At 45.3% G+C, this 59,961-nt stretch overlaps 1 protein-coding gene across 4 annotated transcripts; it reads left to right on the top strand.

Moving 5' to 3' along the window:
* The first annotated feature begins 12,768 nt into the window (after window positions 1–12,768).
* On the top strand, window positions 12,769–59,603 carry LOC135378882 (group 3 secretory phospholipase A2-like). 4 transcript variants are annotated; one of them, XM_064612033.1, is made up of 10 exons: window positions 12,769–12,798; window positions 12,912–13,124; window positions 14,207–14,299; window positions 14,636–14,812; window positions 18,156–18,235; window positions 35,270–35,371; window positions 37,209–37,381; window positions 50,518–50,686; window positions 58,561–58,701; window positions 59,294–59,603. In XM_064612033.1, the coding sequence occupies exons 3-10, from the start codon at window positions 14,255–14,257 to the stop codon at window positions 59,511–59,513; spliced, it is 1,107 nt and encodes a 368-aa protein (XP_064468103.1). In that variant the 5' UTR covers window positions 12,769–12,798; window positions 12,912–13,124; window positions 14,207–14,254; the 3' UTR covers window positions 59,514–59,603. The 4 variants fall into 4 exon arrangements, with proteins under 4 accessions (XP_064468103.1, XP_064468104.1, XP_064468105.1 ...); XM_064612034.1 differs by lacking the exon at window positions 14,207–14,299 and having other exon boundaries at window positions 12,775–13,124; XM_064612035.1 differs by lacking the exons at window positions 12,769–12,798; window positions 12,912–13,124; window positions 14,207–14,299 and having other exon boundaries at window positions 14,720–17,894.
* The last annotated feature ends 358 nt before the right edge of the window (window positions 59,604–59,961 follow it).

The raw sequence follows: 59,961 nt of genomic DNA, 5'->3' as shown, positions 1-59,961 counted from the left end.
CTTACTTCAAGTAACTTGCAAAGCGCATAAAATACTAACATGAAGTCAAACAACGGCCATGAAGATCCTTAAAGGGGCTATCTCATCAGGAAACGCGTGTATGAGAACGAGACTGTAATGTTCGGCACCGGTTCACAGTCCCGGCTAAGTTTCCCTTCAGAAAAGAACTGATATATTAAATACACGATTTTTAAAGTTTAGCACTCCCTCTGGAGCCAAGGAAGCCCCAGCGACAGTAACATCACGATGACATAATTCAAGCACACCAATTGGAGCGCAGCGCAAACGATTGGCTCCGAGATCGTCTGCTCCGCGTTCGCACTGCAATATACTAAGTCAAACGTCATCGGTACATACGCCGACTTTCGAATACCAGGGTGAGTCGTGTCATGTCGTGTGGAACACAGTGCTACTTCCCTGGCTCTATGAACATGCTCAACGCTAACTCAGAAGTGACATTCAAGCCGATAGCAGACACTCCGCGATCTACAGACGCCATCCCACCCGCCTGATGGGTACCAAAGGTTTGGCCGTGTCCGGGTGACGTTTTCTCGAATTTCTGGGGAGGTAATTCCGGCATGCTTCCAAAGTCTTCTGCGTTTGCAACGCATTACAGCCAATTGCATAGTAACTAATCCACTAATTTGCGGTGGCTTTCCGGGGTTATTGTCGTTATTGAGTACAACGGCATTCTATAGCTTCGGAATCGACCGAGACGGACGCGACATTCCTTTTAAAGAACCTCGGTTATTACGATGATTTCATTTTACACGATTCGAGGGAAAGAAGAGGAATGCACCACTTCATCTTTCGTTCGAACGATATTCATAAACTTGTACATACCTACTGCTGATATAAACTCCCCTCTTCTGCAAACATCAACGTGCCCGTAAGCGTAAAGAGATTTTTAATATACGCCTCCGCATTCTGCCATCTCATCACCGGTTGGTAATATACAGGTCTATTTTGGGTAATATTAATGCACAAACTTCAGTTTCCTCTTCGGCAGATCGTTTCTATTCGGGCCAGCTATTCGCCTCTCCAACTACCTATAGAGGCGCTCGCGTCGTCTTCAAGATGGCGCAGAAAAGAATGACTGCCGATGAACAAATCGCCCTGCTTCATGCCTTCTTCCACGCCACCAGCTCCCGTGGCTCAGTGGTTAGCGTGCTAGCCATGTCACGTCGAGACTGGGAGGTACCCGGGTTCGAATCCCGGTGCCGGTGCCGGCTGTGCTGTCTGGGGTTTTTCCTGGGTTTTTCTCAGACGCTTTCAGACATATGTCGTCACAGTTCCCCTAGAAGTCGGCCAAGGACGCACATTTCCCCAGGGCGTCAGTCGTGACGTTGCCCACATACGTGAGGCCGACAACGGCAAGCCCTTTCACCATCACCACCACCACCCACCTTCTTCCACGAGACACGCTTCAAAAATTGTCTAAATAACATAACTCGGGCGTGGTTTCCTGCTGTCTTCGTTGTTTTCGTTCACGCCGCTCCTTTGATAGTATCTGTTTCCTATTCCTGACATTGAATATTCTTCTCCGCAGTGGTTTTGCACCGCGAAATTTAGCAGTTCTGTTGCTGTTTGAGTTCTGTAAGCCGGGACACTCCATCGCACACGAAGGGAAGTTGCGGCAGTTTCGGGTTAGCGCGAAATATACCTGTCGTCTGCTGTTACTATCATTCATTGAGTGCTTCTGCTGGGGTCCGCTAGGTGGCGAGCAGCCTGCTGGAGAGGCGAATATGCTCTTAACATAATATTGTGTCTTTCAGTAAGCACAGCCAGAACAGGAAGTGAAAATTGTGCACGGAGCCTCCATGAACATCGAAACACGATCGAACTTTCTCATTTACGGAATCACATGTGAAGTGCACGTTAAAGGAGCATGGAAGTCACCTATAACATGACTCGAAATCCTGCTTTATTGGTGAAGCTGTCCACAAGGAGTCACCACGCAAAATATTTCCGATCTGCGGCGTAATGTCACTGCGCAATACACTTTACAAAAGACAGTCGGGGAACGGCAGTGTGCGGGATAGAGACACGAGCCCCGCGTGACGTAGAAGCTGCTCGGCGCCTTTTATCTTTGTTTTTTAGTCTCGGCTCGCGCGCCGCTTATACATGTTTCATCTGTGCCGTTGCACGTCACTGCTCATGTGCATATATCCCGTGATACGTCAGGCCGTCTTCGGCTTCGCTTCGGCGCTCTTCGGATGTGGAGAGCGTTCTTTAAAGCTGTGTGGAACGGAGCCTTGCGCGTGCTCTCTGGGGGGGGGGGGGAATATATTTATTAGACGAAAAGGAAAAAAAAAAACGGGGAAAGGTCAGCCAAACGGGACGTCGGCTTGCTATTCCAGAAATAAGAAATAATAATAAATAAATAAAAAGAAAAGATAAGAATTAAAGAAAGAACGAAATAGGAAAGAATAGGAAAGAAAGAAATAGGAAGGAATAGGAAAGAAAGAAATAGGAAGGAATAGGAAAGAAAGAAATAGGAAGGAATAGGAAAGAAAGAAATAGGAAGGAATAAGAAAGAATTAAAGGAAGAAAATTAAGAAATAAGAAATAAAGAAAAGGAATTTGGAAATAACGAAAAACTAACAGATGATCAAAGAAGGATGAGGTAGATTAATGACAAAGATGACAAAAAAAAGATGACTAACAAACGGTGAAGCAATGATGAGATGAATCACAGAAGAAGAATGAGATTTCACGACTGAGTTCACAGGCTGTTCATCAGACCTGAATCTCTCAAGAAAGTGAGAACTGCTTTGGTCACAGACCGCTGTGTGTGATCTCGTACTGGGCCGAGCAGAGTGGCCAGAGAAAAGTCCGTGCACCGCAGCTCGAGTAGGCGTCGTCTCAACGTGGCTCGAGGGGTGTCGAATCTGTGACAGTCGAGAAGAAGGTGTGGCACATCAGCTACAACAGCGCAAGTGGGGCATTTGGGCGACTGGAGGAGACCCATTTTACAGAGGAGTAGAGGTGTCCTGGCGGCATTAAGGCGTAGTCGGTGTAGGATGGACGTTTCTTGACGCGAGCAGTGGTGTGTGGCAACGAAATCCATCGACGGGTCGATAGACCGGAGATGGTCGTTCAGTCGGACAGCGTCCTCTTGAAACTGCCGAGTGCCGTTATAACGGAGTCGCTGTGTCTGTAACCGACACGATGAGGCTGAAAGTGGTAGGAGACAGTTATTGGAGGTGCCGTCCCCATGTGCCGACGTGCTAAGGCGTCTGCGCGGGTGTTTCCGTGCAGGCCGGTGTGACTGGGTACCCATTGGAAACACAGGCTATGACCAAAGGATAGAAGTTGGTTGTATATTGCGACTATCATGGTGTCTAGGCCGCAGATTGTTCTGGAACAATAATTTGCTAGAACTTCTAGCGCCACCTTACTGTCCGTGAACACAACCCAAGCGCCAGGCGGTGATACAGCTATGTGGTTCAACGCGGTCAGTATGGCGAAGAGCTCGGACTCTGTAGATGATGTTTCGTAGGGGAGCTTGTGCGCCACTTCAAGGTTTTCATTTGGCATATAAAAGGCTGCAGTAGATCCGCCTTGAGACACTGATCCGTCAGTGTACACAGGGAGTCGTTGAGAGTACGCTGAGTTAAGGTGCTCCAGTGTAAGTTGGTGAGCAACAACGGGAGGTACAGAGTTTTTCTTCAGAAGACCAGGAATGTGATCACATACAGGAGGCCTGCGAAGAGTCCACATCGGCGGGGCATAGGAAAGCACTGATGGCGTGGTGGGGAGGTGCACTTTCAGGCGGTCAACAGCAATACCAATGCTGGAGTCCGGGCAGTCAATATCAATGAGCCGAAGATGATGGTAAGGATGCTGTGTGAGGTACCGCGCATATATCCGGAGTGTTTCCACGTCTCGTAGGACGCCTGCTGGAGTTTCGCGTGCCTCTGCCAGGACAGAATAGGTTTCTGTCGTTCTAGGAACTCCCAAACAGACGCGGAGGCTTCGGGCCTGAATATTGAGAAGCTCACGCTCTCCGGATACGCTGAGGCCGTGTAGAATAGGCAGGCTGTACCGCAATGTGCCCAGAATCAACGCTGTGTGCACGTGACGGAGGTCAGCGCATGAAGGGCCCCACGACGATCCAGCAATGCAACGTAGAGCATTTACAAAACCGCTGGTCTTGGTGGCTATTGTTTTCACGTGCCGGGACCACGTCATGCCTCTGTCTAATGTCACGCCAAGGTATTTGCAATGAGGCACAAAGTCTAGCCGTGTCCCACTGACGAACAATGGATACCTTTGGAATGAGCGTCGGGTGAAAGCCATGGCAACGGTCTTAGCAGGAGAGACCGATAAGCCGCGATCGGCAAGGTATTCTACAATAGAATCCAAGGCGCATTGTAACCGGCGTTGGACGGTGTCTCGACGGGTGGCAGAGGTCCATATGCAGATGTCGTCTGCGTACAAAGTGATGCGGGTATGATCACGAAGCTGGGCGGGAAGCGACGCCATTATAACATTAAAGAGAAGAGGGCTCAATACACTTCCCTGTGGGACACCACGACGGACTGGATGGAAAGCGGTGTCACCTTCCATTGTGCGCACGAAGATGCGTCGGTCAGCTAGAAACTCCTGGATCCATGCGGCGGCGCAACCTCCTATTTCCGCCTCTTGTAGCGTCGCGACGATGGTGCTGTGCAACACGTTGTCATAAGCTTTCTCTACGTCGAGAAAAACTGCACCGGTGAGGTTGCCTTCAGCCTTTGCTTGTTGGACTTCAGCGACGAGATCGAGTACGTTGTCAATTGCTGAACGTCCCTGACGAAATCCTGCCATCACCTCAGGAAAAAAGCGCGTGCTCTCCAGGTACCAGTTCAAGCGGCGGAAAACCATGCGCTCCATTGTCTTCGCAACGCAGCTTGTGAGGGCAATCGGGCGAAAGGAATCAATATTATGCGGCGACCTGCCTGGTTTCAGAAGAGGAACAACCATTGCAGTTTTCCATCCGCGTGGAACTTCACCTGTCCGCCAGGTTCTGTTAAAGAGCCTCAACAGGAGCTGACGCCCACATAAGGGGAGATTCCGGAGGGCTTTGTACGTCACCTGGTCAGCTCCAGGCGAGGTGTGCTGGGGGGAATTCCTCAGGGCAGATTCAAGCTCAACAAGCGAGAAAGGTACGTCCAAGGCAGGGTCTGAAGAGGAATCCAGCACGATAGGGATATCACGTGCAGAAGACAGCGCAGAGGCTGAGAGCGTGGTGAGACGTGCGCAGTACTCTTCAGCGATCTGCAGAACTGAGCGCCCGGAAGCTAGTGATAACGATAGGAATGGGTTCCGCTGAGCAACTGGGGCAGAAAGCCCCCTGAGCACGGTCCATATACGAGACATCGGTGTACGGGGTGACAAAGATGCAGCGAAGTTCCGCCAGCGGTCGCGCGCTAACTTACGTAGACGCCTTTGGATTGCCTTCTGGATCCGTCGAGCTTCAGCTTGGTGAGTTGGAAGTTGGGTGCGACGAGCTCTGCGCTCGGCGCGACGACGAATGGCACGGAGCCTCTCATATTCGGCATCAACCGCAGAAAAATGGACGGGGACGCGGATAACGCTTGTAGCTAATTTCGCTGCATCAGTGATTGCCCGAGAAAAGCCACTTTCATTGTCGGGCGTATTGGCGGCGAAAGTGGATTCGAGAGCAGTCCTGTGCTCTCTGGGTTACCTGCGCTCACCGTTCTTTCGCAGCGGCTCATTTTATTTGTTGTAGAAGACGTTGCAGCGAAAAACTAAAAATATTTTTGGGGTCACTTCCATGAAGTGGTCAAAATAAATCCACAGACGGACCACGATGGAGTTGCGGATTACTAGAGAGCGGATTTTTCATGCCATGCATGTTTTCTCTCTCTCTCTCTCTCTCGATATGGCTTCATGCCTGGACGAAAAAAAAAATCGACGCAATTGGTTTGTCTCATTTCCCAGGACTGCGCGTATATATACGTCAAAACTAAATCTGTTAGTCGAGAACAATAGCTGTGTCCTATTGTACTACTGGGGACACGGTTAGCTGAAATCGCCTGTGAGTACTTCGCCGTCCCCGCTTGAAAGTCTTTGTGCTACTATTGTATTTGAAGGTGGATTATGTGTTGCACGTGTTTATTACTCGCAAGAAATAGTCTTGCGACACCCGGAGATTTGAGATGAGAAAAACGATGGACTGCTGATTTTAACACAACCCTGTCCGCTACAGTACCTGTGTATTCTTCATGTTTGCTACCTTGGGGTGCATTTGATTGCACGCAAGATCAGGCGTAACGCAGATAGTATTACTCACTCAGTAGAACTCACCATTGGTGTACGTCCTGTTTGCCTGTCAAGGTAGCGAAGGTAACACATTAATGCTTCCGTTCAATACGCGTGGAGGCATTTAACCCAAGGCACGTGGAGCCGTCGCTTGTTGCATATCCTGTTCTCGAACGACCGGGAAGGAATAGATTGTTTGAGCAAGAACGGAGATATGGAGTAGATGAAGTAGATGGAGGGTCGAATTCGCTTTTATCGCACTTTTCATTTTTCCGAAATTTATCCACTCTTGGCGTAGACGCGACGCCGGAAAAGAAACCCTTGCATTTCTTTTTCTTGTTCTTCACATAGAAGAAAGTGGACTTAGGTGTATCAAAATTATCTAAGAAATCTCATCTATACGTTTAAAAAAGCGGCAAACTTGGCCAGTCGTTCACTTTACAGTTGTACTCAGGTCCGTTTTGCGTAGCGTTCGTCGAAAAGTTTGTGATAAGCAATACACAATTTTCTTCGTCATGAAATAGGCTTTCCGATGATATAATCTTGGTACTTGTAGGTACACTGAGTCACACGCTGCAATCCCCCAAATATGGGAAAAATCGGAAAGTAGGCCATGCATTCGAGTTGATACATACTGTTGATCCAGCTATAGATCGTTACAGGAGTGAATCGTACACATTTTATTATTAATGCGCATTTTTATTTATGAAAAGCCACATCTTTTATCCCCTCGATATTTGTTTTCCATGACTGTGTAAAGGCTTGCGTTTGCAGAATGTATGTTTCTAACGAAGGTGGCTTTATTTCACCGTGTGATTCCCGATAAAATGCTAAAATTTTGTCTTTGCATTCAAACAATTACATAAGAAAAACAACAACAACATCAGTGCAGTGAATCAGGCCGTTAAACATAGAAGGACAAACTAATATAAGCCTCACAACGTCCAGTTAAATTCGGCAATCAGAGGGTGTGGGTTCGAACCCGACTCCTCGTGTCTTTTCTTCAACTCTCATCGTTGAATACTGCATATATATATATACAGGTTCTTCACTGCATATTTAGAATATTTAAGTTTATAGTTTGCATGCATGTTTCAGGAGTCTTTAGTGCATATTTATTCGCCTCTGTCATAGTTTTCTCGCGACGTAAAGCCACAAATTATGAAGTATGCCGACGACTGCTTTGTGAGACTATGGGAACTCGCCGTGGAAAACAGGATGCACAGAACGTCCCCAGACATCCGCACTTTTTGATATCGAGTGCGTTTGAACGTTGCTCATTATTTCACGGAAGTGGGTGCTTTTCTTTCTTTTTTTACTGTTCACTCTCATAAATTGGCTTGAGAAGTCTATTGAAACAGCCGGAAAGCTGTAATCTGTGTTCTGGACACCTACTGTACATCCTGCTTCTCAAGTCGTAGCAGGGAAATGGTGCCCAATTTGTAGTTGCTAAGGGGGCCCCAAATAACGAGGGCGGTATGTTAAGTAAGAAAAAAAAAAGAACGCTGTGTCCGAGCGCAATGGCTGCGGCCGCATAGACTACAGGAATTTCAGGTCTGGGATGCAGTGTTGTACTTGATACAACAGAATGGTATCGAGTTACTGATACTTCTTACTTGAGTAGAAAGTAGCAAAATACCGATATCGATGCTTCCAAGTAAGCTAACCATGTACGGCTACCGTTATATAAGAAAAAGTAACCTGACAGTTTCGCTGAAAATACAAACAAGTTACATGACATTTACAACATGGAATTCTGGCTTACGTGAACGTACCTTCAGACAACAGAGAAGGCGGTTTTACAGCATAAAAGCAGGATATTTACCATACAGCTTAGACACTCTAAATCGTGCACCCGATATGTACTGCATAAAAGAGTACCCGCACCTGGGGTGAGGGGTACACGTAAGGTACAGTGCTCAACCAGCAGGTACATTTCCCGAACGAAATTCAAGCGGCTCAAGGGCTCCGACATCCATCCGTACCGGGTAGGTACCTTCTACGCGCGGTGTACCAGCTGTTCCTCATGTGTACCGCGTGTTTCGCAGGCGCATGATATGAACGCCTTATCGCGATCTCCATGCGCTGCAAAAATGTCGCATGATTCCGAATACCACTCAATAAATCCGCTTATACAGCAGTGCCGTAATGGCTCTGCACTGTCATTCTATCAAAAATGGCAATAACTGGAACCCGTGACCGTGAGGAATCCCACATTTGGGAAGAACGCGTTTCTTCCAACAGCTGGCAGATCAGTTTGTTTTGAAACGTCGGTGAGCGACGATGATCCTGCTCTATCTTTGAACAAACTCGCTCGTCGCTTTCAATATTGGAGTCGTTTGAGGCGCGCATTATATCTATTATCTATATCTATCTATTATACTATTATACAATTCGTCCGCACGACGCATTTTCGTTCATCTTCGTTCTGATTCCCAGTTGTCCTGATCACCGGCAGGCTGGAGACAACGATATAGTGAGGGGTGGAAACAACGAACTCTGCGCTTCATGCACGAACGTTGATGCGTGAATAAGAGAAGCATGGATAGCACTTTATACCTGGATTACACAAGCAAGTAAGCATGTTTCTCAGGCAAGCCTTTTTGGTTTTATTTTGATTGATTTTTTACATAGTATTTTCTCCTAGGTTACGTCCAGGCGATGTCGTAAACGGGTGAGTAAATCATCTTCTGTGGTTGGCATTACGTTCTGTGGAAGAAACGGAAGTTGGAGAAGACCAGGAACCGAAAGGTGTGGAAAAGATGAAAAAGCGTGACCACCGAGCAGCGCAACGGTGAAGGAAAGATGCAGTGGTCAGCGTTATCAGTACGTTGTGCCCCGTACGTGCGTTCTACGTTTGTGCATCATGACAATGCACGCGCTCTCTCTAAAGGCTTGTGATTTTCGAATAAAGGTATTTGTTTGTGATACTTATCGTGCAGCTTCTTGGGGCTGTTGGGTCGTAGAGGAGGGAAACCATCCCGCCGAGTTGGCCTAAATCGCCGCGCGTTATTCATTTCACGTACAGCATGTGAGGGCGTGTGTACCTTTTAAATTTAAGAGGTACATTCAAAAAAGCCTCTTGGTCAAGCAATACTTAACCGTTACATATGCGCTACCTGGTTTACAGTGTTGCTTGAGTTTCAGCTATAGCTGGCGCTCAAAGTTTTCGTCTGTCATTCCAGTGCGCTTTGCCGTAACCGTATCTTATCTTATATTATTATTATATATATTATCTTATCTAGAGATTAGAGGGAGTGACCAATGAGTGGCTGGCTGTTCGATGGACCAGTAGCAGTTCTGTGTGTGACCACTTGCAGTTAGGAGAACCAATCGCAGTTGGAGCCTATGAGGGAGCTCTAGAGATGTGTGACCGGCTAGAAGTATGAACCAATAAGCTGTCGGGTGAGTGACCACTTGCAGTTCGAAGGGCCAATGAGCGCTTGGGAGTGACCACTTGCAGTTAGATGGACCAATAGCAGGTGGAGTCTACTGAAGGAGCTGAGCGACCAGCTAGCGATGAGCGCAAGAGATGAATGGAAGCGACCAGATAGAATTATCGACCAATGAGTGGATCGATACACGAGTGACCAATGATCTCTCTGAGTAAGCTGAATCAACCGATGCTCTACGATGCAGCTGGACCAGGAGGGTGTGTACCAAATAAAAGTTGAAATCAACAATTGTCGCTTCTTGTTAGTCGTGCGCTGCCTGGTTCCGGACCGGCTTAGGAGCGACAAATGCAGGCTAGCCAATCCCTGTTTAGTGGACTTAGAATGGACAGGTCAGTGTGAAGGGCCAATCGGTAGGCTTAGCGTGGACCGGCTTAGAAGTCTAGAAAAATGGTGATCGGCACGTTTAGAATGGACCAAATCTACATGAAGTGGGCGGAGAAATCAGACACGGGAGTCTATGGCGGCAACCGCGTGGAGCAACTTTTGCCAACTGAATCGGGCCAACGGAGCGCCAACTCAGCGTGAACGGAACGGTATCGAAGCTATGCAACCGCATGGAGCAGAATGTCCACGTTGAGGTTGTCATGGTGAAGCGTCGGCCTCGCGTTTACCACCGCTTGTTGCACGCGATATGGCAATGCTTATTGTAGTAAACTGCTGTACGCATTGTTTAGTAAATAAATGATATTTTAGCAGTTCTTGAAAAAGTACGGTGCTAATAACATCTAGAAATCAGGTGCTTACAAGAAATTTTGAGATACGTACGAAGAGAATGTTGGCTTATGAGTGTTTCTGGCAATGCTCACTAGAGAAATATCAGACTGCATTTTTGTTACCGTTATCTCCTCATACATTTCCGATTTGCCATGTGCCGCAAATAATATCTTGATGTTTCATTTAGTCACCTTCGCCTTGCACACACCTTGCCACCTCCTGCCAAAGGATATATTTTAAGTTGATGTCCTTATACTGAACAAGTTTGACGTTCCAAAGGGGTGGCCTCCTTGAAACCTCAGATATTAATATATCCACGCCGAAGTCCGCGCGACGGGCCATCTGCGTGCCCTTCTAGGAGGCAGGACGAAGAGGGCAAAGCCCGAAAGTAAAAAAACAAAAAAACAAAGCGGTCACAGGCATGGTCACAGGTGACTTTGTCACGTGCTTGGATCATTTCCTGTCAAGCGTGTTTTCATTGGCGCACACGGTTCCGGGTGGTGTCACTTCCTCTCCTCAGACTAAATTTCTATCCTTGGCAGAAACCGGCTCATCGGTCCGTCGTCTATTGTTCGCTTAGTAGGTCACCGTTCCTTTCAAGTTCTGCTGCCATTCAGTTGGCAAAAGTGCTGCATGCGGTTGCCGCCTATGCCTTTCGCACCGCTAAAGGAGTCAGTTTAACACATTTTTTTCTCAGAGTGTAAGGGAAACTTCACTACGACGATGCAACCAATGGGAAATGGGGGGGGGGAGATAGTATGCGTCCTTGGGAGTGAAAAATCTACCGGGAGAACCACAGTCTGATTCCAACCACGTAGGATTAGGATGCATAAAGTTTAGACGAATTCCACAGTCATAAATGTGCCGTAGAAATAAATAGAAAGGTACCTTAAATCAACTCCACAAAATCGAGAAATTGTAAGAAAAAAAAGAAGCCGTAGACTGCCCAACCGGGCTCACTAAAGTTAACATTCTCTTTGGGAGGTTACACTAGAAGTTTGTTTGTGCTACAGTACACGTACACAGTTTTAATATGTACAGCATATACAGAGCGTAAAGTGATAAAAAATTGGAACTGGCGACATAGTCGCTGATGTATTGTGGGACTTTCGGTAATTACCTTCTGGAAAGTTTTGCCACCATAGAGGAAGGCTTTGCACAATATTTAATCGGAGAAAACTTATTTTTACTCAATTGAACTTCGAAACTTGCCAAGCGAACCTTACTTTCTTTTTATAGAAATTTGAAGTCGTCCACGGGTAAGCGCCCAACAGACTCAACAAAAACTATGCACATTATCGCAACTGAAATCGAAAAATCGAAAAAAAAAAGTAAAAATTACACTTTAGCCACGCCTGCTTGATGTTCGCCAAGAAGCGCGTAATGTTGGTCTCGAGGAGGAGGTGTCCCCGACTTTATTTGTTGTGCGTTCTTTGTGATAAGACTGTTGTTTTGTTTCCTTTGTGATAAGACGGTTGTCCCCATCGTCAAGGTCAATGCGGGGGAAGGAAGGGAAAACAAGAGGGGATTACTTCCTCCTCTCCCCGCATCTTCCATGCGCTTTTCTTTGGGACAGTCGAGTAGGCGGGGATAAAGCTGAAATTTTACACATTTTTCTTCAGTTATTTTTGTTGCGATACTGCATACAGTTTCTGTTGGGTCCGCGGTTATCGGTGGAGCACTTCATATCTCTGTTGAAAAAAAGTGAGGTTCACTTGCAATTTTCAATGTTCACTTGAAGAAAATAAATTTACCACAATGAAAAATTGTCCGAAGCCTTCCTGAATGGTGGCAAAAGTTTCCAGAAGGTAATTTCCGAAAGTCTCATAATCGCCTTGCGAGTACGTCGTGAGTTAGAATTTTTTATCGTGTTAGGTGAAACACCCGATACAGCTACGGTGGACTGCAGTCCAGTGATGTGATTCCTCCGCCAATCGTGCCACACAGCCAACCCTGCTACATCCTAGTACATTTTCGCAAAATATCAGGAATCTGCGCCAGGCCTGCGCAAACATCCACTTCCGCTGTTAAATGCGAAGGCAAGGCTCCAGCTGAGACCCTCTACTTGTTTAGCGCGTGTCTAGTCAGCGGGCAGCGCAAGTGATATCGCGGGGCAGTATAGTCAGGCCCCCATAGCTCCCCCTCTTCGCGGCTGTAAAAAAATATTTGCACGTCATAAACACGTGTTATTACTCCGTCAGGCATCGTAGTCGATACCCATTGGCCGAAGGACATTGCGCGCTCCGCTATTGGCTGGCAAAGTTTCAAAAGAGCATTCTTTCGTGGACTGCCTGTCTCGCGGGCAGTTACGAGAAGAGAAGGGAGAGAAGTGGCAGCGAGCGTCTCGCGTCTCGACAAGGTCAGTTGACACCACCCTATTGACACCTATGACCGCATTGTTCAAAGAGAAGTCGCAGATTTGTTAGTGTGTCAAAGTGACTCAACGGGTGTTGTGATGTTTCCCGACACAAGTATCCTACGAACGAACAGCCTCTCGAGTTCAGAACTGGAATGCAGTGGTGAGCTGACGCGCGAGGAACACTTGTGAGCGCCGTCGCATTTTCAAATGCAGTCACAACGGAGACAGGATTTGATGCCCGTGCGACAAGCATTTCCCGCTTCGTTGAAACCTCCGGACTGCAACCAACCAAAGGAGATGCTCACCGTGAAATCGCATGCACTCGTGTGAGTGTCGCTCGCTTCTAGGAGTAGACTGTGTGTGTGTGTTTTGCGAGTTCCAACTTGGTCAACGATTTGGACTGTACGCACGGTGAATATTCGTGTCAGACTATCGAGTCAGTACGATGTTTCAAATAAATGTGTATTTCGTCCAAAATTTGCCTAGTAGTTCTGGAATACGGAGTAGCGAGCGTCGGGCATGAAAACCAGTAAAAGTAAAAGCCGATGGTAGCCAGTACCGGGCCGAAAGGCGAGCCAAACTGAGGGACTCCTGATTGGCCGAATGCTAGGCATTATAGTTCATTTTCATTGGTTGCATGTCCATTGTTGCCTGAATTATCTCAAACTGTAGGCTCTATGGGGAGCTGTGGGAGCCTGGTATAGTCGCGTCTCCTAGTCTTACAGTTTCGCTTCCGTTGTGCAGGCGTTAGTCCGGTATCTGCTGTTAGGAAACCCTTTCCTGACATGTGTTGTTTAAAGCGTGAATCTGCTCATTAGTTTGTCTCCTACCTGTTTGGGCCAGGCAATAGTAACGGGACGGAGATAAGATCTCCCCTACCGTAAGGATTAAGAATATGACAGGATGGAGTACGCGAGCCCGATCACTATCACGCTCTCTTTCATTTTTGAAGTCATTGCTGTGTTTACGTGCTGTGTTTCCGCTACTTATCGCAGATGTCACATGACACCCCTAACACGATAACACAAAAGAATTGCGAGAACTCTCGTAATAGGCGATCAATTAATTTGTGTTGTGGAATGAGAAACTTGAAATAAATATTCAGCGTATGTGATTCTAGCACTACGTGAAAGCACAGTGCGCAAATTGAGTGCGAAAATAACTAAAAAAGATGTCACAGTGTTAGGAGCACACATAGTACTTTTTCACCAGTATGCTAGCTTTGGCATTTTCTTTGGCTATTTCGTTTATATTTGGCACTGTGACTGCAACATATCGGCAGAAAATGACCAAGAAATTCTTAGCAGTTATTTATATGCAATTGTTTACTGTACTTCAACTGGAATTTTTGAATTTTGACACCGCTCTGTCGCGGTTACGAACACTGGTTTAATTTTTGTGATTACAGGTAACATACTTCAACTAACTGCAGCTACATGACAATCGCTACAAGGAGATGGGCTTCGGCTTCGCTGGTCACATGTACTTCACTCTTTTGAAAGTATATTAAAAATAAAGTATTTAGTGTGCGCGTGATGATATAGCATTTCTGCTCAAAAGCACCGTTTTGTTGCTTGAAAGGGGATTTTTTCCTGCTGCAGTAGGTTTTCTGAAATGGCTTGTGTCAATCACATCACTGCAGTGCTGATGAGAAACATCCTCATTTAGCCTTATTTAATTCACGGCAGCAAATACGAACTACATTTTAACCCCTGAATTATCGTATGCATTTTCCACGGAAGAGATAGAGCTTAAGAAATTATATTCTTATGTGATAGTGTGGTATGGTTTTGCTGGCGCTCTTCGTAATTTCACTCTTAAAATACTTTACTTGCAGAAGCCGGGAGGGGCCCATATGTATCCTACCATCATCCAGCACACAGGAGATGACCTGCAAATTTCTGCATCGCTCTCTGTTTTCATCGAAGGGTTCATGGTCGGGCATCCTGCATGGAGGACACTGTGGCATTGCTGGTCGCCACCTTCTCTACCGTTAACGTTGTGTACAGTCCTCGTGCGTTGCTGATTAACTGTTACATTAACGTGGAATCACCATTTATAGCTTATACAGATTAAAACTTTGCACAAACCTCATAACGTACATCAATTAAGAACTACTAGTTGCCATAACTAGTTGCTACGCCTCATTAATATCCAGATAATGCTTCATCATAGAGGGGGTTATCTCGGAAAGCCCGCCCCCTATTCAGTATTTTGCGTGCTGGATCTGTGTGACGGTCACCTCTGAGGTTGCAAGAACACAGCACCTATTCTTCTTATCGGGGGAGGGGGGGGGCTGGGAATTAATTTGGAATAGCAGCAAAATGTTACTCGAAGGTATGAAACAGCATACAGAAAGATTTTGAAGACAGAGCGTAAGTGCTACTGGCTAACTTCTTATACAGTAACAATGGCAGCATCAACGGAAAGTATTCAAGTGTAACTTGAATTCTGCAGCAGTATCACCAGCCAGCACATCAGCAAGACGTTCATGCTGTTGTCAGAAACCTTTTTCATTGCGTTCTTCACATTTTTTAGGAAGCTTTTCATATTGTAGCACATATTTTCATATTGTAGCACATTCCGATTTTTGTCCCCGGTAATGATAATTCGTTCTCTGTCAGTTCGGAAATTCACAGGTACCATTTCCGTATCTGCAGTACATGAAATACCAGACAGATGGGTTTCTGAAGGCACCGCCTTGTAGATGACATTTCGTCTGACCGCATGAGGAAAGAAGAAACAAGAACAAAAATCTTGATTCTGGTGAAAAATTGTATAAGTCAGCTGTTCACTCGAACTGGATGAAACTGGTTTCAAGAAGTATAGGACAGTTAATACCCACTACGCTCAGCGACTGCTAATTCGTAATCGATGTGGATAATCAGATTTGTGGAGGGCCTGTGAACAACGTCAAAGTTGAGCAGGTGGTTCAGCTGTTTCAATTTAAAGAGCAAAGCGTGTTTGACCTAGTCGCTGCAGCCTATTGCTGCTATCTTCTCTCGAAGGAGTGCTAATTGTCAAAGCAATAAAAATATCTGATCTTAAGCCTATAATCTGGAACCATTTAGCAACTTGTCAAAAATGCAAAATACCATTTGCAGTAAATTATGTCTTTCTGCTGAATGTTCTAACTGCCAGTACATGTTGATGTAAGTGATCAAACGGAATTTATATTTGCACGTTCAAGTCATGAACTGGCGCAGTTAGCGAGTACTGCAGGGAAACGAAATTTATTGCAACGGTGCTTCGTATTGATGCATTTTTCGTGTGTGTGGGTAGAAGGTCCCCCCCCCCCCCCCCACTCCCTGGGGCATCAAGTGAGTGCCCCCCATGGCGTCACTTGATGCCGGTAGGAGTCAAAACAAATCCATGCCAATGGGAGTCAAATGACTCCTCTTGATGGCATCAAATGACCCCCCTACCTTGATGAAGTCGTAGTGACTCTAGGAGGGGGGGGTATATATGTGGCAGGTTTTGACTGCCCCAAGGGGAGTCACCCTGGCCTCCTTTTTTTTAGAGTGAAGAGGCCTTCTTCAGTGTTACCCTCTATAAATATATTCGTACCATCTGCATGTAAAATACATTTCTGGTCAAGAAACTTCGGAAGGCCATTAACATACAAAAGGAACAGAAACGGACCCAGGATCGATCCTTGAGGAACCCCCAATTTGCTAAATGTTAAATCTGAGGTAACACCAGTAACCAGTACGAAGTGTTTTCGATTTTGTAAGTAGCTTGAAATTAATTGAAGTCGTATGCCCCTAATGCCATGCTTTTCAAACTTGCATAATAACAAATCATGTCTAATAAAATCAAAAGCCTTGGTTAGGTCTGTAAATACGCCCAAAGTAGGTAGCCTTGAATCCATGTTGGATTTGATCTGTTCTATAATATTACTAAGCGCGAGTTCTGTTGAGCGATTTTACCGAAATCGCAATGGTGAGATTCAAAGTAATGGACTAGGCGTTTTAAGATAAGGCTTTCTATAACCTTGCTGAGGGAAGGGAGAATGACAATGGGTCGATACTTTCCTGGAAGCAGTTTACTCCCTTTTTTGTGAACAGGAATAGCTTTAGCCAACTTCAAATCAGTTGGGAAAATACCTTCAAGCAACAATCCATTAACAAGCTCGCCAATGAGTTCAGAGACATGATGATGGTGGGTTCAGAGAGAGATATGATGAGATTTATTTTTTCTTAAAACCAACCAACCAACCACGTGAAAACTTCACAAAGACAGAGATACTGTCAGATCCGGAGGACATGTTGGATGTCCACGTGATCCGTAGGGGTGAGAGAGAAAGTAGATGACTGTGATATCAGATCAGCGGTTTGTTCTGTCAGAGGAAGAAATTCAACGTGTTCTGCTATGTTACTAAAATAAGCATTAAAAATGTTACCGATGGCTTCGTGAATAGTGTGTACCAATCCCTGGTTCATCCACGGATGAGATAACGTTACATCGTTTTCTTGGGCGATTTATTGCAGAGTCAACGACCTTCCAGATTATTGACTGATAAGAACCACTGCTCATAATCAGCTGGGTATAATAACGCTCACGTGTTCGCTTCACCAACGAACCCGGAATATTTTTGTATTTCTTGTAGTAACTATGCATGTAGTAACGCATAAGAACGAGAAGCGGGATTGTTTCAGAGCTCTGCCCGGCGAGATCGAATGTTTGTGCAGCATACAAAGACAGTTCCAGGAATTAGGGGGCTCAGATTGAATTGTGCAGCACTGGGAGCAATTTACAATAAACCAGTTCCGTACATATTTCCTTTTCATTTACATTCATTCGTTACTTCAGATCAAGCAAGCACTACTGGGTAAGGTTGGACTGACAACTGAATGGCCGGTGTCCTTGGCCCCTTTCGGAAAGGCACTGAAAATGAGACTCGATAATTAGCGATACTCGATCACACTTAATTTTCGAAAACAATAGGCAGTGTTGAAGTCACTTCCGTCAGTGCGTAATTGGCAAGAAAAAGATTTATGAGCAGCACAATGGTAACGAGTTTCCAGCGCATAAAATAATTGCCTTCGGTGCAGCGCTTGGGTTGTTAGTAGGGAACTGCGACATCCATGGTCAAGGTGTGAATTGAATAATTCTTGTATTCGTAGCTTCTAGCATAGGTGTTGCATAGTTTGCTGCAAGTCAGACCAAAGTGAGAAGAAATGGTGCATAATGGTGTCAGGGTTCGAGATCATACGTCGGAAGCATTGAGTGAATTATTATCGGACATGCAAATAGCTCAATACTAAAGACACTACCACTCACCCTTTGAATGATTCGAATGAAATATGTGTTCAGTAGAGTTACAGTCTTATTGCTAAAGCGTTTCTCTTCTCCAGATGCCATTTACGAGTATGAGGTTCGTTCTTGTAGCCGTGTTGCTTAAGGAGAGTATCTACGTTGCCGCATCGTCTAGCAGGTAAGCATCTTATAACACCACATTATTCCCGTTTAGCAAAAACATCGCGCGATTAGTGCGCCGCATTCGCTGACGGTCTGTAACCTATTCGCTACACTCTAAATCTTATTACACCTTAAAGCGTGTAAACCGAAATGTGCAGGGCACGCACCTTTTAAGGTGTAGTTTAACACCGTCAACATTGTTAGGGTGTAATCATGTGGAAGGGTGTAATTCTCAACGCCGAATAAGAAAATACGCAGAAAATGTTGTCAGCTTGACGCGAAAAAAACTACTTTTTTCGCATCGAGCTGACAACACTTTCTGGGTGGGAGCTGACAACACTTTCAGGATCATCTAGGAATGAAGTGTATTTGTATGTCATTTTGATAATCACCAAATGAACATTAATATATAAAAAGTTTCACTGCATCTAAAGTATTCAGTAAAAGTTGCTCTGCTCATGCAGCATGTATATAGGTAACTGCTGAACTCTAGTGAGATCAACTATGTGTATAAGAATGTTAGGTTAAGGAAATATATTCGGCTATACATATAGGCAACTCTCTGTGTACGTGTACCTGGCAGCCCTTTTGGATTTTCGTTATACATAGGCAACTCAAGGATAGTCCAATTCACCAGAACACACTTCAATGGGCTATATGAAAAATGGTATGCATGGATTGTTATATGCTCTGAATTGTTCTTTTTCACTTATTTTTCACTGAAAACTGGTGGAACAAGAGAGGTGTCACTTGAACAGGTACCAGAATGTCACATAAGAAAGCTTCTGCCAGAAGTGTCACGATTGACAGCTTTGCAGTTTCAGCAAGTTGTGTAATTGTAAAAGAAATTCCTGAAAATGACTTGCCGGTATTTTCAGAGATCTTAGGAATATATGTTGTAAATTATCATATTCTTTTCATTACCCTGTGTTTAACCACCGTTGAATACGATTGCCACTTGCATGTCCATGTGGTAACCACCACTCAGGAATCTACTGTTTTCGAAAATTGGAAGAGCGTTTCACCTGACGTGCTGAACCTGCACAAACTCTCGGATGGCAGGCGCGTTATCAAGCCATGTCATGCGCTTCTGTAGTGTGCCTTACTTATATCCAGTGATGGCCACTAACTACTTCTACAGTAGTTTAACTATAACTACTAACTACTTTGCGATTGAGTAGTTTAACTAGTAGTTCAACTACTTTTCAGGGGAGTAGTTAAAACTACTTCTTTAACTACTGCAATGTAGTTTAACTACATCTATAACTACTTAACGTTGTCCATCAACACCAATCCCTTGTAGTGTTCTTGGACACCTAAATATGAATCACAAGCAATGATAAGCTTTGGCTCAAGCCATTGCTACGATCGTCAAATACAAAGCTTGCGACGAAATTCTTTCTGTGCCTACGCGATAAACTAAATTGCAGAATTATTTCACAGCAAATGAGGCTTCACTAGACAAGCAATATTTATTTATTTATTCACATACCCCAAAGGCCATACCCTGCATGGGGGACACCAGATGATACGTGACAAAAGGACGAGGAATGGTTGTTCACGAAAGTGGACTGGAGGCGGTCAGTTAAGAACATATGAATCCAGGAGAGAACATGTGCATCAAGGCCTAGTTGTGAGAGTTTTACCATTAATCTAGCGTGCGGTACAGAATCAAAGGCTTTAGCAAAGTCCAGGAACACGGCATCTGTTTGAGTAGAACTGTCCATATTCGAGTGGAGGTCGTGGATAAAACGAGCTAGTTGTGTTTCACACGAGAAATTTTTACGGAAGCCATGCTGGCAGGGGGAAAAGTAAGCATTTGACTCTAGGAAGTTGATTACCTACGAATATATAATGTGTTCCATGATTTTGCAGGGGACGCTGGTAATGGAGATTGGTCTATAGTTCAACCGTGAATGAGTGACACCACTTTTATGCACTGGTATTATCATTCCCCGACGCCAGTCTTCTGGCAGAATTGAACTATTAAGTAGGAAGGGAGTTGCCTCATGACAGAAGCCGCCGATATTTCGAACAGAGACTGTTCTTTTTCTGGGCACAGTCCTCATCACTGGCATGGTATTTAAAGGGTTAGGTGTGACGTGTTTAAAGGTTCATGCGAATTGTCCCTTTAAACCATGCCAATGATGAGGACGGTGCCCAGAAGAAGAGCAGTCTCTGTTCGAAATATCGGCGGTTTCTGTCCTGAGGCAACTCCCTTCCTACAACTCTACCGGTTCGCTGGATTTCTACCCATCTATGAACTATTAAGTGATTGTTGGAATATTGCAGCAAGAAATCTGCTCGAGTGAGCCTTTGTGTTTTTAAGAATTTTGCTGTTTATTCCATCGAAACCAGCAGAGGAGGAAACCTAGATGGAAGAGATAATCTTTTCACTGCCAGCAGGAGATATCGCTATCGGTGACATGCTATTGAAGATGGATGTGGGAGGCGCGGCAGGGGGAGTTGTGTCTTCGTTGGTGAACACGCTTGCAAATGCGTTGTTGAAGATAAGAGAATTGTTGGTTACCTCTAAGAAAATTCCTATCACGGTCTTTCAGTTGGATGTTTACCGATGGAGATTTTGGGTCTATAACTTTGTAGAATGCTTTGGGGTTGTACTTCAAGAGGTTAACGAGGCCCTCGCTATAGAACATGCGTTTCGAAGAAGTCACCAATGATTTGTATTTCCGGGCGCACTCTTGATACTTTAGCAGTGATGATGCAGACTTAGAGCACTTAGCAAGCCTGTACAGACGTTTCTTTTTACGGGCGAGCAGTTTGATTTCATGATTGTACCATGGGGCATGACAATGTGTCTTGATGAGAATGGAGGGTATATAGGCTTCAATAAGTGCATTAATCTTGAATTTGTATAAATACCAGTTTTCCTCGACTGTTCGTACTTCAAAATTAGCGAGAAAGTTAGCCAAGTACTTGGATAATTCAGAATTTACTTGGTCGTAGTTACCCTTATCGTATAATCTTATGCGTATGCACGAGGGACGACGGGGCACGCTGGGGACAGATATTGTAAAGTGTAGTACTTTGTCGTCACTCAAGGCGCATGGAGAAAATACAGAACCTACTATGTCTGGGTCGTTAGTGAGGATTAGGTCTAGGATGTTTGATGAGGTGGGAGTTACACGGGTGGGTTCATGAACCACCTGATGAAGGTCAAACACATGACACAAATCAATGAAAGAACGTTCTTCACTGCCAGAGGCTGAGGTGGATCTCCAATTAATTGAGGGGTAGTTGAAATCACCAAGAAGAATAACCTTTGAATTTGGGAATTTTGGGAAATATATGATGTAGTGATTTGTGTAATTCTGGGATGAATGCATCACAGCGATAGAAGGTAAAGCCAGGACACTCTGGTAACAGCTCACTGTCTCTTATATCTGGCGATAACCAAGTTTCAGTAAGTGCAACAGGGTCACATTCACAGGATTGCAACAAACTACACAAATCCTTACGCTTTGGAATCAAACTGCGGACGTTACAAAAAACAAACAAACAGATAAAGCATGTGCGGTAGTATAGTGGTGGGAAACAGAACAGATCAGCTATGGTGTACGTTCAACAACCTGTTCTAAACATTGTTTTAAAGCAACCTGTTTTAAGGCATTAAAAGTGAAGATTTAGTACACATGGACGACACAGTTGCTCTGCACCTCCGTTCTCATCAAACAAGTAGCTCAAGGTAAAAGTCGGACGCACAATCGTGCCGTAAACGTTGCGGCAAAATCGGAAGTAGTTGGCGCCTTCAGTAACCTAACTACTGTAGTTAACTACTTAAAATAGTAGTTTAACTAGTAGTTGCCACTACATTTCTGCAAGTAGTTGATAACTACTTTTTAACTACAATCAGGTAGTTTAACTAGTAGTTTAACTACATGTAGTTAACTACTGGCCATCACTGCTTATATCAGTTCATGTGACGCGCTCTCTGATTGCCTATGTTATTAACTGATGTCAAGCTCTCCTTAGTGTGTCTAAATTAATCCACGCCTGGCCGTTAATCATGCCATGTGTATATTATTTCGTCATGTCGTGCGTTCTTCTAGTGTTTCGTAAGTAATTTTATGTAATGTGGAAAACCTGCATACTTCATCGTCAAAAAAAAAAGTTGCCTCTGCGCCAATAAAACACCAATCATCGGCAAAATATAATTGTTGTTGGTCTTATGTAATGCGCTCCTTTATAATGTTTCCCGGTCATGTCTGCAGTATTCGATCTCCTTTCAGTGAGCAAAGTAAACGTATGTTCAAGATTCAAACACACCCTAGAATACACCCTATATCACACCCTCACCGAGATTTTCCAGAAAATCGTGTAATACACCTTTCTTACACTCTCAAGAGCTCTCAAACGAATTGTTGGGGTGCGCAAAGCGTGTATTGCTCCTGTGTACAGCCATTTTACACCCATTTTACACCTTTACACTCGAAGAAAAAAAAGGAGTACTTTTACTCCTTTTGGGGAGTAATTGCATTGCCACAAAAAATAGTCCCTTTCGGGGGTAATGCACGGGAGTAAATGAATGTCACAGAGTGAAGACCGCATTTCACGCGCTGTCCTAAGAGCCCCAGGTACATAATTGGTGCGCATGCATGAAAATACTTTGAAGCAAACCGTCAACCGTGATATATCGAGTGATATAAAATCTTGCGCCATACTAGGGCACAATTTGCGAAGAAAGATGCGCTAACTGTTTCTTACTCTGTGTTGCTGGAAAATTGCTACGTTGTCTGAGTTATACAGCCTTATGCCCTTCAAATTGACCAAGGGCACATATTTACGGTGACTGTTGCATTCAGGGGACCATTCGTGAAGTTTAGTGACAATTTGCAGTCCTGGGGAGTAAATTTCGGGACTAAATGTTGGGTTAGGGGAGTAAAATGGGGAGTAATTGCAGACTAGGGGAGTAAAAGCTGCAATTACTCCCCGTTTTACTCCTTTTTTTCTTAGAGTGTAGGGGTGTGAAAAGATTTAGAGTGTAGGTCATTTGAATGATGCTATTGCGGTTCATTTCGTTGGTTGATACACAAGGACGTGTTCATCGAATACTATGAAGAAGATTAATGAATCTGGTTGCGTTGATAGATAATGAAAGGTAGAGATCATACCAGTGGATCACAGGGTCGTCAATCTTCTTGGTAGTTTTCTTCCGACGTACATTCGTACGCATGTCTCCAGAGAACCCTTCAACCGCTTGGCGGCTTACCTGAATGACCTTTTAATTCTAGTGAAGCGCTGTCTCCCCAAGTTACTTTGTCATAAATTATAGAAGTTTGTACAAAATGAAGAGCTGATCGGCACCAGGTCTTCAGGACAGCGCTAGGGCCATCTGTTGCCGCAATCATTATTCTGTTTCTTCGTGAATGACAACTTCTCCTTTCTTTTAAGCGTGACCGTGTCATCTTAATCACAAAGAGTGCTAAAGACGACCGGAGTTCCCCACAGTCGTGGCACCGTATTAAATAGTAACTACAAGATTGTGGCCTTCCTTATAGCAACACGTTTGAGAGATCCTCATCCATCCCTGATCTCACCCGTTTCAAACCTATTCAGTTTTAGTATCTTCTCGTCCGTACTGTTGATGTGGGATCCGCTTACAATATGCTCACAGGCGCCGGCTCCCTGGCGCTGCTGTCTCTTCTGATCAAGCTGATTGATTGATTGATTATAAGAAAAAATAAAATTGAGATTTCAACGCCACTACATTCTTAAAAAAGGGTGTACCTTAACTCCTTTCTTGCCACATATATAACTCCCTTTTGGAGAGTCCAATTACTCTCAAGAAGGGAGTCTCCTCACTCCCTCAAGGAAGTAGCATAACACCTTTCTCCCTACTGGAGAGTAATTGTACTCTCCGAAAGGGAGTTATATATGTGGCAAGGAAAGGAGTTTGTTGTAGTGTTCCCTTTTGTTAAGAGTGAAGTGTGAGGCCAACAACTCCATATCACTTGCACCAGTTACATTGGTCAGAACGATTTAACTCTTGGAACGATGATGATGATGGTGATGATTCCGATGAAAAGCTAGGGCTTCTGATCATGTATAACATTTGTGTTTTGCGGGTGTTTGGTTTCCTAGTGCATTTCATGTCTGTGCTTCAGAACTTGTATTCTCGGCTCACTAGTGATCGTTTTGTTAATGGTAACATTTCTCGACCGTTTGTAGCAACACGGGGTGTCCGTCAGGGGTACTCGTTGTACCCCATGTTGTCTGTCTTCTGCATAGAGACTGTGTTAAGAACAGTTGATCCTGGTCCTCACATACGCGGTTTCTCAGTTCCTAGGGGACGGGTAGCTGTGTACTGGCGTCTCCATATGTGTAAGGCATTACTCTCTTTTTTTAGAGATAACGCCAGTATGCGTGAAACAATTGTGGATATTATTAGTGGTGGATATTATATCTGATAATGCATTATTGCTACACGAACTCATAATTGGCATTATGACGGAAGAACTGGCACAATACCGGCAAAATGAGCTTGTCAATATAGGCAGCCCATATTGGTTCAATGGGGATCCTGGTTGCAGTGTTTCATGTGGGACCCATATTTGGCAGCCCATATATGGGGCTGATATTGGTGAACCTCGCAGCCCACATTGGTCCAATATTGGGCCAATATTGGGGTGCTGCCTGAGAAGGTGTTTTCTGTTATTTTGGGTAGGCGTGGTGGCACTCGTAGGATGGTCGCTTCTACAGAAACCGCAATTCAGAGATGGCGAGAACAACCCATTTGTGTCAACGCTATGCACATGAAGAGGTACAATACGTCCGTAAAGAACCACGCGCCTTGGAGGGCCGTGACGACGACGAACGAAATCAAGCCAAAACTACGTATTAAACGCGATAGCATTCAAGAGCGAACCCAAGTGGACTAAACATGGATGCCCACCACCCTCATCCTGCTGTATACACTATGCATTGATCATCTAAAAGCAAGATCAAGAAGTTCCTTCTAGCCAAACTCTTACATTACTCCGCAAGCATCACCGTCATAGACAAATAGAAGGCACACAACATGACAGTGACTGTCATGAGCGAGTTCAATATTGACATTAAGAAGACTCAGAACAACTGGTTCGCGGACTCTATGGAGGAAAGCTTCGACTAGTCGGTGACGATATATTATCACTGCCCTCCGGAAAGTTTTATACAATCAGTCTTGGCCATAGACAGCTAGTGGTGGCCAAGTATGTCAGGTACTTGTCTTCACAGACATCTAGTGCACATCGTCGGAAATTGCCAGCGATGAGCTGTCTGCAATAAGCTGGACAATCTGCACTGCGATTTCTGCCGTGTTTCTTTTTTCTTTTTTTGTCCTCGATTACGTGTTCACAACGTCCGCCACCGGACGTACCAGTAGTGGGAGGGGCGTGTTGGGAATACGATGAAACCAAATCGAAGCCTGTCTCTGTCAAAGTGCTCATTCGAAGATAGTGAAGTCAACTCAACTTAAATTATTGTGTCCGACTCAGCTACCAGACCGCGACTTCATTTAGACTGAAACGAAAATTTGGGAAAGGGGTCCGCCGCTTAGTGTTCGACATTTTGCCGCCACCTCTGCTAAAATCTGATTACATTTTGGATTATTATATCTTGTCATTATGACATTCGTGCCAGTTGTTACCAGTTCATCGCTCTATTTTCAAGGGACCCGCCGCTAACTTGTAGAAATTTTGTAGCCACCTGTGTTACAATCTCCGTGAATTTTGAAACGTTATATCTTGTACTTATGACATTGATGCCACCGATTACGAGTGCATTAGTCCACTTCAAAAGGACCCGCCACTAGCTTTTTGAAAGTTTGTGGCCACCTCTGTTACAACCTCCGGGAAACTTGAAACGTTATATCTTGTAATTATGACATTGATGCCACCGATTACGAGTGAATTAGTCCACTTTAAAGGGACCCGCCACTAGCTTTTCGAAAGCTTGTGGCCACCTCTGTTACAACCTCCGGGAAACTTGAAACGTTATATCTTGTAATTATGACATTGATGCCACCGATTACGAGTGAATTAGTCCACTTTAAAGGGACCCTACACTAGCTTTTCGAAAGTTTGTGGCCACCTCTGTTACAACCTCCGGGAAACTTGAAACGTTATATCTTGTAAATATGACGTTGATGCCACCGATTACGAGTGCATTAGTCCACTTTAAAAGGACCCGCCACTAGCTTTTCGAAACTTTGTGGCCACCTCTGTTACAATCTCCTTGAATTTTGAAACGTGATATCGTGTCATTATGACATAGGTGCCCGCGATTACGGGTGCATTTGTCCAGTCTAAAGGGACTCGGCACTAGCTTTTCGAAACGTTTGTGGCCACCTCTGTTACAATCTCCGTGAACTTTGAAACGTTATATCGTGTCATTATGACACAGGTGCCAGCGATTACGAGTGCATTATTCCACTCTAAAGGGACTCGGCACTAGCTTTTCGAAACGTTTGTGGCCACCTCTGTTACAATCTCCGTGAATTTTGAAACGTTATATCGTGTCATTATGACATAGGTGCCAGCGATTACGAGTGCATTAGTCCACTCTAAAGGGACCCGCGACTAGCTTTTCGAAAGTTTGTGGCCACATCTGTTACAATCGCCGTGAATTTGGAACGTTATATCGTGACATTATGACACAGGTGCCAGCGATTACGAGTGCATTAGTCCACTCTTAAGGGACTCGGCACTAGCTTTTCGAAACGTTTGTGGCCACCTCTGTTACAATCTCCGTGAATTTGGAACGTTATTTCGTGTCATTATGACACAGGTGCCCGCGATTACGAGTGCATTAGTCCACTCTAAAGGGACTCGGCACTAGCTTTTCGAAACGTTTGTGGCCACCTCTGTTACAATCTCCGTAAATTTTGAAACGTTATATCGTGTCATTATGACACAGGTGCCGGCGATTACGAGTGCATTAGTCAACTCTAAAGGAACTCGGCACTAGCTTTTCGAAAGTTTGTGGCCACCTCTGTTACAATCGGCGTGATTTTTGAAACGTTATATCGCGTCATTATGACATAGGTGCCAGCGATTACGAGTGCATTAGTCCACTCTAAAGGGACCCGCCACTAGCTTTCGGAAAATTTGTGGCTACCTCTGTTACAACCTCCGTGAATTTGGAAACGTTATATCGGGTTATTATGACATAGGTGTCAGCGATTACGAGTGCATTAGTCCACTCTAAAGGGACTCGGCACTAGCTTTTCGAAAGTTTGTGGCCACCTCTGTTACAATCTCCGTGAATTTTGAAACGGTATATCGCCTCATTGTGGCATTCGTGCCAGCGGTTACAAGTGCATTAGTCCACTTTAAAGGGACCCGCCACTAGCTTTTCGAAAGTTTGTGGCCACCTCTGTTACAATCTCCTTGAATTTTGAAACGTGATACCGTGTCATTATGACATAGGTGCCCGCGATTACGAGTGCATTAGTCCACTCTAAAGGGACTCGGCACTAGCTTTTCGAAACGTTTGTGGCCACCTCTGTTACAATCTCCGTGAATTTTGAAACGTTATATCGTGTCATTATGACATAGGTGCCGGCGATTACGAGTGCATTAGTCCACTCTAAAGGGACCCGCGACTAGCTTTTCGAAAGTTTGTGGCCACATCTGTTACAATCGCCGTGAATTTGGAACGTTATATCGTGACATTATGACACAGGTGCCAGCGATTACGAGTGCATTAGTCCACTCTTAAGGGACTCGGCACTAGCTTTTCGAAACGTTTGTGGCCACCTCTGTTACATTCTCCGTGAATTTGGAACGTTATTTCGTGTCATTATGACACAGGTGCCCGCGATTACGAGTGCATTAGTCCACTCTAAAGGGACTCGGCACTAGCTTTTCGAAACGTTTGTGGCCACCTCTGTTACAATCTCCGTAAATTTTGAAACGTTATATCGTGTCATTATGACATAGGTGCCAGCGATTACGAGTGCATTAGTCCACTCTAAAGCGACTCGGCACTAGCTTTTCGAAAGTTTGTGGCCACCTCTGTTACAATCTCCGGGAAACTTGAAACATTATATCTTGTAATTATGACATTGATGCCACCGATTACGAGTGAATTAGTCCACTTTAAAGGGACCCGCCACTAGCTTTTCGAAAGTTTGTGGCCACCTCTGTTACAACCTCCGTGAATTTTGAAACGGTATATCGCCTCATTGTGGCATTCGTGCCAGCGGTTACAAGTGCATTAGTCCACTTTAAAGGGACCCGCCACTAGCTTTTCGAAAGTTTGTGGCCACCTCTGTTACAATCTCCTTGAATTTTGAAACGTGATACCGTGTCATTATGACATAGGTGCCCGCGATTACGAGTGCATTAGTCCACTCTAAAGAGACTCGGCACTAGCTTTTCGAAACGTTTGTGGCCACCTCTGTTACAATCTCCGTGAATTTGGAAACGTTATATCTTGTCGCATGACATTCGTGCCAGCGAGTACGAGTGCATTAGTCCACTGTAAAGGGATCCGCCATTAGTTTTTGGAAAATTTGTGGCCACCTCTGTTACAATCTCCGTGAATTTTGAAACGTTATATCTTGTAATGATGACATTGACGCCACCGATTACGAGTGAATTAGTCCACTTTAAAGGGACCCACCACTAGCTTTTCGAAAGGTTGTGGCCACCTCTGTTACAATCTCCGGGAAACTTGAAACATTATATCTTGCAATTATGACATTGATGCCACCGATTACGAGTGAATTAGTCCACTTTAAAGGGACCCGCCACTAGCTTTTCGAAAGTTTGTGGCCACCTCTGTTACAGTCTCCGTGAATTTTGAAACGTTATATCTTGTAACTATGACATTGATGCCAGCGATTACGAGTGCATTAGTCCACTCTAAAGGGACCTGCCACTAGCTTTTGGAAAATTTGTGGCCACCTCTGTTACAACCTCCGTGAATTTGGAAACGTTATATCGTGTCATTATGACATAGGTGTCAGCGATTACGAGTGCATTAGTCCACTCTAAAGGAGTCGGCACTAGCTTTTCGAAAGTTTGTGGCCACCTCTGTTACAATCTACGTGAATTTTGAAACGTTATATCGCCTCATTGTGACATTCGTGCCAGCGATTACGAGTGCATTAGTCCACTTTAAAGGGACCCGCCACAAGGTTTTCGAAAGTTTGTGGCCACCTCTGTTACAATCTCCTTGAATTTTGAAACGTTATATCGTGTCATTATGACATAGGTGCCAGCGATTACGAGTGCATTAGTTCACTCTAAAGGGACCCGCCACTAGCTTTCGGAAAATTTGTGGCCACCTCTGTTACAACCTCCGTGAATTTGGAAACGTTATATCGGGTTATTATGACATAGGTGCCAGCGATTACGAGTGCATTAGTCCACTCTAAAGGGACTCGGCACTAGCTTTTCGAAAGTTTGTGGCCACCTCTGTTACAATCTCCGTGAATTTTGAAACGTATCTTGTCGTTATTACATTATTACTTTATTGAGGAGAATCAACTTGTCTCAAGCGGTAACACCACTGCGCTGTGAAAGCCACATCGAGGAACATGCGATAAACAAAGGCGGCATCTTGACGAGAAGTACAGGGCCCGACAAAAGTTTACGAAACACGCGAGCGGTATATGTTCTCCTCGGTACGCCACCCTAACGGCAAGCGGAAGGTGGTGAAATCAGGCCAGTTGACTGCCTCAAAGGGGTGGACGACTGCGCTAACGACACACAGCGGTAATTTCGGTATGATTACTGTTGTATGTGCCCGCGAAGTGAGTTGGATTTAACTGTTGTGCTCGTCAACAACTCGTGACTCACGTCAGTTGTTTATCACTCAATCAATTATCAATGTCAGCGTCAATTGTTTATCAGTTCGTCACGCGTCCTTCATAATAAAGCAACTGTTTACCAGATACCTTCCCAAGCAGCACAATGTACTGAAAGTCGAGTGCCCTAGGGGTGGACGGTATGTGTCTTATCAAAGCTCTGTAGTTTCACGAGTCTGTTCAAGGCCGTCCACCTACCCGTCCACCCCCATTCCACTCGACTTTCAGTACATTGTGCTGCTTGGGTTTCTTTTTCTTGTCTACATATCATGGCTTTCCAATAAAGCAATACACCGTAAAGTGTTGCCACTATGATTCATCCTTGTTATCACGATGATAGCGGCTGTCTCAACAATCGTTGAATCACGTCTTGTTGGCGAGTACAACAGTAAAATCCAACTCACTTTGCGGGCACATACAACAGTAGTCAGACCGAAACTACGGCTGTGTGTCGCTAAGAGTGCAGTCGTCCACCCTTCTGAGGCAGTGAACTGGCCTGATTTCGCCAGCTTCCGCTTGCCGCTAGGGTGTCGTACCGAGGAGATAATACACCGCTCGCGTGTTCCGTAGACTTTTGTCGGGACCTGTACGTCGAGGCACGCGGAAAGCGAGCGCTGGATCAACTCTGCTAAGCTAGGGAGAGAAAGGAAACAAGCAGAAAGGACAAGAAAAAGGAATAGACTTACTGGATGACGCGGCAAAAATAGGCAGCGCATTACTTTCGTTGGACAGCTTTGCTCTGATGAAGCGTTAGACCGTGATTTGTGCCGCGTATTAATAGAAAAGTGACTCGTACTCCATCGTATCGCCTACATTTTGACGTGAAAGAACGCTTGAAATAGGGGTTTTTGTTTCATTACAATCGTCACAATAGGCATGTTTGGATTGAGATTGTAGCATTTGCTTGAGGTAGTGGGTGACTGGCCTTTGCGTCGACGGAAGCATTAGCTTGACGTCAATGGTGAGAGTCCTTCTTCTGTAGCAAGTACGTATTGGGAACACTCATACCGAATATAAAAATGTGTGAACTAACGAGTAAAAAAGGAAAAAAGAAAACCTTTTTGAGTTGTGGTGGTAACAGCGGCCATCGTTTCCTGAAAAACAGTACCAAGTATGAGACAAACATAGACTCATCATCATCATCCTCATCCAACTAACTTTTTTTTTGTCTGAATGGACCTGCACATCTCCTCCTGGAGGGAGTTTGATGTCCTTTATGGATTTGCGATAAATCTCGTAGGGCGCAATTTTATAGTTGTCAACGCTTTCCTCTCACTCACTTTGTCTTGCCGGAAAGATGATGTACTTGTACGATGTAAGACGTCGATATAAGATGTCGTACAAACTTCTCTTTCTTCTTTTTTGTCCTCACGATCGTTTCGAAGCGCGTGCTTTGTTTTTGTAGTAACTGTTGTTTCGAAGCGCGTTGTTTTGTTTTATAGACGTGGTCAACAAAGAGGCGGCAAAATGAAATCGAAGGAACATTAGGAAGACAACTTTTTCAATAAGTATGCTGAACTAGTGTCCTTATCCCACATCCTCCATATCGTTCCCGGTGAGTCCACCGTTTCCGGGGACTCAAAAAAAGCTACAGAAATGTAGTCCAGTTATTTCATCTCTGAATCGATTCCCGAACCGGTAACGGTATGGTTTTTTTTTGTTCAGTTCCGGTTCCGATCCCTGGATGTAATACGCGAGGGGTATGGGATTTACAGCCTCTTATACAGGGTGTTTCAAAAAACGTGTCATTCGGACATTATAAAAAAACGGGGCGACGGAAAAATATACGGAGTAAACGGCGTTTGTGTGGCAACTGAATTTGCCACCTTCTAAAATTATTTTCATTTAATTTTAATCAAAAGAAATTGAATTTCTTTAATTGATCTCCAAAATTTCCCAAGTCAACCTACCGTTTTTTTTTACAGAATTAGAGAGCCCGTAGCGAACTTAGTCAGATCCACCAAGAAATCCGCTCGATATTACAAATCGAACTGCCCCAAAAAAGTCCCGAAATTGAGGCGCACCAAGTCAGTCGCAAAGATGCGCAGAGAACAGCACATGCTCCTGCCCCCATGAAAGACAGAAGGTCGAAAAAAAGAGGGCGGGAAAAAAGAGGCGGAATCATTTTTGTTTCCCGCTTATCAACGTATGGTGGAATGTCACCCGCCTTGTTATCGGCGCGTCTTGTGCTGCACCCCGGTACGACGATAAACTGTTCTAGCTTCATGGGGGCAGGAGCATGTCCTGCTCTTCGCGCATCTTTGCGACTGATTTGGTGCGCTGTTGAATACCCGAAACTCTGAAGCCTCAGTTTAGGGACTTTTTGGGCAGTTCTATTTGCAATATCGAGCGGACTTCTTGGTGGATCTGACTAAGTTCGCTACGGGTTCTCTAATTCTGTGAAAAAAACGTTAGGTTGACTTGGGAAATCTTAGAGTTCCATTAAAGAAATTCAATTTCTTTTAATTAAAATCAAATGAAAATATTTTCGCAAAGTGGCAAATTTAGTTGCCACACAAATGCCGTTTACCCCGTATTTTCCGTCGCCCCGTTTTTTTATCAAGTCCGAATAACACGTTTTTTGAAACACCCTGTGTAGTGTAGTCCAAGAGGCACCCAGAAAGGTCCAACCATCATCATCATCATCACCAAGAGGCACCTTAACAAATCCAAGAAATTCTCAAAGCCCACCCTTGGGACCTCGTCGTTGCAAAAAAGTTTAAAAAACAACGACAAAATGCTGAAGATTATGTGCCGTACGCAAATGATAAAATGCGTACATAAATTAAAATTTCAATGGTGAGCACCACCCGTCGACGGCTCTATATCCCCTAGTAATTTTCCTACAGACGCGAATGTTCACATCTTGCGTCGGAAATTTGACACACACAATGCGATGGAGTACCTCATTTTCCCTTTTAGGGTCAGAATACACGGTTTCGTATTCCTCTATTGTATTGGGGCCTCTTCACTTGATCAGACAGAGAAGAAAGAGAGAATGTACAGAGATCATTTTTTATTATGCCCTTCCTGATTAGATAAGTATATATTTTTACACTCTGACAAATTTATACGTATATGGGGTACACTATACTAGACTTTTGTATAAAATATAAACCTTTCAAGCGGTGTTTACTTTACACCAAAACGGACTAGATTTCTCTACCTTCGCTACACCTCTCTGCTGATGTAAGATGTATATACAGGGTGTCCCAGCTAAGTGTATACAGATTTTTAAAATATATATACAGTCAACCCTCGATTTATGAACCTTCGATTTATGAATTCCTCGTTTTATGAACACGAGCACGGGAAACCAAACTTTTCACATTCATTTTTCCCTCGTTTTATGAACCTCGATATTCGAATAATGAACGGAATTTCTGGGAACCAACTAGGACTTGCCCAGCGTTTTTGCCCTCGATTTATGAACGGGTCGTTCCGAGGTCAACAGAAACATTCAAAGGGATTATTCCGTGGTCTTATGAATGCTAATGACGCCTGAACGGACAAAACGTTTTCCAGGTATTGCCCCTCGGTTCTTATCCCCTCGAAATCCGAACAACAAACGGGTTTCCCGGGGTCGCACAAGGTGCGACCAAGCGTTCCTGACCTCAGTTGATGAATAAGGTGGTCGCTCTCACCCGGAGGTTAATAAACGGAGGTTAAAAATCCCGGAGGAAATCCGAGACCAGTCCAGTGCGAATGTGGTGACACCTCTTCTTTCCAAGATTGACACGGCGGAAGGCATGGTCCAAAAATTAAACAATTAAACAAAATTAAACAATTTAGTATTACATAATAAACAGAGTATGAATGCGCTAACGTCTGTTCTTTGTGAGATTGATACAGCAGAAGGCATGGTCAAAAGCAAAATTACACAATATATGGCATTATAAACACAATCCCAACTCGGAAATACTGTTCCATTTGCTCGATAGTACTCAGTTAACGGAATTTTCGATTTATGAATCCCCCGATTTATGAACGCTTTTTCAGGGAACCGAGGGTGTTCATAAATCGAGGGTTGACTGTATAACACTTTTTCCAACATGAAATCAATTGCAATATAGCATATGCTGAAGGGCACTCCCTAGCAGGGCATTAGCAAAGTCCAAAGGCAATGTCTTAATTAACTTTCATTAATTAACTTGTTAATTATAAAAGCTACAAAGTTGTCCCAATGAGAACATCTGTTCCTTTCGGTCACCTGATATCGTAGCCGTTTTCAGAACAAAAATCCGTTTCATAGATCGCCCGCAAAAAATTAGTGAAGGAACGCCATTTTTTCTTTATTTTGTTCATTGCGCATCTTCGCAGACGCGTATTTCCTTCATCCCCAACTTGAGAGGGGGAAGGAGCACACTATCGCCTCTCGCGTCCTGGAAAAAGATTAAAAGAAAACAGAACATGCAACCCAAGATAAAGCAAGTTCCGATAGAGTCTCCCAATACATTTGTTTTTGTTTTGTTTCCGCAAGTTAAAGCTCATCTTCGACGCATGAGGCGGCACTGTGCTCCTTCCCCCTCTCAAGTTGGGGATGAAGGAAATACGCTTTCGGGCAAGCACATATGCATGTGGAGCTCTGGGACCCTTATGTAGCGAAGGGAGAGATGATGTCCTTTGCTTCTTTTAGGGGGGGGGGGGGTGCTGATTATGAGAGTTCTTGTAGCGCCGGATGAGGAATTCAATTTCTCCCTGTTTCCCTGTTCTGCCATAGTCCAAGTTAACATAAGCTCCATTAGGCTGGCTTGTTCACATTATTTATGAAACGGAGCGCTTGTGAGCTGCTGTCCACTGTTTGAAGTAGCAGTAGTCCCATAAAATTGATTCATGGCATATATAATGAAAATATTCATGAAATATCATAATAACAAGCAGCAGTCATAAAGTACCGCATGCCACTGCAAAACCTAGGGTTGCTGGATCAGTAGTCATAAGCTCATGATACACTGGCAAAATCACGAACGTCTCAGTCATGACATGGCTGAATACATACGGAATACATTTACAAGTGTTGCTTGTATTAAATTGGGTAGCGCTTGGATTAAACTGAGTTACCAATGGATTACAATGAACGGGAAAACCTGTAGTGCTTATCAAGTCTGAAATATGGAGCTATAGAGCATTGGGCCATTGCTTTTTAGAGTTACGTAACTTTTGGGAAGTGGCGTTCCATATCGATATGAACATGGCTGTTCATTCCGATAATAACTATGTGGTTTCATCCTTCAGGGTTGCGTCATTGGCATTACCTAGGTCCGACGGGATGGCAAGTGACGTCTTGGTAAAGAATTGCAAATCATTGGAAAGAAGCGCGGGAGGCATTTCTTCTGTGTAAGTTATCGTTGAATAAAACCCTTCGGATATACGACAAACGCTAAAGGAGCATCCTCACTATGCCGATCGGCATTGTGTACCATAGACAAAGTAAAGCCGGGAAAGCCGACAGGCCTTGCCGAACCGTATAGTGAGGACCAGAGGTGGGCAAAACTCCTCACGGTCTTTGCCCTCACCTCAATTTTCCTGGACGGAGCTTTGTCCTCACCTCACCTCACCTCAACTACTTTTCGGAGAAGTTCCCTCACCTCACCTCACCTAAAAAAAAATTCAGATTTTTCCTCGCCTGCCCTCACCTCAAATAATTTTTCAGAAAATTTTCCTCGCCTCACCTCACCTCAAAACATTATCTGAAAAATTTCCTCACCTCAACTCACCTCAGCCTTTCCTGAAAAAATCTTTCCTCGCCTCACCTCAAAACCTTTTCAGAGAAGTTCCCTCACCTCACCTCAGCCTTGCATAAAAAATTTTCCCTCACCTCACCTCACCTCAAATTCCGTGAGGTGAGGGGGTTCAAGGCGCCCTCACCTCACTTGCAGTTAGGAGGGTGCCCCTCCCTGCTCAAGGTCGACGCTTCTCACTTTTTTAAATGACGAAAGTACGCAGCGTAAAGCAAGTATCGAGACTAAAGCATCAGGTCCCGACTCTCTGCTTCAGCGGTAGATTGTGACTGTAGGTGTTTGTGGCGCAAGCGCAACAAAGGCCAGAAAGCGCCACGACTGCGGTGAGTACCTGATGAATGGCGATGATAGCTAAAATTATTTACGGATCATGTCCTACGCATTATATCATGGCCGCTCGCCATCAGCTAGTGGGATGACAGGTGCATTGCTAATTGTCTCGTTCACCGCCTTCGCATGGCATCCGATAGGTTGAGCGCTACAGTGGTGGTCGAATCGAAGCGCAGCTTTGTGAATCATAATCGTATGAGTGTCACGTCATCAGTGCACCCAATGTCGTGCCCCCTACTTTTTGTGAGATGTGCAGCCAGAGTCTCTAGACCCATCGTCAGGACTCAGGACCAGCCAATAAGCAGCGATTATTGATAGTGAAGTGCAACGGCTCGCGTCGTTTGGTTTACAACAGTCACTGAAAAAACAAATAAAGTAAAGAAGACAGCCCTAACAACTACCTTTTGCCAACTTGCCTCATATCACCTAAAAATTTTCGGACAAATTTTTCCTTTTCTTCTCTCGACACACGAAAAAAAGTCCTCACCTCACATGAAAAAGGAATCCTCACCTCAGAAAATTTTAACAAAATTTCCCTCACCTCATCTCACCTCAAAAATTTTTCAGAAAATGTATCTCATCCCACCTCACCTCAGGCTTTCTGGAGAAAAAATTTCCTCACCTCACCTCAAAAAGTTTTTCAGAAACTTTTCCTCACCTCACCTCACCTCAAAATTATTTCAGAAAATTTTCCTCGCCTCACCTCACCTCAGTCTTTCCCAAGGAAAATGTCCCTCACCTCACCTCACCTCAGCGTCTTCTAGGAAGATTTTTCCTCACCTCACCTCACCTCAACCATTGCTCCAAAAGATGCTCCTCACCTCACCTCACCTCAAATTCCGTGAGGTGAGGGTGAGGGAGCCCTCACCCTCACAAGCCCTCGCGAGGGTGCCCACCTCTGGTGAGGACGCACCTTAAGGAACAATCTTCTTAAAATACAATGATACGAATGATAATAACTTTTTGGTTTAGATAACGTTTTGTTTTATACTCACATTGAAATACTTGCTTCAATAAATGCATCAATGCTTTCCACTTACTGCCTAATTATTTCTCCAGCACCCGAATGTGATCATTGGAGCTCTTTATGACTGCACTTCTAGATTAAGCTTGATTGCTGATGAAGCGGTACTCGTAGCAGCGTCCTACGCCTCGGAATCGGTGAAGCAAGCAGTGATGGATTACACAAGCAGTTGTACGACTCCGGATGTTGGCCCTGTTCCGAAAAATATTTTACTGAAGAAATGGAACAAGGATGGAAATTACATATATCCAGGCAAGTCGAGACCTATACTTGATGCTCGATTGAAGGCGCCACGATTTTCCAGATGAAAATTCTAGATATTTGGCTAGTGTAGCAGCAAGCTGTTGTAAAGCAACCACTGCAGCAGCTTCCCGTAAACCCGGCTAGCAGACATTTTGTGACATTCCCTACCTAAGTTTACGTGGTCGTTCGGCAGGCATCCCCCCCCCCCCCGGGAATATGGTGGGCTAGAAGGACTGGTGTGTTAAACGGCGGCTGTAAGCGTGCCAAGCCAACGGGCCTGCCGATAGGTGGCTACGAAGGGCTCGGGTCGGTGCCGCTTCTCGCGCCTTCGTGGCCACGTGACCTCATGTGTGAAGATCTCACGGGAGCGCCAGTAGGCGTGTTTACATGAAGGCGGCATAAGTCGACTGGGCGAGATAGGTCGATCTCCCCTCTCCATGTAAACCCGCCTACATCGACCTAAAGGGGATGTCGACGCAACAGAAATAAGTCGCTACGTTGGGGTTGTCTCGCCTTTGCCATGTAAACCGGGAAAGTCGACTGCGCCAACGGTTTCCGCTACGTCACAACCGCATCTGCCGCCGTGCTCCGCTGCAACACATGAAAATAAATATGGCGACGAACACGGTTGACGTTCCCGCCGGTGCAAGCGTTTCAAGCCAGCAGCATTGGACATCGACTGGGCCGTTGGCAGAAGGCTTTAATGTTTATGGGCGCAGTAAAGGAAGTCACACACTGATAAAACAGTATGCAATTACAAAGTGACCACTTTAGTGCCCTGTCGGCGCTGTCATCGACTGAGTCGACTGAATAGTCTGGCGGACTAAGGCGCATCGCTTCCTGCCATGTAAACCGTCCCAAGTCGATCTTTGCGCTCAGTCGACTGTTGCTTTCAGTCGACGTATGCGCCCATGTAAACGAGCCTAGTGATGAGCGAAAATGAAGCAACCCACTGCAGATCCGCGAGAAAAGAACGATATGCGCGTGCTGGTGTGTCACGCTCCACAGACCATAGATATGATTACGACAGATGTAAGAACCCTTCCTCAATGTATCAGATGTATGTAAGGATTATCAGATTGAGGTTCAAGTTTCGTAATTCATTGTATTTTCATTGCAGTAAGCGGTTGAATGTGCGACCCTTCTCTGCGTCCTCCTTGTTTTGGTGGACGCTTTTCACAAGATACTATAACGTAATCCCAGGTTCATGTCTAATAGTCCATATACAGGGTGTCCCAGAAAACGTGTCATTGAATTATAATAAAAAAAAAACTACGCCACCTAGGATCATGCGGTCAACAGCATTTGTTCTTATTAGGTTTTTGCCACCTCCTAATGTGAATGTCATGTACTCCAAGTTTAATTATGTAAATATTTGCGAACTGAACTCGGAAATGTGCCAAGTAAAGGTCACTTTTTTACCCCACCAATATGAAGAGCGTGCCGAATTCACTCAAATTCATGATAATTCACAGTGATATTCACGAGCTATCCCAAAGTGACCTTTACTAAAAAGGCAAGGTAAAAGGAAAGGTAAAAAAGTGACCTTTACTAGGCAAATTTCCGACTTAAGCTCGCAAAAATTTACATAATTAAACTTACGGTAGACGACATTCACATGAGGAGGTGGCAAAAAACCCAGTAAGAACAAATGCCATTGACCGCATGACTCTAGTTGGTGTAGTATTTTTTTAATTATAATTCAATGACACGTTTTCTGGGACACCCTGTATGTATACGTATGTATGTTTGTTTATGCCGAATCATAGAGTTGCTACACGGATTCTTTTGAGTAGTAGTTAGCCGATGCTGGGCGCGTGATTTTGGATGTGCGAGGTGGTGCCCTCTGTCAGCTTGCTACAGAAACCTGGGCAAGTGAGAAAAACCGGATAAAGTCACAATCTGTCTTTTGGACTTTTGATAATAAATGAGCTTTGGACGCGCAGCTGTGGCTCATTAACTCGGAATCCTTCTTTCTGTGGTTGTGCTACGCTTCGACAGTCACAGTTTTTCGCATTGGGTGGCAGGTAATCTGTCTGCGGAAAGCGGAAGAGACGCAGAGAACAAGCTCTGAGCTTCTACAAGACAAGGCATCTGCACAATATTTCAGTAGTATCAGACTCTCACGAATCAAGCAATCTTTCATCGAGAGCTAGCTCAAGTATCAGTACGCGAGACGTTTCTCCTTGAACGCTCGGAAACGGACCTTCGGTTGTTGAACGGCGAATAATTGTGGACTTTGTGCACTTGTTCAACAGATTCAACGCTGGGGACGCATAGTCCGTTCAACTACACACTTGCAGACATGTAGATAATGTCAGAGAACGTAAATGGATTGCGGAGCGAATTTTCGATGCAATGCAAAATGTGCTTGGTAAAGGCCGTTGCATATATTTAGGCCCACCAGATTGCATGTCAGATGGTATGGACGTAAACACAGTAGCTGTTTCCGGGGCGCTATTCATTGTGGCTGGGTATGCCGTTCTTAGTGAGATTTGTGCAGCTCTTAACATGCCGTATATTGACGGAATATGCCGTATATGCCGAACGGAATGTTCGCCAAGTATCAAGCCCAACTGACAAATGGCATTGAACAGGCAGCGTGGATGATGATAGAACAGGCTGCGAATGGAGAAGCAGAGATTGCACGGCAACAAGGCGACGTTCACGAGGACGGATACTCACTTACCCTTGTCGTCGTGGATGTGGCATTGGCCAAGCGCGTATAAGATAAAATACAACTCGCTTTCGGGCGTGGTACATTTTTTTGTGTGCTTCTGTTTCCTTTATGTAGCGGTTCCTGCATTGTCCCCTGTAGGGTGTCATTGTAGGCTTCCGGATGAACGTGGTTGTCTACCACGCTGTCAAGAACAAGTTCTGCGCCATCTGCACTAGGTCAGAAAATCTTGGTAAGCTACCAAGCAATCACGTGTGTTGCAAGAACTGGTCGGAGAGCTCTTACAGGATGGAAAGAGCAGCTGTTGTGGAAGGCTTACGCTACAGCGTTTGGATGTATGGCGTCAAGTACAACTGTGTGATTGCTGATGGAGACTGTAGCGTGCACAGTGCCCTCCCAGTCAAAAAAAAAATGAATGGGTCCAGTTGGAAAATTCCGAATCGGTACCAACTGGTAGTGCTCAATTGGTTCCAGTTGTGTTTTCGGCTACTCATTGGTCTCATCCAATTGGATCCAACTGGCGCCCCCATTGCAATTGACTGGTATACCAACATTTACCAATTGAAAACATACTGGCCTCCCAGCTCGATCCAATGGGTTCTAGCCAACCGAACCATTTGGACCAATTTGCACCAACTGGCCTCCCAGCTCGATCCAATGGGTTCTAGCCAAGCGAACCGTTTGGACCAATTGGTGCCAACTGGCCTCCCAGTTCGATCCAATGGGTTCTAGCCAACCGAACCATTTGGACCAGTTGGCACCAACTGGCCTCCCAGCTCGATCCAATGGGTTCTAGCCAAGCGAACCGTTTGGACCAATTGGTGCCAACTGGCCTCCCAGCTCGATACAATGGGTTCTAGCCAACCGAACCATTTGGACCAGTTGGAACCAACTGGCCTCCCAGCTCGATAAAATGGGTTCTAGCCAAGCGAACCGTTTGGACCAATTGGCACCAACTGGTCTCCTAGATCAATCCAGTGGGTTTTAGGCAGCCTTTTGGATGCAACGATTTGAAAGCTATTTGTGTCCTAATGAGGAATAACTGGCAACTCGTGATTTACCGTCTGGTGCCTTAGTGGTCATCAAAATAAACGAAAATGGTAAGCTTATTGGGTAAACCCAACTCCAAACAAGTATTTATCGAATATGAGCCAACTGACAAAAAGTGTACTATGCAACTGACTGCTGTCCACACTTCGTTGTCGCCTCGACGAAGGGATAGTACAATGCACAAAAACATCGCTAGGAGATGGTGGAAAATAGATGTGAATTTATTATACTGCCTTTTTTGACTTGAGTTAATGACTGTATAGTAGCATATCGACAGAGAGCTGAACTTTGCCACCGTACGTGTCCCTTGAAGGCCTGAAAACATATTCGGCAATTAGAGCTTGGGTACATGCTTGGTTGTCGAGCTGCCAACAAAGCCTACTCTGCTGCTGTTACCCTCATATTCGATAGTATTTACCTTTTTGTAGAGTATCACCTATTCCACTGAAATGCTTTAGTGTCCCTTGAAGCCCTGAAAGTACCGTATTTCCACGCGTATTAGCCGCACCGCAGATAAGCCGCAGGACTCGTTTTTAGGTACATTTTGAAAATGTTTTTGCAGATAAGCCGCACTCGCAGATAAGCCGCGGGAAATACGACGCGACTGCTTTGTGCGCTAAACCAGTGATGCACATACAAAATCAATAGAGACGCTCAACGCTCGTCGACGCCGTACTCCCTGCCGGCTGTCCTGTTCCCGTATTGGTCCGCGAAGTCGACGACTTTTAGTTTGAAGCCGCTGTCGTAGCTGTGCCTTCGCGTTGGAGCCATGCCTCACCTCTAACTGCCGTGCCCGTGTCCACGAATGCTGCTGCTCTGGTCAAATCAGAACTGACGCTTAGCTGACCACGTTTTATCCCGATGTCAGGTGTACTGAACCCTTCCTGTGGGTCTGCCGACAGAGGAGACCGTAGGGAAGGCCATAAACCCTGTCCACATTCCGGTGTCGGAATGATGTATAACAAAGGAGGTCAGTTCTAGTGTTCTACCCAGATCGGATTGTGCCCTTCTTGCGTGTTTTTCGTGGATTGACGGGTTAGTGGTGTTCCAGGAGACATGAATCACTGTCACCCCTTTTGTTAAAGCTGCGTGGGGGAATGTATTCGGAAGGTCAGTCCACAAGAATGTGGACCCGCCTCTGTTCGGTATTGTTCGTGCACTGGCAGGGCGGTCCTGTTCCGAAAAACATGAGGCACTGTCGGCCCCTTCGTTTAATTTGGGGTATGGGGAAAGTACCAGGGAAAAATAGTCACCAGATAAGCCGCACCCGCAAATAAGCCGCAGAGCGTCCGCGAAAAAAAAATCGCGCATATGCCGCGGCTAATACGCGTGAAAATACGTTATATACAAGCATGAACAGGACTAACATATGTTCACTGTACATCTGTACAGCTGTAGTGCTTGTGCTGCCTTCATGTTCAGTAGTATCTACCTGATGTAGCAAACGTTTTAGGCACTGTCATGTGCAAAGACTCTATATGAAATCTAAATTGATTTGAGAGGAAAGTAAAGGGATTTCCACATTGTAAAATCATCAGTGTGGCCCGATGGTCATCTGTGGAACGTCTAAAATCCCAAGCACTGAGCAAAAGACAGAAATAAGGACACGACGATTAATAAAATGCACGCACAAGCATTCGGCCTGAATATGTGCCGTACCGGAACCCCGAAGCGTACACGCAAATGTATTTTCTGTTTGACTTTAGCGGAACAGTCAAATGTCACGTGCGGTGTGTCATTTTCATTTATGACACGCGACACAAACCGAAATCACACTCGGATGTCGTAACGCTTCGACTGGGTCGGATTTAGAAGTTATAACAACGAAATGACTGAAGCGAACATACCTCTATGAGTCCGGATCGCTGGGTGGTGGTAGCCGAAGCTGACGTCCGGGTCTGTCCTGTCAGTATAGCCGTATAACGCCGACGACGGCATGGATACTAAAGTTTACGAGCACACGGTTAGTATTCAGGGGTAATCATTTATCACGAACGCACTGAATTACGCGGCTGAGATGTCACCGCGTCTCTCGTGGCCGTCGGTCGCTCGCGGATTCAAAAATGCCAGTAGCAGCCCTGCAGGCAGCCGCTTTACACCACAGTTTCGTAAATGGCAGCGATCATGGCATATGAACATGATCAAAATAAATTGCTTTTGCTGATATACGTCTAATTAATTATTGCGGTATTTTTAAGTACATTGTATCTGCACTAGGTCAAGAATTGGTATCACGAAATGAACAAAAAAGGGGATGGCTGCAATATATCGGCTGGATATCACTTAGAACATGGCGGCCGTGGCGGCCGTTTTTTTAAGCTCAGCACAGTTTTTTTTTTTTTTTCGGAGGGTTGATTTTAATTGATGACGATGATCTGGGTGTTTTGTGATGCACAAACTAGTTTGTTTAATTATATATTTTGAATCACCATCCCCGCGTATCGGCAACATGTATGGAACGTTTACGTGATGACAGTTTAAAATTTGAAAAATAATTAAGAGTGCCAGTTGGATTTCCACTTCGCAATGGTTTTGTGTCCAATTGGAACTTAGGAAATTAAACCGTAGTTAATTATTACAAAGTAACCAAGGCCCAGTTTGTCAAATTGGGTGGTCAATTGAAGCATGTGATGTGACAGACTAGATTTATTTTCCTTCTGAAGTATGAGTATTGGAATTTCAGTTACCAATTAGCATGAACCATATCTGACTCCAGCGTCTAATTGCTTATCCAGTTCAACATTGACTGAGCAGTGTACAACTAATATGGCCAGGAAGCCGGCTGGAGTTGGAATTTGGTTTATGAATTCCAATTGGGCAGCCCAGTTGAAACTGAAGTGCCCAGTTGGTCCCCATTGGTTTTTGTATTGGTCTAGTTGATTCCAATTTCAGCTTCCAATTGGACCTTGACTTTCCAATTGGCTGTCCAACTGGAGTCCAAGGAGCCAGTTGGACTTCCCAATTGGTTTTAAAATTTCCAGTTGGAATTAAAAAATCCAATTGGCTTTCGTGTTGGTCCAGTTGAGTCCCATTGGTACCAATTCAAATTTCCAATTGGACCCATTCCTTTTTTTTTTTTTTTGACTGGGCTGCTCTCTGCCTCTCCATATTCTGGCATGTATATCGAAAAGATTGAGTGCGAAAACCACATATTACGGAACTATATAACCAATCTCAGGAAGCTCCTCGTAGGCAAATGCGCGTCTACTGTGCCTTCAGCGATGCGAAGCATACTGAATAGTAACTTGAGGCGCCTCAGGTACGGCATAGCTGCCATACAATACAGATCGCAGCACATGGAATTGCAGTTCAACCAGTGTGTGAGGCTCCTTGAGAGTGGCATCCGTAATAGCCCCAGCCACATTTTTGGTGAGCACAGTGCATACGCTGCATTCTTCAAGAACCACGTTCTTGACTTGAGCACGTGCGGTATGTACACCGAGACAGTGGCGCAGCGTGACGGGGGCCGTAGGGGCGGTCGCCCCGGGTGCATGAACTTTTTGGGCGCAAATAATCGACACAGAGAAGAAAGTTCGAAATAAAAATAGTGAACCTGCGCATCACTTGAAAAAATGTCAATTTTTTAACATTCTGCGCTCTTGGAACGATACTCTGGGCGCCGCGCCTCAGAGGGCGCTAGAAGCGAGGTAGCATTCGATATAGCCTTCGATATAGCCTTCGATGTAGCATGCCGGTCTAAAATTGCATCCTGTGTGTCGCGGTAGTATTAACGAGAGCTCATCGGCGTCTTGTACTCGTACCGAAGACACATAAATGCAATCCTAGAGCTCCGACGCAGACTTCGAAGGGCACGAACCATGATTATGGCGAGGAGGCAAAAAGGCCAGACATGGATGCATGTTCTTTTGAAGTGGCTTGTGTGGAGCACAAAGGTCGCTTGATCCCAGCGAGGAAGAGCACGCCCAGCTCCAGGAGGACACTGTACAGCAGTCGCTGAGCCTCCGATGGAAACACGAGAGACGGAAAATGCTCACTGCATCGTTCTTCGGCCTGGTGTGCGGGATGCTTTCGTCTACAAGCCGTGCTGGTATTGTACAGAGGCATAGATGCCCCTTCACTGGAAGAACCTACAAGTCTCATGCCATTGCTGACCTAGAAAAACACCAAAGGATATCAGTGAAGCGGGGCCGCCTTTGTGTGGACAGAATGAATAGCTTTCTCACGGCCAGATCGGTTGATTGGAGATTATGGGCTTGTTCAAGTTAAATGCCTGTCTTCGGCATACGGTATGACCCCCCTTGAAGCTGTACGATCCAAGAAAGTCACATATTGCACTGAAATTGACAGCAACCTGAGGCTCAAGCACACACATGTCTAATGGTGCCAAGTGTAGCGTCAGCTCCACATAACCCGCCGAAAGTTTTGCCTCTTGTTGAAGTTGAAGTCTCTTGAAGTTTGGACAGTTAATGGGAACATCTCCATCGAGAGAGTTGAAAGAGATGACGACTTTTGGATCCAGAAGATGTTTTTTGCACTTTCAGCGGTTCTATAATGACTACCCCTTCCAGAGCTCGTTGACCCGCGCATACCACGCAGTATGCCGACCAAGGACCCCGACTACAAGAAGAAATACAATACACAGAAAAGGTCTTCGCAGTGCAACACTATCGTCAGACTGTGTATTCATACTGCAGTCGTACTTGTACTACAATTCCCTTTTGTCACACTGCTCTCATTTGCTGTGCTTGCAGTTGACGCCATAGGGGCTTTTATAATATAGTTACCGGGCCCATTCTAGTTACCGGGCCCAGTGATCGAAGTCTCTGCTGCGCCTACCGTGTCATGACGAAGCACATTCCTGTGGAGCGTGGACTGCTTCACGCAGAGAGTCACTGTACGCAAGCTGGCATATCACAAGAAGCCCGATTCTTGTATGCTTGTGTGTCCGTGGCGCTCCCGCGGTCCATTGGGTACTGTTTATTGTGGAAGCTTATCTCTTGTATTCACATTTTAGAATGCCATCAGACCCTTGTGGGACAAACTCAGTTTATCCACAGCTGTGACATTCCGATTCTCATAATAAGCTGTTTTTATATATATATATATAAAAAGAGGGGGAAAAGCACTGCTTTATAAAGCACGGCTTTATAATTCACTGGCTTGCACTGTGGCATTGAGGAGTGCTCAGTCACCCTCCCAGGTGTATATCGCTCGCTGAGTGACCCTTGGTTTGCCAATCCCGAACGATGCGCAGCTACCCAGGGCCGACGAGCCGCAAACACCGCGAAACACGTGTCCTCTGGTGCTGTCGCATCGTTCAATGAGTATCTATATATATATACATATATATATATATACATATTTGAGCTGTTCTTAGACGGTATGCCGCCTAACTGAAATGAAACTGCTGTATGAGGGATACGTGGGTGTCAGTCAAATAACGCAGCGTGCACATGTCGGCTTAGTTTTCTTTTCATGGGGTAAAATACTACAGGGAACAGTGACACTATGTGCCAACTGTTTGGTTGTCAGTTAAAATAAAGGTGTAGAACTTGTTATAGAACTTCGCATATGCCAACTCGCCCTTCTCCATGTGAGGGAACGGAGGGACTTGTTGCAAGCACGATGGCCGGTGGTCAGCCGGTGGATGGCTCATGGTCTCATTGGTCACAATATGTGCACTGAGCTCACGTGAGAAAATCCAGTGCACAACTCTTGATGTATGGTACCTTGTTACAAAAGCATGCGGCTATCAAGTTGTCTGGTTGTTACTGCCTGCCGTTGTTACCCACCGGTGGGAGACCAGCAATGCCGTGCCCGACGTCGCCGCACGCTGCACAATCCACTTCAAGCACTATACCGATGGTACTGTGCTCGTCAGGGTAACTGCTGTCGTGTCATATGGAGCTTCATTCCCGTCTTTTTAGACTTTTTGTACAAATATGAGTGTCCAAAGTGCGGCGTTGGCGTGACAACGGCAGTGTCAACAATACGGAGACACCCATCACTGTTCAGGTGATCAGACGCCGTCAAAGCTGAGAATGAACGGCATGTAAGACCGCACCGCCGACTACAGAACTTGGCTCGTCTTCACAGGTCACACTGAACCCAAAATACAGCTCTAGATGTTCCAGTGACAAAGCACCGTGATATCGTAGAACAGTCCCGAATAATTTTCAAGACAGTGGACTGATAATCTGGGGCGGAATATATAGTGTACTAATTTTCCTGTTCACGAAACGATTCCGACGATTCTCAATATACAGAAGCACATGTGAGCTTGCCATCAATTTATTCATGGATTCATTGGGGCATCCGCAAGCCATATCACTCAATTGCTTTCTCAATAGGTCAGTGACTGTTTCTTAAATTGAAGTATGTGCTCTGCGCAATGAACTACTGTTCTTTCTTCTTTTTTCTCCGCTGTTCCACGGCGACTGGCCGAAACATTCGATGTGTTCGTGAGGTTTTGTTGAAAGAAATTATCGATCCGCCTGCTGTTACACGCGCAGATAACACGCGAACGCTGTTCTCAGGGTGACAAGACAATCTAGAGGGCGAAGGTAAATCAACAAATCAATAGGAAAAGAATGCGTTCTAATCCCTTCCGCTGATATGGTGGATTTGTCGCGCGTAATGTAGCATGTAACCATCTGCCGCCGTTGTATCAGGAGCCTCAGCAGTGAACGCCAGGCAGGGCTGGGCAGTATTACAAATGCATTGTATTATAATACCGTTACTGTAATACTTTGGAGTATTTGTATTACGTATTATAATACAAAAAATTCGAGTATTACTTGCATTGTATTACTGCAAAACTCGTAATACTTATGACATGTCCTGCCTGAGGTGATGGGTCTTACACGTGTATGCTTTCGGTACCATTTCAGTCCTACGAACACGACCTAGTTCTACCAACAGAGGATCACACCTCAACGTGCAACAAAGGGCGATTACAGGAGCTGGCTGACTCAAATTTCTGAGAAGCTTCTCCACTCTGGGTGAACAATCCGGAGCCCTTAGAGGGTCATATCATAGAATGGAGCCAGGGTAGGTGCGTCAGAAAATAAGGCAGAAAAAAGGGGATTATAGACACACACACCTGCGTCCCGCGAGAGAATGCCCTGAGAGCTGTGCACTGTGCCGTGCGAAGTTGGAAGTCCTCAAGTACCTCGATGACAAGCGCGTAGACTTGTCCATGTTGGACGACTACCCATCAGTTAAGAGTGCTTTCTTAAAGTTCAACACTAATTTATGTTCGTCCGTGCCGGTTGAACGATTGTTTTCGTTTGCGAATCTGCTACTCAGACCAAACAGACGATCGTTAGAAGATGGCGTATTTGAAAAGATGTTTCTTCTTAAGTGCAATCAACTGAAATAAACATGCGTAGACCGGACCGGTGGCTTCAGAAATATGTCTGGGATTCCTTTTCTAATAACTGTCTGCCACGGCACAAAAGTATTACTTGAGTAATACAGGGAAGTTATAGTATTATGTATTATAATACTTGAAAATAAAATGTATTATGTATTAGTATTATAATACCATTTTTTAGCAAGTATTATGTATTTGCATTATAATACAAATTTTGAGTATTCCTGCCCAGCCCTGACGCCAGGTTATCAATAGAAGATCGGTACCTTGGGAAGGGGTTCGACTTCCGTGTCTACGCTAGCAGGCGACACGCGCTATATGGGTGCTGGTGGATGTGCCTGGCTCTAGAAACACCTTTATAGAGCGGTAAAGCAGGACTGTCAGAACCTGACTAATAGTCTGTGTTTTTCTGTGTGTGCACATGAATTTACCCTATGACCCTAGTTGTCCGTGCGCCATAAAAACCTGAATAATCATCATCGTCAACATGAATTTACCGATGGTAAGCACGCACGTGATGTAACATTGAGTATAACAACTGCAACAAGGAAACTTCAAGCGTACCTCACGTGTGTAAGCAGCGAGTTTCAGCTGCAGCTGAAAAAGAAGTATTAAAATCAAAATGTCAAAAAATATTTTCTCCGGTTGTGAGTTTCATATTCTTTCGTACATTCATATATAGGACAAGTACATATCATTACCGTCGCCGTGCCAATACCTGGCATTGTAGTCCTGAAGAGGATAATCAGCACTTCACAACAGCGCAACAGCCACCCATACTGCATCAGAAGCAACTGGGAAACCAAGAAACCAACACGCAGCGATCACAAAGCACCTTGCCTATCGGAACCTGTGAGGCGCAGGACACGGAAGCGTGGACACTGACGTCATTTCCGCACAAAATCTATTAGATCCCCTTGTGCTCTATCGGGCAGAATTGACGAAATGCGGAGGGTGTTTCACCCACTTAACAATAGGAATGAACACGCGCTACTCTATACTCAGTTTCACGACAACGAAAGAGTAATCCACGTGCAAACACTCAAACACTAAACCTGTGCCAAAAACATCGCATACCGTGACACACTCAAGTGTTTTTGCTAGAAAGGTAACCGATTTGAAGAAGATAATAAGCAGTTTTAGCAAACCGTTGGTACTGTTATATTGCCTATCGGAACCAATCGGAGTCGTGTGTGAGTCGGAATCTTATCCACTGATTGGTTCCGGTTGATACGGTTCAACAACTGTTTGCTAAAACTCCGTTGTCCCTTTTGTCCAAATTCCCGCCTTTTCTGAAAATTCTACTTCCCTGCTTGGCAGAGTCAGGGAGATTTCGCTCACACGCAATCCCCACTGATCTGCCCGATAGGCAGATGGCCTGAAGGGACACAACTTATTGACGTTGCATGACTTCTGAGCCTGATGCGCACATACTCCTGTCTTGCCAATGTAACTCATTCTGCACGACGTAGGAAGACAATAAACAATATCCCGTTTACGAACTTTACGTGTTTTACATTGCAGACATCATAGCAGTAGTCTACTCAATTTTTCTCGACAAGTTCAGTAGAACGAAAATAACGAAGAAAGATGAGAGATGAAAGTCACTGAAAATGTTAGCCAGCTGTAGGACTCGAACCCACATCTTCTGGATTGCCGGCCCAGGGCTCTACCAATTGCTCTAAGCTAACACGCCTTCTCAGCGACTTCCAAGGGTGCGTCACCTCAAGTTCAGTAGGCTGTGGGCTATAGTGTATGTAATGTTATGTTATCTATGGTAATGCAATGTAGAGCAATGATGCCTGCTTGAGTAGAGGAGTCTCAGGAGGGTGGTCCTCACACGCTGCATCGCATGGTCCCGTTTTTCCCTCCCTCTGTCTCTAGAAAGGGAGCTTTGCGACATTTGACGCAACAACTAGACACAATATAATTATATTGGGTTCCAGTACGCACAAATGTTCCCTCGTTGTATACTGATATTTATTGATAGAGAAACGTTTTCTGTGCATGATGGTTATGTGAAGCACGCAGGTCCCCTTTCTGCCCTGTGCATAATTACTTATTCTCATGAAAACTTGACAGGTACAAAATGGTGCGGCGCTGGAAATATATCCACAGAAAGTGAGCTGTATGGAAGAGCCCAGGAGACAGACAAGTGCTGCCAAAAGCATGATGAAGCCAAGGATTACATATTAGCATCGCAAACACACCATACGCATTCAGAACTGAAAAACCCCAAAAAATATACTGTGTAAGTGGAAACACTGTGTGCAGTTACCATATATACTGCGTGATTTTGCTCCTTATTTCGGGTCAGCAGAACGAAGGCGCAGTGAAGATCCAGAAGGGAGGCAAAGTGTATCGATCGTGATGTAATGCTTACACTGTATTCCTTTATTTATGATCACTTTAGGAGAATGATCGACCACGTTCCTAAAAAAAATCCCAAAATATAGGTTACAAGGGAGTAATATGTTTTAAATACCCCGAACTTCCAATCTGACATAGCAACCGTTATCATTGTATTTAAAGTTCGCGCGCTCCAAAGCCGCTTTGGTAGGCTCGCGCAGGAGGTCGTCGCGAATAACGGGTCGAAGTAGAGGATTTAACGCGCGTTATGGGACAACATTAAGTTGAAGATCCGGCAACTTGAGAGTTGAACCGAACCCGAACGTGAAGCGAGACCCGTTATGAATTGTTATTTTTAGCTGAACCGGAACTGAACCGTTAAAAAATTTCGGTAACCAGTTTAAATAACGGTTCACCCCTACCCAAATTACCGTCTGTGGAAGAAATTCAAATTACGTTACGTAAAGTGTTACTGGTGTTTGGCAACGACTTCCATATACCAGGCTTTATTTTAAAAAGCGTTGTGGCACCACAAAGCAGACTCGAAATGGACGGCGCACAAATGATTAACGTTACTCTGTGTGAGAAAATTGAGTTCTTTTTGGAGACTAACAAATGCATGAGGCTAAGTGAATGTGACAGAGAGGGTACAGCATTTCGCGCTTTGTTCTCATTTTCCTTATCGACGTGCAATCGTGAAAATATTTTGGATTAAACTCTGACCCGTGATATAGACTATGATAAATCTTGTGGTAAGTAACATATACAATTTGCTGAGGCAGAACAACTATCGGAGTCTCTCCCACAGTCGTCAATTTAGGTTCCCGCAGATTTTTTTATATGAATGACTAACAAGATAGTTGAAACAGTCTGTATACGGGGTCTGTATAGGTTGAAACAGTCTCTATAGGTTTGCAGGAGTACGGGCGCTGGATCAGCAGTGGGAGGGGGAGTGAAGGGGGCGGATTGTGAGCCCTCCTCTACCTCGGGGCTCTAGCTACGCCATTGCTGCAGAGTACATTTCAGGGCTAAGGACAAAACTCAGGAGTAATTGCAATCTAGGGAACTAGAAACTGCAAGTACACCCTAATTTAGTTTTACATTTTCTTAGTTATTTGTTTGTAGCTTCTTCATTGCTCCCTTTCTCACTCTCATAATTCACAGGTGATGGTGCGGTTCTTTGTCATTGGTTGGTTCATGAGCAAAGGTGGTGGTGGTGACGAAACCCGACTTGCCGTTGGTGGCCTCACGAATGTGGGCTGCGTCACGACTGTAGGCAGGGTGAGATGAGAGCAAAAGATGAGCAAAAGATCACGGCTTAGTACGCTCAGAACCAATCACTACGCAGATGAAAGTTACATTTCATGGGGGTGCACGCGCACATTGAAAGTATCAAAGTTACGTTTGCGATTTGCTACAAAAGTAATGCGTACGCATTTGACTTATAATTGCAATAAACAGCGGGTGCTTCACATAACGCGAAAAAAATCGCATTAAAAATCAACTTGTTCGAACACTCTAGTGTAGCAGCTATTTATCTCGCGGGAGATCAAATGTAATTCGCGATTAATTGTATTTTCCAAATTGATCTCCGAAATTCGCCATGTCAACCCGACTTTTTTTTGCAGAAACAGAAAAGGCACGTCGGATTTACCCCATTTCATCGTCAGAATACATTCCCTACTGCTTTAGTAAAGCTGAAAAAAATGCGAAAAACGTTGATTGAAACGGCTTTCTGTGTTTTTTCTTCTCAGCTTACGCTCTGATTATACTCGCGTGAGGCGCTCCGGTCTACGTCACGGGTCACACGTGAGGGGAACATGCTACGTCTCCGCGTTCCCTCATTCTCCTCTACGCTCTCTCTAGGAGTGGATGGTTTTTCAAAGGTGTGGGGACAGAGGTCTCTGTCGGGATTTTCAGGTCACCCGCGCCCGTCGTTCTTTCGCCGGAGATCATTTTATTCGTTGCATAAACACGCCACATCAAAAAAAGAAAAAGAAAGCTTTATAGGAGAAAGCACTGTCTTTTTCTGCTGGGCACCGTGCCATGTGACACCATCGTGTGCTGCAGGAACCGCGTGATCGCCAGACTGTCTTTCTGGTACAGAGAAACCACTACCACAATTAACGCAAAAACGTAAAAATAAACGATTTCACTTACAGAGCAATCAGGTGGCCCCCATTTTCTCTCTGTTTTTTGGCTGATGCGTGTTGTGCGACAAACACATTGACCGCTGCGTCCTACAGCGAGAGTGAGGCCACTATTCAAAACATTTATCCTTTGAAAGGGCGTAAAAGTTCACCAATAGGGACGAGGTAGTCACCACGCTCAGAGTTAACCATGGGACGCATGACGTGCAACGGCACAGCAGACGAAAGCGCTCAGCTGAAAAAAAAAACACGAGAGAAACAAGGAAAGAAATGCAACGGCGAGCTGCCAACGTCATGAGAGAAGTTCGGGCCGGCCCGCAATGGTTGCTCACTCAGAGTATTTTTATCCATGTATTATACAGTGACAATATATTTTTTCAATCACATGCACATTAAGCAATTGAATACACAGCGAAAATATTTTGCGCGATGGCTCTTCGGGGACAGTTTCGCGAATGAAACTAGGTTTCGAGCCATGTTCAAGGTCATGTCCCAGCTCCTTTAAGAAGTTGCCAATGAAACTTAGCATCACTTCAAAGGGGTGGAGCTAAAAATCTACCCGGAACTATCTCCATCTAAAACCACTACGTTTAAACAAGTTCGGCGGCCAAATATGCAGCTATCTTTATAAAAGGCAAATCTGTTTCCTGAAACACACGTTTGTGTCAGGAGGGCTCCATGCTATGAAGGGACCAATGGCAAGTGTTTGATGCCAAGCTCGTTTGATATTGGCTATTGCTTGGTATTATGTGTTAAATATGAAAGGCAAGAGGCGAGTGCAGAAGGACAATGTCCATTCTTTGTCGGACGGCCACGTGCTGTGGAGTGAAAGAACTGATTGGAGGTGGTTGTGATTTGCTGGCGATCTAAGCCGGTTGATAGACCACATACGCCTCCGACTCCGAAGGAGCCTTTTGTACTTCTGTACAAGAGATTTCGGCTAAAACGCACGACAGAATCTGGCGATCGACGGGGGCACATATTTATGTGCTCCATTAAGGACCTCCTTTTAGAATTGGAGGTGTCTAAACAATCACTGCCTCTTGTACGTCTATCCTATCAGGCCTCTGATTGACCAGCTGGTTAATGAATTTTAGGTAATGCGCCATATCGTTGGTTCAGCTTGATCCAGAGTTGACTTGAACGCAGCTTAACTTAGGAAAATTCTTCTTGTAGAAGCAAGCTAAATACACGTAACTATACTGCTAACCATAAATTTCAACACCACCTTGACGGCTGTCCTTGGCGTTACCTTGAAGCGCGGTGACTCCAAGCTCTCCTTCATACACATATATACGTTTATAATACGTCTTGGCAACAGGAATCGCTACCATCTACCTGGAAGGAGGCATTAGTTGTTGCCAACCTGAAACCAGGCAAACCCTCAAATGCACTGTCCTCTTTCCGCCCTCTGAGCCTGAAAAGCTCTACGGGAAAACTGATTGAGATAATGTTTTTGCATCGTCGCGACTGCTGGCTCGAAAAGCAACGTGCGTTCCCTCACGAACTGGCAGGCTTTCGTCGCCACCGAAGCTCCATGGCTGCAGTCCTCGACCTAGTTTCTACAGTTCAACATGCTCGTGCACATCGGCGGATCGTTGCATCAGTTTTCCTAGACATCAAGCGCGCCTTTGATACCGTCTCGCACATTTGTGTGCTGCACGCCTTGCGCTTTTTCGGCGTATGTGGTCAAATCTTCAGCTGGCTCCAAGATTTCCTTACGGACCGAACTGTCGCTGTTCGCACATCCCACGGCCAAAGCCCTAGTATCTTGTTCATGAAGGCGTCCCCCAAAGAAGCATTCTGGGTCCTACACTCTTTAACGTGATAATGGCGGGCCTAAAACCGATAATTCCTCGCAAACTAACATTCTCTGTGTAGGCCAATGACATTGTCCATTGGACAGTAGGCAAGAGTCACGACCAGCCATTCAGCGTCGTTTGCAGCTAGCCTTAAATAATGCCTATCTGTACCTCACGCGATTTGGTATGGAACTTTCGCCCGAAAAGTGCGTCGAACTCCCTTTCATCCGCAAGGCTATGAAGAAATTTCCTCTTTGGGTTGGTGTAAAAAAGCTCGAGCCTGTACATTTCTATCGCTACCTTGGTGTGGTCATGAACTCGGAGCTGGGCCGGGCGCGCCACATTAAGCACCTTGAGACCAAAGTGAAGCGATGGCTTCCTGCAATTCAACATATTTCTGTCTTAGGATAGGGCTGTGATCAGCGCTCCCTTCTAGTCATTCACGCGGCTTTGGTGAGGGCGACTGCGCTTTACAGCCTTCCAATCTCGCACAGGATTTCCGCAACGTCATTAAACACCCTTCGGACTCTGTTTGCCCGTAGCCTTGTCGCTGCCTTGGAGTTCCCAGAATGGCTGAAACACGGCAAGTCCTAGCTGAAGCTGGTGAACTCCCGTTGGAGGTTCACCGTGAGCGTGAAACGGCTCGGCACATCCTACGTTTGCGTGCGCAGATTCCCAACAGCCACTCCTCAGAAAAATTCGGTACCGTCCAGATTTCTATCGAGTAGCGCAGAGGACACGCCACACCCTCACTGGCTTCACAGCTAAGGGCAGCAGACTGCCGGACTTCCCTTGGTCTCTGCCTGTGACACCCACCTTCCTTTGACTTCCTGACCTCCTCAAACGAAGAGATCAGGTTCCCCTCAATTGCTTCGAGGCCCCCTCCCCCACCTTTTTTTTTTGTGTGTGGTTGTTCTGGCAGATGCGAAGCTCTCTACCTGTGCCGCAGGATACACCGATGGCGCATCTCGAAATGGCAAGTCCGCCTCGGCATTCGTCACCCCATACGAAGGAGCAGTGGAAAGACGTCGCCTTTCGCATCACACCTCATCCACAGCTGATGAACTCTATGCCATACTTTTCTTTCTGCAGCACGTCGTTGATTGTACTCAACGATGTGCTGGTTTTACTAATGAGTCGTGTTTACTGACTCAAGATCGGCGCTGCAAGCAATTGAAAATCCTGGCATCGAGGCTCATCCGCACCATTGGTGATGGATGTGTTAACGGCTAACAACCTTGTCTACGAAGCAGGACACAGGCTGGTTCTCCAGTGGGTTACAGCCCATTGCGGTGTCGAGGGGAATGAACGATCCGCAGAAGCAACTCTGTCGTCTCGGAGAATGTCGCGTATTGCGGTGCTGAGAGGAGATCCTCGTTCCCTACTTCGACGCCTCGTGACTCCCTTGGCTTCCCGCCAATGGGCCGCTGACACTCTCCCCTTAGCTATGCTGAACAGAGTTGATCCATCGCTCACTTTCCGCATGCCTCGACATACCTCTCGTCAAGATGCCGCATTAGTTCATCGAATGCGCCTTGATGTAGCTTTTACAGCTAATGGCGTTACCGCTTGAGGGAAGTTGCCTCTCCCCAATGCTGTCACTTCGGTGCTATATAACATCTAGAGCACATTCTTCTCCATTGCGCACACTACCAACCTTCCCGAACCGTACTTTCAGGGTCCCTTAACGACCTAGACTCTCGCCCCCTGTCTCTCACAAAATTGCTTGGTCCCTGGCCACATCCATCCCATCAACACTGTGCCCTCAAAGCTCTCTTGACCTTTCTGGATACCATAGGACTTCGATCGTTAGTGTGAATGGGCTCATTATTTCATTCCCCGCATCATCACCAGCAATGGGGTAGAGTATCGCCCTTGGCGATGAGATCCCCCATTGCTGGTGATGATGCGGGGACTGCCGGTGAAACTCCCCATTCACCACGTCACAATAAAGTTGTTGTTGTTGAACGTAGCTTCGCCGTGCGAAACGGGAGTGGAGAAGGTTTGCGCTATCCCTCATGTGCTACAGGCGTGTCCATCATTACCAGGAAACAATATAGCCTTCAGCTGTGGTTATGAACGAGCAAGATGAAAGTCACTGAAAAGGTTAGCCAGCTGTAGGACTCGAACCCACATCTTCGGGATTACCGGTCCTCTACCTATTGAGCTAAGCTAACACGCCTCCTCAGCGACTTCCAGGGTGCGTCATCTGAAGGGGCATACCAGCCACACTCTCTCTCACTCATCGTCCTTTCACTCTTACATTTTTGCTCACTCATACACACATTCACACGACGGGATCGACGCAGGCAGAAACTGTTGGACATGAAAGAACTGATGTTCTGAGGCTGGAACAACATAGAAATGAAAGTACATACAAAGGCTCAATTTGCCTAAGAAATTAACGATGAAAGATGAAAGTCACTGAAAAGGTTAGCCAGCTGTAGCACTCGAACCCACATCTTCTGGATTACCGGTCCAGGGCTCTACCATGGTCGTATGAATGTGTGTATGAGTGAGCAAAAATGTAAGGGTGAAAGGAGGATGAGTGAGAGAGAGTGGCTTGTTTGTCCCTTCAGATGACGCACCCTGGAAGTCGCTGAGGAGCCGTGTTAGCTTAGTTCAATTGGTAGAGCCCTGGACCGGTAATCCAGAAGATGTGGGTTCGAGTCCTACAGCAGGCTAACCTTTTCAGCGACTTTTTCATCGTTTCTTTTTTTCATCTTTCATCGTTAATTTCTTAGGCAAATTGAGGCTTTGTATGTATTTGTCCCTTCTATGATGTTCCAGCCTCAGAACATCAGTTTTTTCATGTTTATGACCGAGGCGCTTGTTCTAGGATTACGCAAGCTGTGTGATATAGCCGGCAGCCGATGTTGTTGCCCCGTTGACATTTATCTGGGGGCAATCTCGTGCGCATGAACTGAACTGATCATCAGGAGCATTCTACAAAGGGATTGAGGATAAACGCAAGTGTATGAAACATTTCTTCAGTTCCGTATAAACCAGGTAGCAATCGATATGAATCCAATCCAATTAATGATATTGAAGCTGACCTATTGGGTATCGAAGCAATTTGATCATGGCTTTCTGTGCCAGCGCCATATCTCACGTTAGACTTTTCCGAAGCTCAGTAGCTTGCATGCGGGAAACCTATTTACGGACTGACATACATTTAACGTAATGCCGTAATGTCACGTGATAACGCGTAGTAACGCATTGATAATCACAGCTTTAGGCAACATCGTTTCCCGCTAACAGCGGACATCCCTGTAGCACGACTGGGATAGCCCAAATCTTCTCTTCCTTTATTTCAGCTAAGCGCCGCTAGGCGTCTGCCCTCCCGGTCCGCACGGCGAAGCTGCGTTCAAGTCGAATCTGGATCAAGCTGTATATACGGACTCCCTAACACAGAATGTTTACCTTCTCGTAACCCACCTGCAAGAACGACATTTCTGGCGCTCTCATAACTTTTTCATATGGGCCTGCTCTCGTAAAACACGTAATGTGAAATGCACCCTGGGTATTGTTTGCGACTTCGATTGTCATTTCGGAAAAGCACATACAAAGTCAAATAAATGTGTATTTTGTATGTTTATGTCGGCACACGTCACCCTAGGTCGTCCAAATTATCCGCAGTCCTACCCTGCGGCACGTGCAGCATGCCGCCACACAAATAGGCTGGCTCACGTTACGTGTAAATCTGCTCCGAATTTGAATTTGATGTATGCCTTTGGCTGTAATATCTGACCTGCTGATGGTGGGGTGTAAGTATTCGTCTTTTTTACTGAGATAGGTTGTTCGTCTAATGTGAAATGTTTCAGAACCAATTGCTTGGATGACATAAAGCTCTTCAACTGCTTGTTAAACGACAACTCCACGGATTCGTATCAGTTTGGTCAAGCTTTCTTTGACGCCCTTGGGGTTCCATGCTTTGCTTACACTCTCAAAGTAAGATGCACCAGGTAAGTAGCTTAGCAGAAGCCTCCAATTTTGTGCTAACTAGCTGGGAGCACGCATTTTCAAAGCTAATGGTGCTGGTGATGACCCTCTGTTCGAGCGTCATTCATGGTAGAGCACGGCGAAAGCTCTCGCCCTAGACACGTAAGGATGTGTGTTGTCCATGTTGTGCTTACATATGCGGTGTTAGTAAAGCTGGTCGGTAGTAACACCGTCACTAGCTAGATGCTGTCATTATGATCCGGCCTCTGATAAGCTTTGAAAATGGAGTGCACACCTTTCGGTGTTTTTATCATGTAGACGAATAAACGCAAGAAGCTGAGTGAAAACATTCGGAATAATCACCAGACAGAGCGATATCATGTCATTCTGAATAGCGGCCGTACCTGCAAGTTGTAATATGTTTTTAAAGGTGTATCGGGGGGGGGGGGGGGGGGGGGCTCCAGTGTTATGGTTTGAAGAGCAGTCACGTGTATCTAGCTTCCTTCTACAAGTAGAGTTTTCCTTCGAATAATATTGGTTATCGTGTATTTGAAATAATCGGAGGTTTTCCCTGGGAGTCTCATCGTGTTTTTCCCTTCTTGTTTTCATATTCAGGTCTTGGTGGCTTTCGTCCACGCAAACGTGTGAGATTGAAGAAAATCAGCCAAAAGAGTGGCAATTCCTTGATCCCCCAAATTTCTACGCTGCGTTTACGAAGAAGTGGTACCCCAACAAGGCAATAACCACCCCAGAAGACGAAGGCAAGGTGACGTGGAAGCAACTATGCGAGAAGGATGCGACCATGGGATGCAACAGTTATAACTTTGTCAAGTAAAGCAGCAGAGAAATTGCGCATGTGCTTTAGGAAGCATTGTTTTAAATGAATGCATCTCTGTGGAATAAAGTGCTCATTTGGAAACATTGTTTTGATGAATGAAGGTTCCTTATGATTCGCGCAAGTCATGTATCGGCTGCCCAATCATGTATCGCCTTTAGTATGAGCCTGGTACAATCAGCTCTAGTTTAATGATTATGATAGGGCTGTTTCACCGTAATGTGTGGTAAGTATGTGTAGCGGACGGTGGGCAACGAGGAAGATGGCCACGCGCCTGGAGCACCTGCCTCAGTTCCACCGGCGCGGCCATGGATATAGGTCACCGTCATCACCTCTCCGTGGCATACCACCATCGCCGGTCGGGACTCATGTAGGGGAATACCATCGTCCTCTACATTTGGTGACCCGAACTACGAACACCTCAGTTCGGTAAACAATTTGGCCTCTT

The sequence above is a fragment of the Ornithodoros turicata genome, chromosome 1 (genome assembly GCF_037126465.1).
Source record: "Ornithodoros turicata isolate Travis chromosome 1, ASM3712646v1, whole genome shotgun sequence".
In the NCBI taxonomy this organism is placed as follows: domain Eukaryota; kingdom Metazoa; phylum Arthropoda; class Arachnida; order Ixodida; family Argasidae; genus Ornithodoros; species Ornithodoros turicata.
The sequence above is the reverse complement of the archived record's forward strand: the minus strand, read 5'-3'. Positions and strand labels throughout refer to the sequence as shown.

Excerpts from the sequence above, each read along its gene's own strand:
- LOC135378882 (XM_064612033.1), top strand. The coding sequence starts at position 14,255 with ATGGGCTTCGGCTTCGCTGGTCACATGTACTTCACTCTTTTGAAA. Across the intron at positions 37,382-50,517 it reads TGGAAATTACATATATCCAG|GTACAAAATGGTGCGGCGCT; the intron begins GCAAGTCGAGAC and ends AAAACTTGACAG. Across the intron at positions 58,702-59,293 it reads CTCAAAGTAAGATGCACCAG|GTCTTGGTGGCTTTCGTCCA; the intron begins GTAAGTAGCTTA and ends TTTCATATTCAG.